The sequence below is a fragment of the Macrobrachium rosenbergii genome, chromosome 23 (genome assembly GCF_040412425.1).
Source record: "Macrobrachium rosenbergii isolate ZJJX-2024 chromosome 23, ASM4041242v1, whole genome shotgun sequence".
NCBI classification, from domain to species: Eukaryota; Metazoa; Arthropoda; class Malacostraca; order Decapoda; family Palaemonidae; genus Macrobrachium; species Macrobrachium rosenbergii.
Window position 1 is genome coordinate 7,853,898 of NC_089763.1, and position 71,717 is coordinate 7,925,614.

At 36.4% G+C, this 71,717-nt stretch overlaps 9 protein-coding genes and 1 long non-coding RNA gene across 10 annotated transcripts; all 10 read left to right on the top strand.

The window, feature by feature from the left end:
- Positions 1–5,616: 5,616 nt before the first annotated feature.
- LOC136850989 (uncharacterized) lies at positions 5,617–7,152 on the top strand. The gene has a single exon (XM_067124963.1). The coding sequence runs from the start codon at positions 5,617–5,619 to the stop codon at positions 7,150–7,152; it is 1,536 nt and encodes a 511-aa protein (XP_066981064.1).
- A 4,494-nt stretch (positions 7,153–11,646) lies between these two features.
- Positions 11,647–14,400, top strand: LOC136850990 (uncharacterized). The gene is made up of 2 exons (XM_067124964.1): positions 11,647–12,321; positions 12,628–14,400. Exons 1-2 carry the CDS (start codon positions 11,647–11,649, stop codon positions 14,398–14,400), a joined length of 2,448 nt encoding a protein of 815 aa, XP_066981065.1.
- A 23-nt stretch (positions 14,401–14,423) lies between these two features.
- LOC136851245 (uncharacterized) lies at positions 14,424–16,741 on the top strand. Its single transcript, XR_010856827.1, has 3 exons — positions 14,424–15,040; positions 15,354–15,439; positions 15,595–16,741. It is a non-coding gene; the product is annotated as an uncharacterized lncRNA (long non-coding RNA).
- Positions 16,742–16,796: 55 nt separating this feature from the next.
- On the top strand, positions 16,797–18,767 carry LOC136850991 (uncharacterized). Its single transcript, XM_067124965.1, has one exon. The coding sequence runs from the start codon at positions 16,797–16,799 to the stop codon at positions 18,765–18,767; it is 1,971 nt and encodes a 656-aa protein (XP_066981066.1).
- A 92-nt stretch (positions 18,768–18,859) lies between these two features.
- On the top strand, positions 18,860–21,733 carry LOC136850992 (uncharacterized). The gene has a single exon (XM_067124966.1). It carries the CDS (start codon positions 18,860–18,862, stop codon positions 21,731–21,733), a length of 2,874 nt encoding a protein of 957 aa, XP_066981067.1.
- Positions 21,734–23,995: 2,262 nt separating this feature from the next.
- Positions 23,996–28,927, top strand: LOC136850993 (uncharacterized). The gene is made up of 4 exons (XM_067124967.1): positions 23,996–24,100; positions 24,304–26,430; positions 26,535–27,830; positions 27,956–28,927. Exons 1-4 carry the CDS (start codon positions 23,996–23,998, stop codon positions 28,925–28,927), a joined length of 4,500 nt encoding a protein of 1,499 aa, XP_066981068.1.
- A 261-nt stretch (positions 28,928–29,188) lies between these two features.
- LOC136850994 (uncharacterized) lies at positions 29,189–32,804 on the top strand. Its single transcript, XM_067124968.1, has 2 exons — positions 29,189–29,432; positions 29,988–32,804. Exon 2 carries the CDS (start codon positions 30,339–30,341, stop codon positions 32,802–32,804), a length of 2,466 nt encoding a protein of 821 aa, XP_066981069.1. The 5' UTR covers positions 29,189–29,432; positions 29,988–30,338.
- Positions 32,805–33,252: 448 nt separating this feature from the next.
- On the top strand, positions 33,253–35,982 carry LOC136850995 (uncharacterized). Its single transcript, XM_067124969.1, has 2 exons — positions 33,253–33,624; positions 33,916–35,982. The coding sequence occupies exons 1-2, from the start codon at positions 33,253–33,255 to the stop codon at positions 35,980–35,982; spliced, it is 2,439 nt and encodes an 812-aa protein (XP_066981070.1).
- A 2,400-nt stretch (positions 35,983–38,382) lies between these two features.
- LOC136850997 (uncharacterized) lies at positions 38,383–40,353 on the top strand. The gene has a single exon (XM_067124970.1). It carries the CDS (start codon positions 38,383–38,385, stop codon positions 40,351–40,353), a length of 1,971 nt encoding a protein of 656 aa, XP_066981071.1.
- Positions 40,354–42,277: 1,924 nt separating this feature from the next.
- Positions 42,278–43,246, top strand: LOC136850998 (uncharacterized). Its single transcript, XM_067124971.1, has one exon. The coding sequence runs from the start codon at positions 42,278–42,280 to the stop codon at positions 43,244–43,246; it is 969 nt and encodes a 322-aa protein (XP_066981072.1).
- Positions 43,247–71,717: the final 28,471 nt, after the last annotated feature.

Sequence of the window (71,717 nt, forward strand, 5' to 3'; positions counted from 1 at the left end):
GCACGTTGGTAGTATGTCTTGACGCTGTGGTATTACGGCATTGAGTAGCCTCACATGTGCAGCTGCCGGCCCTTATATAGCTGGGGTTTAACCCCCGCAGTACGTGGGGCCAACGTGACGTTTGCATAACTCAGTTACGCAGAACGTAACACATACGGTATACGTACGTTGGTGTTACGTGCTCTGCCACGCACTACTTCTGCCTGCGCCGCCGCTTGTTGGTCAGCGTCACGTCACCCTTACGCAGTGCGTACATTTGCGGCGCACTATAATACACATGCATCACGCACATCGTCCCGTGACACGTATCCAGTTAGGCGGGGCTTATTTTCTCGTGTATGCGCAAGTTTCACAAATTCTGGCTCTGCGTGCGCATGCGTGACTTGATACGTGAATGTGTGAACTTAGCATAAATGACCCATGCGTTGATGCCACCTATGTTTATCATGCCATAAAATATGCACATTGGCCACCTTTTGTTGAATTATAAAATTCAATAACCTCTGGTTTCCCTGAGTTCCCTAGTGATGGTAATGTGTGCATGGATGATAGCAGCAACACGTTCTTCTTTTCCTTTTTTGATGATGTAGCCACGTAAGAGACCTGAATCATGTTGTCTGTGAATAAGAATGCACTTGACCCCTCTTCACGGGAAGAACATCTTTCATTTCACCAGGCACTTCTTTCTTATTTGCCCTGACCGTCCCAACATAAATCATCCCACAGTTCTGAATAATATTAGTTATACATGCAAATAAAAGAAATAAGCAAATAAGCATTTCAGTTTATCAGTCTTTTTATAATATTAGTTATACATGCAAATAAAAGAAATAAGCAAATAAGCATTTCAGTTTATCAGTCTTTTATAATATTAGTTATACATGCAAATAAAAGAAATAAGCAAATAAGCATTTCAGTTTATCAGTCTTTTTATAATATTAGTTATACATGCAAATAAAAGAAATAAACAAGCATGCAAAAGCATATAACATAGGAGACATAATATCAAAGCATTCACACAAATAAATATCCAAAAGAATGTCACACGTAAATTAGTACAACTTGTATAAAATTAGTTACACTTGCATAGTATTTCATGCGTCTGATGGACTACTTATGCAAATTAGTACAAGTTGTATAGCATTTGATGTATCTGATACACTCCTCAATTATTTGCATAGCATTTCATGCCTCTAATGGACTGCATATGCGAATTAGTACAACTTGCATAGCATTTGATGCGTCTACTCCACTCCTCAATTAGTTAGACTTGCATGGTATTTCATGCGTCTCATGGACTACCACGGCAAATAACACTGAGCCTGGGAAGAGGACCAGCTGCGCGATACCTTCCTTCACAAGACCCAGTGGTACACTTAGCATAGCTGGGTTGCTGAGCCTGTATAAGTATGTGGTCTCTGGCGCCGACATTTTTCCACTCCCACTGATCCTGTCAGGGGGTAGGTCTGCTTTTAAGGGTTAATCTTCATATCGTCCTTAAACCCTCTGTCCTAACTTTACCTTTTGATCATTATGGCTTTCCTTTAAACTTCTAGTTTTTTTATTTAGAGTAGCTTCTAATGAATGAAAGACTGCATGCACAGAGCAACAATATCAACTCCAGATGACGGTGGCATAACGTTATGCTTATCAGCAACAAATTCCGAAAATTTAATCTTATTCTCATCACATCTCATTGATAATATCTTCACCATTGCAAAACACAAGACAAGCTCTTATGATATCATCTCTTCTTGTGTTATTTCTTGCAGTCAAGATGTGGCATTAAAAAAGTTTAATAACAGAACTTGTTGAAAAATAACACTAAGTTATTTTTTTGTTTTCTGTTTCTTTTTATATAATATGGTAATTTGGTAAGTTTGTAAATGATTGTTTTAATTTTAACTTGCATTTTAAGTATTTAAATATTTTTTGTTTACATAAAATGATGACAATTCCTTAATAACCTGTTAAAAATTAAGATGGTTTGGGTCGTTGAAGAGATTTGCTGCTCGTTATACATTTCTTACAGAAAGGAGAAGTGGACGGCTTTTAATGAAAATGAATGTAGTTCTTAGCCATCTTCACCAGTGACAACATTGGATTTACTTACCTCTTTATCGTCATGGTGAAAAAATAAGTGATTGGTACCATGGATCCGCATCTTACGTTGCCTTCTGCTTGGAAGCCTTATCAAGAGCCAGCACAGCAATTGTGATTTATTGCATTTACAAACAGCATACACGGACAGTATGGGTTGTGAGGTACGTCATCATTTTTAAAGGTCATTTAAATTTTATGATTTATAATCCATAGTTCATTTAATAATGAAAGTCCCTTGCTTTGCTTTTTTAGCCCCCACAAATAAATATACCCTTGGATAATATTTATATCATTTACAATTTTATGGGATTGCCATATTATAATTTCCCAGTCATAGTTAAGAGATTCATTTATCTGCAGTTACTTTGTGCTGGTTAGATAATTTAAGTGTTGTATCATATTTTGGTATTTTCTCATTTTGCCATTTTTATGTTAATTAGTCGTTTATTTACATTCGTTGTTTTTTTTTTTACTTAGGTGGTTATTCGTTCGGCCTTACTGTAATTTTGGCTTGTTTTATACAAGTAATATACTTAACACGCAAAGTGGACCATTGCCTTTAGGTAATTATTACTTTGGTAGTGTTAAGTGAAATCCATTATTGATACAATACATATATTTGAATGGCATTCCTGTGTTTAAATAATTTATTAGTGATTTCGATAGTTTAAATTACCATTTGAAGTGTAACTGATATTTGGTATTTTATATTTATCTAGGGTTCTTGAAAATGGTAATTGGAAGTTGGAGATGCTTGACCATCGCTTTGACCTCCATTTAAGGCGATCATCTTCGACAGCAGCAACAACAGCATTGGTTTTAATTTGAGCAGCAATACATGAAACCATTTTATTATATCTTATTCAATTTCTTAGTTGTTCTTTAATTAAAGTTTTTAAAGTTCATAATTTTATGAAGGTTTCATTAAAATAAGAAAATTGCTCTTTGTATTAATTTTCCAATTACGTAGTAAATTTTTCGAGATGGCGCCCAACGTGGGGCCATCTCGAAAAATTTACTACGTAATTGGAAAATTAATACAAAGAGCAACGTGGGGCCTAAGTAAGGTGCTGTTTTTGCTGTCTGGTTAGCTTCCGGGTTGGGGTTTCGTTTGTTTGTGGGTCCATGGTCTATCCTTTACATTTTATTGAAATGAGTGTAGAATTAAAGACTCGTAAATATATTCGTGGCCAAGTAACGCGGTTGTTTAATAAACATGATAAATTCACGAGTATGAATAAAACTGAGTGCAAGGCTGTTCAAATTAAACTGGTTTCGTACAGTGATCAGTTGAACAGTCTTAATACTGTAATCCAGAAGTCTTTGTATGGAGACGGGAAAAATGACGAGGAGTTCTTATTAGCATTGCAGTCTTGTGATGATTACTCAGATAAATTAAATACCTGTTTTGCTGTTTTGCAATTGATGGATTCTAAGCCTGAGGCCAAGGATTCTGAGACCGCAAGAAGTCTCTTGAAGAGTCCTGTAGTTCCACTTCCGGTTTACACTAGCACCGAAAGTGAAAATGTTGAAAAATTTCTTGTTGAATTTGAATCGGCTATTGCCACATATTCTTACACTGAGAGGGATAAACTATTACTTCTCAAGCAACAGGTATCAGGCAGAGCCTCAATTTTGCTCGAGAATCTTGAAATTTCAAAGCAGACTTATACTGATGCTAAGAAATTGCTTAAAGAAGCACTGGCTTCTCGTTCACTGCAGAAATTCAATGTAATTAAGCAATTAAGTGAAATGAAGCTTGAGTACGGTACTGATCCTTTTTCCTATATTGGAAAAATTACTAATGTAACTGAAACTTTTTCTACATTGGAAATCAAAGTAGATGATATTTTGCAGTATTTCATCTGGCAAGGCATGAATGAGTCCTTTAAAGCTCAGCTGGTAAATGTGACTAATCATGTACGTCCATCACTTGAGGAGATAAAGGAAAAATTCTTTGAAGCATCTGAACGTTATATGGACGTCACAAGAAAGTTTAATGAAAGGGGAGACAAGGAGGAAAATCTTCTACATCACTTGCAGTTAATGTTAAATATGAGGATAATGAAACTAACAGAATTAGTACTGCTGACGCCGCTTCTCCGAGGAAAAGGTGCACTCTCTGCCAGGAAAACCATGCAACACATAAGTGTATAAAATATAAAGAACCAGAACATAAGCTGAGACGCTTAGAAGAACTTAATGGTTGCAAGAAATGTGCTAACATTGGACATACCACTGACAAATGCAAGTTTAAATTCTTTAAGAAATGCTATTTTTGTAAGGGTTGGCACTTTTCATTTTTGTGTGATCATCAAGGTGAAAAATCTCATGATGAAAAACTACAGGTGAATGGGAGAGGTGGCAAGGAAGTAAAAGCAGGTAAATCAAAACACAGGGAAACCTCGAGTGATGTGATGATTATAACTAAGGCTTTGCATACCTCTGATGGCGCCTCTGTTTTGCCAACTTTTACCTGTGAAATGTTGAATGGAGCCCTTGTTCGAGGTTTAAAGGACTGTGGCTGTCAGACCAGTTTTGTAACTGAAAAACTTGCATGTGATAATAAGTTGAAAGTGTTAGAAGATAATGTCTCTTTAACAGTCAATGGTTTTAATTCAAGTAAGAAGTATAAATCCAAGATAGTTGAATTAAAGTGCAACTTTGATGATAAGGCTTGTGTAATACATGCATTGTGTGTGCCAAGCATAGATATAAATTTGTCATTGCCAGGAATTTCAGAAGTGGCCAGGGCCTTTGCCAAAAAAGGCTTCAAATTAGCTGATAAATATTTGACTGATGGTAGTGATAAAATAAAGGACTTTGACTTGATACTTGGTGCAAATGACGCCCATTGTTTATTGGATTTTTCTGTACAATTTGGCAATGATCACCCATCTGTTTATTTGGGATCATCGGCAGGAGTGATGTTAATGGGTAATGTCAAGATTATGCAACAGAATCTACCTTATCTTTCAAAGGATTTTTCTTGTTCTCGGTGTTCAGAGCATTCATGCTCTGTTGCCGATTATGAGGAAACATGTGAGTTAAATGGAAACAAATCCCTGTATTTAATGGCATAGATGAATGCTGCAAGTATATTGGATTTGGTAGTTCTATGGGTGAGCCAAGTGGCTTAAGTTTGGAATGCGATGTGGAGGTTCAAGCTAACTTCGCTATTCTAAATGAAAAAGGTATGATTGAAGAATCAGAGCTGAGACGTGCAACTGATGAGATGCTGCTGTCTGTGTATGAGAAATCTATTTGTGAACCAGAAAATGAAGATGGAAACTGATGCCAGATTGTAATAGAAATTTGATTAAGTTTACCCAACATAAATTGATAACGCAAGGAGAAACGAGGAAGGAAGGCTAGATATGCCTCTTCTATGGAATGAAAAGAGCTGTCATTTACTTGGACGGAATTTCGACCTTGCAAAGGCAGTATTGAGATCCAACACGAGTGTTCTGTAATGAACAAAAATTACAAAGGAACAAGGCAAATTTGGAACTTATGAATGAAAATTTTAAAGAACAAGAGGATCGATGGAACGGGTTTATAAACAAGTCACATGGCTTTGATAAGAAGGACCTCCGCTCTAAGGCTTTGATTCAAATCATCTCTAGGGATCAACAAATAAATTTTCCAGATGTTATTGACTATTTAAGTAGCAACTCTAAAACCAAGATGGCTATGCCTAATTTGATATCACAGTTGAATTTGTATCCAGACACTCATAATTTAATAAGAGTGAATTGTAAATTTAATGAGAAGCGCAGTGTAACCAACCAAACTTATCCTATTCTTTTATCAAGAGAGAGTACTCTAACAAAACTTATTATATTGGATGAACATTTGCTTTTGAAACATGCTGGTTGCTATGCCCTTTTGACAGAATTACGCAGGAAGTTCTGGATACCAAAATTCTTCTCTACAGTTAAGAGGATTCTGAAGGAATGTGTTGTATGCCGGAGATATAACCAAAGACCTGTCAAACTTAATCAATCAGCCTATAGGGAATTTAGATTGAGTCCATCTGATAAACCTTTTGGTAATGTATATCTTGATTATTGTGGTCCATTTTATGTGAGACAAGGGAAAGATAAAGTCAAGATTTGGATCCTTGTTATTTCATGCATGTTCACACGAGCAGTTAATCTTAAGATCTGTATGGATATGACAGTTGAAGAATTTTTGCGTGCTTTGTCACTGCATTCTTTTGAATATGGAGTTCCTCAGTTTACAGTAAGTGCTTTGGGTACGCAAATAGTAGCAGGAGCCAATATTGTTCAGGATTTCCTAAAGGATGCTGAGACTGTTCAGTATTTAACTGATAATAATGTTGAGAAAGTCCATTTTCAGCAGTACTATAAGGGTTGCAGTCAGCTTGGAGGATTGGTTGAGAGCGTAGTCAAAATGACCAAGCATATGATACAGAAGTCAATCAGAAATAATGTCATTGAATTTAGGGATTTTGAATATCTTGTTTGTCATGCTGTACATTTGATCAATAGAAGGCCTATTGCATTCAAGGAAGCATTAAGAGATTGTTCTAATAATGTACCAACCCCTATAACGCCAGAGGAACTTATTCATGGATATTCATTGGTCTCATTGAATATTATTCCTGCATTACAAGCTGACCCTGATACTGATGAGGATTTTCAGGTTGATTTTGATGCTGTACATAAAATTAAAACATCTTATGAGAAGCTGAAACATGTTAGAACTAACTTACAGGAAATCTATCATCGGGAATTCATGAACACTTTAATTAAACAAGCTACTGATAAGAAGGATAGATATGCTCCTGTAAACCATAAACAAATCAGTATCGGCGATATTGTACAGATTAAGGATGATGGATATAAACCTGTTAATTATCCTATGGGAATTGTCAAAGAAGTTTTCAAGAATATCAACGGAGAGGTAACTGCTGCAAAAGTTCTGAAGGATAAAACCAATGAAATAACTAAAAGGCATGTTACTTCTTTAATACCACTCTTGAGGAAGAAGTCTGATAGGATGCTGATGATGAGCATCAGATGATGATGATGATGAGGATGCTGTAGCATCGAAAGAAGAGAGAGCTCAGGCATGGACGTTTCTCAGAGAAAACGTCCACTGAAAGAAGAAAAGCTGCTGAGATATCACGGCAAAAATTCAAAAGCATTCTAAACGATGATATTTCAGACTAAATATATTTTTTTTTCTTTATTTGATCAAATTTACATAATCCTTATGTAAAATTTGATTTCTTCCCCGGGAGTGTTGAAAAATAACACTAAGTTATTTTTTGTTTTCTGTTTCTTTTTTTATAATATGGTAATTTGGTAAGTTTGTAAATGATTGTTTTAATTTTAACTTGCATTTTAAGTATTTAAATATTTTTTGTTTACATAAAATGATGACAATTCCTTAATAACCTGTTAAAAATTAAGATGGTTTGGGTCGTTGAAGAGATTTGCTGCTCGTTATACATTTCTTACAGAAAGGAGAAGTGGACGGCTTTTAATGAAAATGAATGTAGTTCTTAGCCATCTTCACCAGTGACAACATTGGATTTACTTACCTCTTTATCGTCATGGTGAAAAAATAAGTGATTGGTACCATGGATCCGCATCTTACGTTACCTTCTGCTTGGAAGCCTTATCAAGAGCCAGCACAGCAATTGTGATTTGTTGCATTTACAAACAGCATACACGGACAGTATGGGTTGTGAGGTACGTCATCATTTTTAAAGGTCATTTAAATTTTATGATTTATAATCCATAGTTCATTTAATAATGAAAGTCCCTTGCTTTGCTTTTTAGCCCCCACAAATAAATATACCCTTGGATAATATTTATATCATTTACAATTTTTATGGGATTGCCATATTATAATTTCCCAGTCATAGTTAAGAGATTCATTTATCTGCAGTTACTTTGTGCTGGTTAGATAATTTAAGTGTTGTATCATATTTTGGTATTTTCTCATTTTGCCATTTTTATGTTAATTAGTCGTTTATTTACATTCGTTGTTTTTATTACTTAGGTGGTTATTCGTTCGGCCTTACTGTAATTTTGGCTTGTTTTATACAAGTAATATACTTAATACGCAAAGTGGACCATTGCCTTTAGGTAATTATTATTTGGTAGTGTTAAGTGAAATCCATTATTGATACAATACATATATTTGAATGGCATTCCTGTGTTTAAATAATTTATTAGTGATTTCGATAGTTTAAATTACCATTTGAAGTGTAACTGATATTTGGTATTTTATATTTATCTAGGGTTCTTGAAAATGGTAATTGGAAGTTGGAGATGCTTGACCATCGCTTTGACCTCCATTTAAGGCGATCATCTTCGACAGCAGCAACAACAGCATTGGTTTTAATTTGAGCAGCAATACATGAAACCATTTTATTATATCTTATTCAATTTCTTAGTTGTTCTTTAATTAAAGTTTTTAAAGTTCATAATTTTATGAAGGTTTCATTAAAATAAGAAAATTGCTCTTTGTATTAATTTTCCAATTACGTAGTAAATTTTTCGAGATGGCGCCCAAATACAAAGGGGCTTAAGTAAGGTGCTGTTTTTGCTGTCTGGTTAGCTTCCGGGTTGGGGTTTCGTTTGTTTGTGGGTCCATGGTCTATCCTTTACATTTTATTGAAATGAGTGTAGAATTAAAGACTCGTAAATATATTCGTGGCCAAGTAACGCGGTTGTTTAATAAACATGATAAATTCACGAGTATGAATAAAACTGAGTGCAAGGCTGTTCAAATTAAACTGGTTTCGTACAGTGATCAGTTGAACAGTCTTAATACTGTAATCCAGAAGTCTTTGTATGGAGACGGGAAAAATGACGAGGAGTTCTTATTAGAATTGCAGTCTTGTGATGATTACTCAGATAAATTAAATACCTGTTTTGCTGTTTTGCAATTGATGGATTCTAAGCCTGAGGCCAAGGATTCTGAGACCGCAAGAAGTCTCTTGAAGAGTCCTGTAGTTCCACTTCCGGTTTACGCTAGCACCGAAAGTGAAAATGTTGAAAAATTTCTTGTTGAGTTTGAATCGGCTATTGCCACATATTCTTACACTGAGAGGGATAAACTATTACTTCTCAAGCAACAGGTATCAGGCAGAGCCTCAATTTTGCTCGAGAATCTTGAAATTTCAAAGCAGACTTATACTGATGCTAAGAAATTGCTTAAAGAAGCACTGGCTTCTCGTTCGCTGCAGAAATTCAATGTAATTAAGCAATTAAGTGAAATGAAGCTTGAGTACGGTACTGATCCTTTTTCCTATATTGGAAAAATTACTAATGTAACTGAAACTTTTTCTACATTGGAAATCAAAGTAGATGATATTTTGCAGTATTTCATCTGGCAAGGCATGAATGAGTCCTTTAAAGCTCAGCTGGTAAATGTGACTAATCATGTACGTCCATCACTTGAGGAGATAAAGGAAAAATTCTTTGAAGCATCTGAACGTTATATGGACGTCACAAGAAAGTTTAATGAAAGGGGGAGACAAGGAGGAAAATCTTCTACATCACTTGCAGTTAATGTTAAATATGAGGATAATGAAACTAACAGAATTAGTACTGCTGACGCCGCTTCTCCGAGGAAAAGGTGCACTCTTTGCCAGGAAAACCATGCAACACATAAGTGTATAAAATATAAAGAACCAGAGCATAAGCTGAGACGCTTAGAAGAACTTAATGGTTGCAAGAAATGTGCTAACATTGGACATACCACTGACAAATGCAAGTTTAAATTCTTTAAGAAATGCTATTTTTTGTAAGGGTTGGCACTTTTCATTTTTGTGTGATCATCAAGGTGAAAAATCTCATGATGAAAAACTACAGGTGAATGGGAGAGGTGGCAAGGAAGTAAAAGCAGGGAAATCAAAACACAGGGAAACCTCGAGTGATGTGATGATTATAACTAAGGCTTTGCATACCTCTGATGGCGCCTCTGTTTTGCCAACTTTTACCTGTGAAATGTTGAATGGAGCCCTTGTTCGAGGTTTAAAGGACTGTGGCTGTCAGACCAGTTTTGTAACTGAAAAACTTGCATGTGATAATAAGTTGAAAGTGTTAGAAGATAATGTCTCTTTAACAGTCAATGGTTTTAATTCAAGTAAGATGTATAAATCCAAGATAGTTGAATTAAAGTGCAACTTTGATGATAAGGCTTGTGTAATACATGCATTGTGTGTGCCAAGCATAGATATAAATTTGTCATTGCCAGGAATTTCAGAAGTGGCCAGGGCCTTTGCCAAAAAAGGCTTCAAATTAGCTGATAAATATTTGACTGATGGTAGTGATAAAATAAAGGACATTGACTTGATACTTGGTACAAATGACGCCCATTGTTTATTGGATTTTTCTGTACAATTTGGCGATGATCACCCATCTGTTTATTTGGGATCATCGGCAGGAGTGATGTTAATGGGTAATGTCAAGATTATGCAACAGAATCTACCTTATCTTTCAAAGGATTTTTCTTGTTCTCGGTGTTCAGAGCATTCATGCTCTGTTGCCGATTATGAGGAAACATGTGAGTTAAATGGAAACAAATCCCCTGTATTTAATGGCATAGATGAATGCTGCAAGTATATTGGATTTGGTAGTTCTATGGGTGAGCCAAGTGGCTTAAGTTTGGAATGCGATGTGGAGGTTCAAGCTAACTTCGCTATTCTAAATGAAAAAGGTATGATTGAAGAATCAGAGCTGAGACGTGCAACTGATGAGATGCTGCGGTCTGTGTATGAGAAATCTATTTGTGAACCAGACCGAAGATGGAAACTTGGTGTCAGATTGTAATGGAAATTTGATTAAGTTTACCCTTGATAACGCAAGGAGAAACGAGGAAGGAAGGCTAGAGATGCCTCTTCTATGGAATGAAAAGAGCTGTCATTTACTTGGACGGAATTTCGACCTTGCAAAGGCAGTATTGAGATCCAACACGAGAAAATTACAAAGGAACAAGGCAAATTTGGAACTTATGAATGAAAATTTTAAAGAACAAGAGGATCTTGGAATAATTGAAAGAATACCAAATCTAGAAAGGTACATGGATGAGCATCCTGAGTTTTTTTTTAGCACATATGGGAGTTTTTAGGCTGGATCGGGAAACAACAAAATGCAGAGTTGTTTTCCTGTCCAATGTTTGTGAACCTAGCAGGTCCAGTGTGATGACGGTCAATCATAATCAGGCTATGTATGCTGGCCCATCACTCAATCAGAAGATAACGTCTGCATTGCTTCATTTGAGATTCGGATCTAAATTACTGATCTTCGATATTAAGAACGCATTCAATCAAATAGCACTCAGTGAGCTTGATCAGCAGAAGTTACTCTTTTTGTGGTATAAGAATGTTAAGAAAGGGGATTTCTCTATAATTGCCTACAAAATGTCCGTCTTCCCTTTGGACTTCGATGCAGTCCTACAATTTTGATGTTGGCTCTTTTCAAGATTTTAGTACTGGATAGCAAGAATGATAATCCTAGACTAAGAAATGCAAAATGTATAATGTATCAGCTATTCTATATGGACAATGGTGGATTTACTTGTGAATCATCCGAAACCTTGAATTGGATGTATGAGATTTTACAGGATATTTTTGGTCCTTACAAAATTGAACTACAGCAGATGTTTTCTAATGATTCTACACTACAAGATAAAATTGATGGAGAAAATATGCAATCGGATTTAGGATGCAAGAAATCTGAGATGGAGGTGAAATTACTTGGGATGATCTGGAATCGTAGGAGTGATACAATTTCAACCAGGAAATTGTGCCTTGATGAAAAGGCTACTACAAAGAGGGAAATTTTGCAATCCATTGCATCTAATTATGATGTTTTCAACATAAATGGTCCTCTTCTTAACAGAGCTAGACTTTTTATGCAGGACTTGCAATGTGAGAGAACGCTCGGATGGGATGCACAACTTAGAGACTTTCAACAAAAGGAATGGAGAAATATTGCAAACCAAGTAAATTCTGCTCCTGTTTTTGAGCTTCAGAGATGTGTTGGTGAAAGGACAGATGAATATAAACTTGAGGCTTATGTTGATGCTAGCAAAAGAGTTTATGGAGTTGTTGTATATTTATGCAATATGAGAAGTGGTGAAAGAAGCTTTGTATTAGCGAAAAACAGACTCATTGGATCCAAATTGCATGAAAAGTCCATTCCTTCACTGAATTACAGGCTATATGTTTGGGTACAGAGGTTTTGTTGGATACCTATAATGAACTGAGTGGCACACAGTGCCTGGTGCCCATCAAAATAGTTGACTTGGGGCTATTCTCAGATAGTTTTGTTGCCCTGTCGTGGCTTAAGTCCTTTTCTCATAAGTTTGATAAAATGCAGAAAAGGTCAGTGTTCGTAATGAACAAACTGAATCATATAACAAAGCTATGTGGGGAGAAGTGTTGGATTCTCATTCGTGAGTGGAATGGACAACCCAGCTGACAAAATTACACGATGTCTGTCATTCAAAAGCTTAATGAAGTCTAATTACCATAAGGGTCCCAATATACGTGATCTCGATCAAGCTAGTAAGAGTGACATTTTAGGTTTCAAGGTACCAATGGTCGAGAATTTAGAAACCATTGAGGCATATAGTGCATCAACCAGTATAAAAGAAAGCCAAACTGTAAAACTAGAGCACTTAATACCTCTAGATAGATATTCAAATATGGATAAGTTGATATCTACACTTGCGAAAGTTCTGGAATGCTGGGATCGATGGAAAGGGTTTATAAACAAGTCACATGGCTTTGATAAGAAGGACCTCCGCTCTAAGGCTTTGATTCAAATCATCTCTAGGGATCAACAAATAAATTTTCCAGATGTTATTGACTATTTAAGTAGCAACTCTAAAACCAAGATGGCTATGCCTAATTTGATATCACTGTTGAATTTGTATCCAGACACTCATAATTTAATAAGAGTGAATTGTAAATTTAATGAGAAGCGCAGTGTAACCAACCAAACTTATCCTATTCTTTTATCAAGAGAGAGTACTCTAACAAAACTTATTATATTGGATGAACATTTGCTTTTGAAACATGCTGGTTGCTATGCCCTTTTGACAGAATTACGCAGGAAGTTCTGGATACCAAAATTCTTCTCTACAGTTAAGAGGATTCTGAAGGAATGTGTTGTATGCCGGAGATATAACCAAAGACCTGTCAAACTTAATCAATCAGCCTATAGGGAATTTAGATTGAGTCCATCTGATAAACCTTTTGGTAATGTATATCTTGATTATTGTGGTCCATTTTATGTGAGACAAGGGAAAGATAAAGTCAAGGTTTGGATCCTTGTTATTTCATGCATGTTCACACGAGCAGTTAATCTTAAGATCTGTATGGATATGACAGTTGAAGAATTTTTGCGTGCTTTGTCACTACATTCTTTTGAATATGGAGTTCCTCAGTTTATAGTAAGTGATTTGGGTACGCAAATAGTAGCAGGAGCCAATATTGTTCAGGATTTCTTGAAGGATGCTGAGACTGTTCAGTATTTAACTGATAATAATGTTGAGAAAGTCCATTTTCAGCAGTACTATAAGGGTTGCAGTCAGCTTGGAGGATTGGTTGAGAGCGTAGTCAAAATGACCAAGCATATGATACAGAAGTCAATCAGAAATAATGTAATTGAATTTAGGGATTTTGAATATCTTGTTTGTCATGCTGTACATTTGATCAATAGGAGGCCTATTGCATTCAAGGAAGCATTAAGAGATTGTTCTAATAATGTACCAACCCCTATAACGCCAGAGGAACTTATTCATGGATATTCATTGGTCTCTTTGAATATTATTCCTGCATTACAAGCTGACCCTGATTCTGATGAGGATTTTCAGGTTGATTTTGATGCTGTACATAAAATTAAAACATCTTATGAGAAGCTGAAACATGTTAGAACTAACTTGCTGGAAATCTATCATCGGGAATTCATGAACACTTTAATTAAACAAGCTACTGATAAGAAGGATAGATATGCTCCTGTAAACCATAAACAAATCAGTATCGGCGATATTGTGCTGATTAAGGATGATGGATATAAACCTGTTAATTATCCTATGGGAATTGTCAAAGAAGTTTTCAAGAATATCAACGGAGAGGTAACTGCTGCAAAAGTTCTGAAGGGTAAAACCAATGAAATAACTAAAAGGCATGTTACTTCTTTAATACCACTCTTGAGGAAGGAGTCTGATGAGGATGCTGTAGCATCACATGATGATGATGAGGATGCTGTAGCATCAGATGATGATGATGAGAGGATGCTGTAGCATCGAAAGAAGAGACTCAGGCATGGACGTTTCTAGAAAACGTCCACTGAGAAAAGCTGCTGAGATATCACGGCAAAAATTCAAAAGCATTCTAAACGATGATATTTCAGACTAAATATATATTTTTTTTCTTTATTTGATCAAATTTACATAATCCTTATGTAAAATTTGATTTCTTCCCCGGGAGTGTTGAAAAATAACACTAAGTTATTTTTTGTTTTCTGTTTCTTTTTTATAATATGGTAATTTGGTAAGTTTGTAAATGATTGTTTTAATTTTAACTTGCATTTTAAGTATTTAAATATTTTTTGTTTACATAAAATGATGACAATTCCTTAATAACCTGTTAAAAATTAAGATGGTTTGGGTCGTTGAAGAGATTTGCTGCTCGTTATACATTTCTTACAGAAAGGAGAAGTGGACGGCTTTTAATGAAAATGAATGTAGTTCTTAGCCATCTTCACCAGTGACAACATTGGATTTACTTACCTTTTTATCGTCATGGTGAAAAAATAAGTGATCGGTACCATGGATCCGCATCTTACGTTACCTTCTGCTTGGAAGCCTTATCAAGAGCCAGCACAGCAATTGTGATTTGTTGCATTTACAAACAGCATACACGGACAGTATGGGTTGTGAGGTACGTCATCATTTTTAAAGGTCATTTAAATTTTATGATTTATAATCCATAGTTCATTTAATAATGAAAGTCCCTTGCTTTGCTTTTTAGCCCCCACAAATAAATATACCCTTGGATAATATTTATATCATTTACAATTTTTATGGGATTGCCATATTATAATTTCCCAGTCATAGTTAAGAGATTCATTTATCTGCAGTTACTTTGTGCTGGTTAGATAATTTAAGTGTTGTATCATATTTTGGTATTTTCTCATTTTGCCACTTTTATGTTAATTAGTCGTTTATTTACATTCGTTGTTTTTATTACTTAGGTGGTTATTCGTTCGGCCTTACTGTAATTTTGGCTTGTTGTATACAAGTAATATACTTAATACGCAAAGTGGACCATTGCCTTTAGGTAATTATTATTTGGTAGTGTTAAGTGAAATCCATTATTGATACAATACATATATTTGAATGGCATTCCTGTGTTTAAATAATTTATTATTGATTTCGATAGTTTAAATTACCATTTGAAGTGTAACTGATATTTGGTATTTTATATTTATCTAGGGGTTCTTGAAAATGGTAATTGGAAGTTGGAGATGCTTGACCATCGCTTTGACCTCCATTTAAGGCGATCATCTTCGACAGCAGCAACAACAGCATTGGTTTTAATTTGAGCAGCAATACATGAAACCATTTTATTATATCTTATTCAATTTCTTAGTTGTTCTTTAATTAAAGTTTTTAAAGTTCATAATTTTATGAAGGTTTCATTAAAATAAGAAAATTGCTCTTTGTATTAATTTTCCAATTACGTAGTAAATTTTTCGAGATGGCGCCCAACGTGGGGCTTAAGTAAGGTGCTGTTTTTGCTGTCTGGTTAGCTTCCGGGTTGGGGTTTCGTTTGTTTGTGGGTCCATGGTCTATCCTTTACATTTTATTGAAATGAGTATAGAATTAAAGACTCGTAAATATATTCGTGGCCAAGTAACGCGGTTGTTTAATAAACATGATAAATTCACGAGTATGAATAAAACTGAGTGCAAGGCTGTTCAAATTAAACTGGTTTCGTACAGTGATCAGTTGAACAGTCTTAATACTGTAATCCAGAAGTCTTTGTATGGAGACGGGAATAATGACGAGGAGTTCTTATTAGAATTGCAGTCTTGTGATGATTACTCAGATAAATTAAATACCTGTTTTGCTGTTTTGCAATTGATGGATTCTAAGCCTGAGGCCAAGGATTCTGAGACCGCAAGAAGTCTCTTGAAGAGTCCTGTAGTTCCACTTCCGGTTTACGCTAGCACCGAAAGTGAAAATGTTGAAAAATTTCTTGTTGAGTTTGAATCGGCTATTGCCACATATTCTTACACTGAGAGGGATAAACTATTACTTCTCAAGCAACAGGTATCAGGCAGAGCCTCAATTTTGCTCGAGAATCTTGAAATTTCAAAGCAGACTTATACTGATGCTAAGAAATTGCTTAAAGAAGCACTGGCTTCTCGTTCGCTGCAGAAATTCAATGTAATTAAGCAATTAAGTGAAATGAAGCTTGAGTACGGTACTGATCCTTTTTCCTATATTGGAAAAATTACTAATGTAACTGAAACTTTTTCTACATTGGAAATCAAAGTAGATGATATTTTGCAGTATTTCATCTGGCAAGGCATGAATGAGTCCTTTAAAGCTCAGCTGGTAAATGTGACTAATCATGTACGTCCTCACTTGAGGAGATAAAGGAAAAATTCTTTGAAGCATCTGAACGTTATATGGACCTCACAAGAAAGTTTAATGAAAGGGGGAGACAAGGAGGAAAATCTTCTACATCACTTGCAGTTAATGTTAAATATGAGGATAATGAAACTAACAGAATTAGTACTGCTGACGCCGCTTCTCCGAGGAAAAGGTGCACTCTTTGCCAGGAAAACCATGCAACACATAAGTGTATAGAATATAAAGAACCAGAGCATAAGCTGAGACGCTTAGAAGAACTTAATGGTTGCAAGAAATGTGCTAACATTGGACATACCACTGACAAATGCAAGTTTAAATTCTTTAAGAAATGCTATTTTTGTAAGGGTTGGCACTTTTCATTTTTGTGTGATCATCAAGGTGAAAAATCTCATGATGAAAAACTACAGGTGAATGGGAGAGGTGGCAAGGAAGTAAAAGCAGGGAAATCAAAACACAGGGAAACCTCGAGTGATGTGATGATTATAACTAAGGCTTTGCATACCTCTGATGGCGCCTCTGTTTTGCCAACTTTTACCTGTGAAATGTTGAATGGAGCCCTTGTTCGAGGTTTAAAGGACTGTGGCTGTCAGACCAGTTTTGTAACTGAAAAACTTGCATGTGATAATAAGTTGAAAGTGTTAGAAGATAATGTCTCTTTAACAGTCAATGGTTTTAATTCAAGTAAGATGTATAAATCCAAGATAGTTGAATTAAAGTGCAACTTTGATGATAAGGCTTGTGTAATACATGCATTGTGTGTGCCAAGCATAGATATAAATTTGTCATTGCCAGGAATTTCAGAAGTGGCCAGGGCCTTTGCCAAAAAAGGCTTCAAATTAGCTGATAAATATTTGACTGATGGTAGTGATAAAATAAAGGACATTGACTTGATACTTGGTACAAATGACGCCCATTGTTTATTGGATTTTTCTGTACAATTTGGCGATGATCACCCATCTGTTTATTTGGGATCATCGGCAGGAGTGATGTTAATGGGTAATGTCAAGATTATGCAACAGAATCTACCTTATCTTTCAAAGGATTTTTCTTGTTCTCGGTGTTCAGAGCATTCATGCTCTGTTGCCGATTATGAGGAAACATGTGAGTTAAATGGAAACAAATCCCCTGTATTTAATGGCATAGATGAATGCTGCAAGTATATTGGATTTGGTAGTTCTATGGGTGAGCCAAGTGGCTTAAGTTTGGAATGCGATGTGGAGGTTCAAGCTAACTTCGCTATTCTAAATGAAAAAGGTATGATTGAAGAATCAGAGCTGAGACGTGCAACTGATGAGATGCTGCGGTCTGTGTATGAGAAATCTATTTGTGAACCAGACCATGAAGATGGAAACTTGGTGTCAGATTGTAATGGAAATTTGATTAAGTTTACCCTTGATAACGCAAGGAGAAACGAGGAAGGAAGGCTAGAGATGCCTCTTCTATGGAATGAAAAGAGCTGTCATTTACTTGGACGGAATTTCGACCTTGCAAAGGCAGTATTGAGATCCAACACGAGAAAATTACAAAGGAACAAGGCAAATTTGGAACTTATGAATGAAAATTTTAAAGAACAAGAGGATCTTGGAATAATTGAAAGAATACCAAATCTAGAAAGGTACATGGATGAGCATCCTGAGTGCAGTTTTTTAGCACATATGGGAGTTTTTAGGCTGGATCGGGAAACAACAAAATGCAGAGTTGTTTTCCTGTCCAATGTTTGTGAACCTAGCAGGTCCAGTGTGATGACGGTCAATCATAATCAGGCTATGTATGCTGGCCCATCACTCAATCAGAAGATAACGTCTGCATTGCTTCATTTGAGATTCGGATCTAAATTACTGATCTTCGATATTAAGAACGCATTCAATCAAATAGCACTCAGTGAGCTTGATCAGCAGAAGTTACTCTTTTTGTGGTATAAGAATGTTAAGAAAGGGGATTTCTCTATAATTGCCTACAAAATGTCCGTCTTCCCTTTGGACTTCGATGCAGTCCTACAATTTTGATGTTGGCTCTTTTCAAGATTTTAGTACTGGATAGCAAGAATGATAATCCTAGACTAAGAAATGCAAAATGTATAATGTATCAGCTATTCTATATGGACAATGGTGGATTTACTTGTGAATCATCCGAAACCTTGAATTGGATGTATGAGATTTTACAGGATATTTTTGGTCCTTACAAAATTGAACTACAGCAGATGTTTTCTAATGATTCTACACTACAAGATAAAATTGATGGAGAAAATATGCAATCGGATTTAGGATGCAAGAAATCTGAGATGGAGGTGAAATTACTTGGGATGATCTGGAATCGTAGGAGTGATACAATTTCAACCAGGAAATTGTGCCTTGATGAAAAGGCTACTACAAAGAGGGAAATTTTGCAATCCATTGCATCTAATTATGATGTTTTCAACATAAATGGTCCTCTTCTTAACAGAGCTAGACTTTTTATGCAGGACTTGCAATGTGAGAGAACGCTCGGATGGGATGCACAACTTAGAGACTTTCAACAAAAGGAATGGAGAAATATTGCAAACCAAGTAAATTCTGCTCCTGTTTTTGAGCTTCAGAGATGTGTTGGTGAAAGGACAGATGAATATAAACTTGAGGCTTATGTTGATGCTAGCAAAAGAGTTTATGGAGTTGTTGTATATTTATGCAATATGAGAAGTGGTGAAAGAAGCTTTGTATTAGCGAAAAACAGACTCATTGGATCCAAATTGCATGAAAAGTCCATTCCTTCACTCGAATTACAGGCTATATGTTTGGGTACAGAGGTTTTGTTGGATACCTATAATGAACTGAGTGGCACACAGTGCCTGGTGCCCATCAAAATAGTTGACTTGGGGCTATTCTCAGATAGTTTTGTTGCCCTGTCGTGGCTTAAGTCCTTTTCTCATAAGTTTGATAAAATGCAGAAAAGGTCAGTGTTCGTAATGAACAAACTGAATCATATAACAAAGCTATGTGAGGGGAGAAGTGTTGGATTCTCATTCGTGAGTGGAATGGACAACCCAGCTGACAAAATTACACGATGTCTGTCATTCAAAAGCTTAATGAAGTCTAATTACCATAAGGGTCCCAATATACGTGATCTCGATCAAGCTAGTAAGAGTGACATTTTAGGTTTCAAGGTACCAATGGTCGAGAATTTAGAAACCATTGAGGCATATAGTGCATCAACCAGTATAAAAGAAAGCCAAACTGTAAAACTAGAGCACTTAATACCTCTAGATAGATATTCAAATATGGATAAGTTGATATCTACACTTGCGAAAGTTCTGGAATGCTGGGATCGATGGAAAGGGTTTATAAACAAGTCACATGGCTTTGATAAGAAGGACCTCCGCTCTAAGGCTTTGATTCAAATCATCTCTAGGGATCAACAAATAAATTTTCCAGATGTTATTGACTATTTAAGTAGCAACTCTAAAACCAAGATGGCTATGCCTAATTTGATATCACTGTTGAATTTGTATCCAGACACTCATAATTTAATAAGAGTGAATTGTAAATTTAATGAGAAGCGCAGTGTAACCAACCAAACTTATCCTATTCTTTTATCAAGAGAGAGTACTCTAACAAAACTTATTATATTGGATGAACATTTGCTTTTGAAACATGCTGGTTGCTATGCCCTTTTGACAGAATTACGCAGGAAGTTCTGGATACCAAAATTCTTCTCTACAGTTAAGAGGATTCTGAAGGAATGTGTTGTATGCCGGAGATATAACCAAAGACCTGTCAAACTTAATCAATCAGCCTATAGGGAATTTAGATTGAGTCCATCTGATAAACCTTTTGGTAATGTATATCTTGATTATTGTGGTCCATTTTATGTGAGACAAGGGAAAGATAAAGTCAAGGTTTGGATCCTTGTTATTTCATGCATGTTCACACGAGCAGTTAATCTTAAGATCTGTATGGATATGACAGTTGAAGAATTTTTGCGTGCTTTGTCACTACATTCTTTTGAATATGGAGTTCCTCAGTTTATAGTAAGTGATTTGGGTACGCAAATAGTAGCAGGAGCCAATATTGTTCAGGATTTCTTGAAGGATGCTGAGACTGTTCAGTATTTAACTGATAATAATGTTGAGAAAGTCCATTTTCAGCAGTACTATAAGGGTTGCAGTCAGCTTGGAGGATTGGTTGAGAGCGTAGTCAAAATGACCAAGCATATGATACAGAAGTCAATCAGAAATAATGTAATTGAATTTAGGGATTTTGAATATCTTGTTTGTCATGCTGTACATTTGATCAATAGGAGGCCTATTGCATTCAAGGAAGCATTAAGAGATTGTTCTAATAATGTACCAACCCCTATAACGCCAGAGGAACTTATTCATGGATATTCATTGGTCTCTTTGAATATTATTCCTGCATTACAAGCTGACCCTGATTCTGATGAGGATTTTCAGGTTGATTTTGATGCTGTACATAAAATTAAAACATCTTATGAGAAGCTGAAACATGTTAGAACTAACTTGCTGGAAATCTATCATCGGGAATTCATGAACACTTTAATTAAACAAGCTACTGATAAGAAGGATAGATATGCTCCTGTAAACCATAAACAAATCAGTATCGGCGATATTGTGCTGATTAAGGATGATGGATATAAACCTGTTAATTATCCTATGGGAATTGTCAAAGAAGTTTTCAAGAATATCAACGGAGAGGTAACTGCTGCAAAAGTTCTGAAGGGTAAAACCAATGAAATAACTAAAAGGCATGTTACTTCTTTAATACCACTCTTGAGGAAGGAGTCTGATGAGGATGCTGTAGCATCAGATGATGATGATGATGAGGATGCTGTAGCATCAGATGATGATGATGAGGATGCTGTAGCATCGAAAGAAGAGACTCCAAGCATGGACGTTTCTAGAAAACGTCCACTGAGAAAAGCTGCTGAGATATCACGGCAAAAATTCAAAAGCATTCTAAACGATGATATTTCAGACTAAATATATATTTTTTCTTTATTTGATCAAATTTACACAATCCTTATGTAAAATTTGATTTCTTCCCCGGGAGTGTTGAAAAATAACACTAAGTTATTTTTTGTTTTCTGTTTCTTTTTTTATAATATGGTAATTTGGTAAGTTTGTAAATGATTGTTTTAATTTTAACTTGCATTTTAAGTATTTAAATATTTTTTGTTTACATAAAATGATGACAATTCCTTAATAACCTGTTAAAAATTAAGATGGTTTGGGTCGTTATACATTTCTTACAGAAAGGAGAAGTGGACGGCTTTTAATGAAAATGAATGTAGTTCTTAGCCATCTTCACCAGTGACAACATTGGATTTACTTACCTTTTTATCGTCATGGTGAAAAAATAAGTGATCGGTACCATGGATCCGCATCTTACGTTACCTTCTGCTTGGAAGCCTTATCAAGAGCCAGCACAGCAATTGTGATTTGTTGCATTTACAAACAGCATACACGGACAGTATGGGTTGTGAGGTACGTCATCATTTTTAAAGGTCATTTAAATTTTATGATTTATAATCCATAGTTCATTTAATAATGAAAGTCCCTTGCTTTGCTTTTTTAGCCCCCACAAATAAATATACCCTTGGATAATATTTATATCATTTACAATTTTTATGGGATTGCCATATTATAATTTCCCAGTCATAGTTAAGAGATTCATTTATCTGCAGTTACTTTGTGCTGGTTAGATAATTTAAGTGTTGTATCATATTTTGGTATTTTCTCATTTTGCCACTTTTATGTTAATTAGTCGTTTATTTACATTCGTTGTTTTTATTACTTAAGTGGTTATTCGTTCGGCCTTACTGTAATTTTGGCTTGTTGTATACAAGTAATATACTTAATACGCAAAGTGGACCATTGCCTTTAGGTAATTATTATTTGGTAGTGTTAAGTGAAATCCATTATTGATACAATACATATATTTGAATGGCATTCCTGTGTTTAAATAATTTATTATTGATTTCGATAGTTTAAATTACCATTTGAAGTGTAACTGATATTTGGTATTTTATATTTATCTAGGGGTTCTTGAAAATGGTAATTGGAAGTTGGAGATGCTTGACCATCGCTTTGACCTCCATTTAAGGCGATCATCTTCGACAGCAGCAACAACAGCATTGGTTTTAATTTGAGCAGCAATACATGAAACCATTTTATTATATCTTATTCAATTTCTTAGTTGTTCTTTAATTAAAGTTTTTAAAGTTCATAATTTTATGAAGGTTTCATTAAAATAAGAAAATTGCTCTTTGTATTAATTTTCCAATTACGTAGTAAATTTTTCGAGATGGCGCCCAACGTGGGGCTTAAGTAAGGTGCTGTTTTTGCTGTCTGGTTAGCTTCCGGGTTGGGGTTTCGTTTGTTTGTGGGTCCATGGTCTATCCTTTACATTTTATTGAAATGAGTATAGAATTAAAGACTCGTAAATATATTCGTGGCCAAGTAACGCGGTTGTTTAATAAACATGATAAATTCACGAGTATGAATAAAACTGAGTGCAAGGCTGTTCAAATTAAACTGGTTTCGTACAGTGATCAGTTGAACAGTCTTAATACTGTAATCCAGAAGTCTTTGTATGGAGACGGGAATAATGACGAGGAGTTCTTATTAGAATTGCAGTCTTGTGATGATTACTCAGATAAATTAAATACCTGTTTTGCTGTTTTGCAATTGATGGATTCTAAGCCTGAGGCCAAGGATTCTGAGACCGCAAGAAGTCTCTTGAAGAGTCCTGTAGTTCCACTTCCGGTTTACGCTAGCACCGAAAGTGAAAATGTTGAAAAATTTCTTGTTGAGTTTGAATCGGCTATTGCCACATATTCTTACACTGAGAGGGATAAACTATTACTTCTCAAGCAACAGGTATCAGGCAGAGCCTCAATTTTGCTCGAGAATCTTGAAATTTCAAAGCAGACTTATACTGATGCTAAGAAATTGCTTAAAGAAGCACTGGCTTCTCGTTCGCTGCAGAAATTCAATGTAATTAAGCAATTAAGTGAAATGAAGCTTGAGTACGGTACTGATCCTTTTTCCTATATTGGAAAAATTACTAATGTAACTGAAACTTTTTCTACATTGGAAATCAAAGTAGATGATATTTTGCAGTATTTCATCTGGCAAGGCATGAATGAGTCCTTTAAAGCTCAGCTGGTAAATGTGACTAATCATGTACGTCCCTCACTTGAGGAGATAAAGGAAAAATTCTTTGAAGCATCTGAACGTTATATGGACCTCACAAGAAAGTTTAATGAAAGGGGAGACAAGGAGGAAAATCTTCTACATCACTTGCAGTTAATGTTAAATATGAGGATAATGAAACTAACAGAATTAGTACTGCTGACGCCGCTTCTCCGAGGAAAAGGTGCACTCTTTGCCAGGAAAACCATGCAACACATAAGTGTATAGAATATAAAGAACCAGAGCATAAGCTGAGACGCTTAGAAGAACTTAATGGTTGCAAGAAATGTGCTAACATTGGACATACCACTGACAAATGCAAGTTTAAATTCTTTAAGAAATGCTATTTTTGTAAGGGTTGGCACTTTTCATTTTTGTGTGATCATCAAGGTGAAAAATCTCATGATGAAAAACTACAGGTGAATGGGAGAGGTGGCAAGGAAGTAAAAGCAGGGAAATCAAAACACAGGGAAACCTCGAGTGATGTGATGATTATAACTAAGGCTTTGCATACCTCTGATGGCGCCTCTGTTTTGCCAACTTTTACCTGTGAAATGTTGAATGGAGCCCTTGTTCGAGGTTTAAAGGACTGTGGCTGTCAGACCAGTTTTGTAACTGAAAAACTTGCATGTGATAATAAGTTGAAAGTGTTAGAAGATAATGTCTCTTTAACAGTCAATGGTTTTAATTCAAGTAAGATGTATAAATCCAAGATAGTTGAATTAAAGTGCAACTTTGATGATAAGGCTTGTGTAATACATGCATTGTGTGTGCCAAGCATAGATATAAATTTGTCATTGCCAGGAATTTCAGAAGTGGCCAGGGCCTTTGCCAAAAAAGGCTTCAAATTAGCTGATAAATATTTGACTGATGGTAGTGATAAAATAAAGGACATTGACTTGATACTTGGTACAAATGACGCCCATTGTTTATTGGATTTTTCTGTACAATTTGGCGATGATCACCCATCTGTTTATTTGGGATCATCGGCAGGAGTGATGTTAATGGGTAATGTCAAGATTATGCAACAGAATCTACCTTATCTTTCAAAGGATTTTTCTTGTTCTCGGTGTTCAGAGCATTCATGCTCTGTTGCCGATTATGAGGAAACATGTGAGTTAAATGGAAACAAATCCCCTGTATTTAATGGCATAGATGAATGCTGCAAGTATATTGGATTTGGTAGTTCTATGGGTGAGCCAAGTGGCTTAAGTTTGGAATGCGATGTGGAGGTTCAAGCTAACTTCGCTATTCTAAATGAAAAAGGTATGATTGAAGAATCAGAGCTGAGACGTGCAACTGATGAGATGCTGCGGTCTGTGTATGAGAAATCTATTTGTGAACCAGACCATGAAGATGGAAACTTGGTGTCAGATTGTAATGGAAATTTGATTAAGTTTACCCTTGATAACGCAAGGAGAAACGAGGAAGGAAGGCTAGAGATGCCTCTTCTATGGAATGAAAAGAGCTGTCATTTACTTGGACGGAATTTCGACCTTGCAAAGGCAGTATTGAGATCCAACACGAGAAAATTACAAAGGAACAAGGCAAATTTGGAACTTATGAATGAAAATTTTAAAGAACAAGAGGATCTTGGAATAATTGAAAGAATACCAAATCTAGAAAGGTACATGGATGAGCATCCTGAGTGCAGTTTTTTAGCACATATGGGAGTTTTTAGGCTGGATCGGGAAACAACAAAATGCAGAGTTGTTTTCCTGTCCAATGTTTGTGAACCTAGCAGGTCCAGTGTGATGACGGTCAATCATAATCAGGCTATGTATGCTGGCCCATCACTCAATCAGAAGATAACGTCTGCATTGCTTCATTTGAGATTCGGATCTAAATTACTGATCTTCGATATTAAGAACGCATTCAATCAAATAGCACTCAGTGAGCTTGATCAGCAGAAGTTACTCTTTTTGTGGTATAAGAATGTTAAGAAAGGGGATTTCTCTATAATTGCCTACAAAAATGTCCGTCTTCCCTTTGGACTTCGATGCAGTCCTACAATTTTGATGTTGGCTCTTTTCAAGATTTTAGTACTGGATAGCAAGAATGATAATCCTAGACTAAGAAATGCAAAATGTATAATGTATCAGCTATTCTATATGGACAATGGTGGATTTACTTGTGAATCATCCGAAACCTTGAATTGGATGTATGAGATTTTACAGGATATTTTTGGTCCTTACAAAATTGAACTACAGCAGATGTTTTCTAATGATTCTACACTACAAGATAAAATTGATGGAGAAAATATGCAATCGGATTTAGGATGCAAGAAATCTGAGATGGAGGTGAAATTACTTGGGATGATCTGGAATCGTAGGAGTGATACAATTTCAACCAGGAAATTGTGCCTTGATGAAAAGGCTACTACAAAGAGGGAAATTTTGCAATCCATTGCATCTAATTATGATGTTTTCAACATAAATGGTCCTCTTCTTAACAGAGCTAGACTTTTATGCAGGACTTGCAATGTGAGAGAACGCTCGGATGGGATGCACAACTTAGAGACTTTCAACAAAAGGAATGGAGAAATATTGCAAACCAAGTAAATTCTGCTCCTGTTTTTGAGCTTCAGAGATGTGTTGGTGAAAGGACAGATGAATATAAACTTGAGGCTTATGTTGATGCTAGCAAAAGAGTTTATGGAGTTGTTGTATATTTATGCAATATGAGAAGTGGTGAAAGAAGCTTTGTATTAGCGAAAAACAGACTCATTGGATCCAAATTGCATGAAAAGTCCATTCCTTCACTCGAATTACAGGCTATATGTTTGGGTACAGAGGTTTTGTTGGATACCTATAATGAACTGAGTGGCACACAGTGCCTGGTGCCCATCAAAATAGTTGACTTGGGGCTATTCTCAGATAGTTTTGTTGCCCTGTCGTGGCTTAAGTCCTTTTCTCATAAGTTTGATAAAATGCAGAAAAGGTCAGTGTTCGTAATGAACAAACTGAATCATATAACAAAGCTATGTGAGGGGAGAAGTGTTGGATTCTCATTCGTGAGTGGAATGGACAACCCAGCTGACAAAATTACACGATGTCTGTCATTCAAAAGCTTAATGAAGTCTAATTACCATAAGGGTCCCAATATACGTGATCTCGATCAAGCTAGTAAGAGTGACATTTTAGGTTTCAAGGTACCAATGGTCGAGAATTTAGAAACCATTGAGGCATATAGTGCATCAACCAGTATAAAAGAAAGCCAAACTGTAAAACTAGAGCACTTAATACCTCTAGATAGATATTCAAATATGGATAAGTTGATATCTACACTTGCGAAAGTTCTGGAATGCTGGGATCGATGGAAAGGGTTTATAAACAAGTCACATGGCTTTGATAAGAAGGACCTCCGCTCTAAGGCTTTGATTCAAATCATCTCTAGGGATCAACAAATAAATTTTCCAGATGTTATTGACTATTTAAGTAGCAACTCTAAAACCAAGATGGCTATGCCTAATTTGATATCACTGTTGAATTTGTATCCAGACACTCATAATTTAATAAGAGTGAATTGTAAATTTAATGAGAAGCGCAGTGTAACCAACCAAACTTATCCTATTCTTTTATCAAGAGAGAGTACTCTAACAAAACTTATTATATTGGATGAACATTTGCTTTTGAAACATGCTGGTTGCTATGCCCTTTTGACAGAATTACGCAGGAAGTTCTGGATACCAAAATTCTTCTCTACAGTTAAGAGGATTCTGAAGGAATGTGTTGTATGCCGGAGATATAACCAAAGACCTGTCAAACTTAATCAATCAGCCTATAGGGAATTTAGATTGAGTCCATCTGATAAACCTTTTGGTAATGTATATCTTGATTATTGTGGTCCATTTTATGTGAGACAAGGGAAAGATAAAGTCAAGGTTTGGATCCTTGTTATTTCATGCATGTTCACACGAGCAGTTAATCTTAAGATCTGTATGGATATGACAGTTGAAGAATTTTGCGTGCTTTGTCACTACATTCTTTTGAATATGGAGTTCCTCAGTTTATAGTAAGTGATTTGGGTACGCAAATAGTAGCAGGAGCCAATATTGTTCAGGATTTCTTGAAGGATGCTGAGACTGTTCAGTATTTAACTGATAATAATGTTGAGAAAGTCCATTTTCAGCAGTACTATAAGGGTTGCAGTCAGCTTGGAGGATTGGTTGAGAGCGTAGTCAAAATGACCAAGCATATGATACAGAAGTCAATCAGAAATAATGTAATTGAATTTAGGGATTTTGAATATCTTGTTTGTCATGCTGTACATTTGATCAATAGGAGGCCTATTGCATTCAAGGAAGCATTAAGAGATTGTTCTAATAATGTACCAACCCCTATAACGCCAGAGGAACTTATTCATGGATATTCATTGGTCTCTTTGAATATTATTCCTGCATTACAAGCTGACCCTGATTCTGATGAGGATTTTCAGGTTGATTTTGATGCTGTACATAAAATTAAAACATCTTATGAGAAGCTGAAACATGTTAGAACTAACTTGCTGGAAATCTATCATCGGGAATTCATGAACACTTTAATTAAACAAGCTACTGATAAGAAGGATAGATATGCTCCTGTAAACCATAAACAAATCAGTATCGGCGATATTGTGCTGATTAAGGATGATGGATATAAACCTGTTAATTATCCTATGGGAATTGTCAAAGAAGTTTTCAAGAATATCAACGGAGAGGTAACTGCTGCAAAAGTTCTGAAGGGTAAAACCAATGAAATAACTAAAAGGCATGTTACTTCTTTAATACCACTCTTGAGGAAGGAGTCTGATGAGGATGCTGTAGCATCAGATGATGATGATGAGGATGCTGTAGCATCAGATGATGATGATGAGGATGCTGTAGCATCGAAAGAAGAGACTCCAAGCATGGACGTTTCTAGAAAACGTCCACTGAGAAAAGCTGCTGAGATATCACGGCAAAAATTCAAAAGCATTCTAAACGATGATATTTCAGACTAAATATATATTTTTTTCTTTATTTGATCAAATTTACACAATCCTTATGTAAAATTTGATTTCTTCCCCGGGAGTGTTGAAAAATAACACTAAGTTATTTTTTGTTTTCTGTTTCTTTTTTTATAATATGGTAATTTGGTAAGTTTGTAAATGATTGTTTTAATTTTAACTTGCATTTTAAGTATTTAAATATTTTTTGTTTACATAAAATGATGACAATTCCTTAATAACCTGTTAAAAATTAAGATGGTTTGGGTCGTTATACATTTCTTACAGAAAGGAGAAGTGGACGGCTTTTAATGAAAATGAATGTAGTTCTTAGCCATCTTCACCAGTGACAACATTGGATTTACTTACCTTTTTATCGTCATGGTGAAAAAATAAGTGATCGGTACCATGGATCCGCATCTTACGTTACCTTCTGCTTGGAAGCCTTATCAAGAGCCAGCACAGCAATTGTGATTTGTTGCATTTACAAACAGCATACACGGACAGTATGGGTTGTGAGGTACGTCATCATTTTTAAAGGTCATTTAAATTTTATGATTTATAATCCATAGTTCATTTAATAATGAAAGTCCCTTGCTTTGCTTTTTAGCCCCCACAAATAAATATACCCTTGGATAATATTTATATCATTTACAATTTTTATGGGATTGCCATATTATAATTTCCCAGTCATAGTTAAGAGATTCATTTATCTGCAGTTACTTTGTGCTGGTTAGATAATTTAAGTGTTGTATCATATTTTGGTATTTTCTCATTTTGCCACTTTTATGTTAATTAGTCGTTTATTTACATTCGTTGTTTTTTATTACTTAAGTGGTTATTCGTTCGGCCTTACTGTAATTTTGGCTTGTTGTATACAAGTAATATACTTAATACGCAAAGTGGACCATTGCCTTTAGGTAATTATTATTTGGTAGTGTTAAGTGAAATCCATTATTGATACAATACATATATTTGAATGGCATTCCTGTGTTTAAATAATTTATTATTGATTTCGATAGTTTAAATTACCATTTGAAGTGTAACTGATATTTGGTATTTTATATTTATCTAGGGGTTCTTGAAAATGGTAATTGGAAGTTGGAGATGCTTGACCATCGCTTTGACCTCCATTTAAGGCGATCATCTTCGACAGCAGCAACAACAGCATTGGTTTTAATTTGAGCAGCAATACATGAAACCATTTTATTATATCTTATTCAATTTCTTAGTTGTTCTTTAATTAAAGTTTTTAAAGTTCATAATTTTATGAAGGTTTCATTAAAATAAGAAAATTGCTCTTTGTATTAATTTTCCAATTACGTAGTAAATTTTTCGAGATGGCGCCCAACGTGGGGCTTAAGTAAGGTGCTGTTTTTGCTGTCTGGTTAGCTTCCGGGTTGGGGTTTCGTTTGTTTGTGGGTCCATGGTCTATCCTTTACATTTTATTGAAATGAGTATAGAATTAAAGACTCGTAAATATATTCGTGGCCAAGTAACGCGGTTGTTTAATAAACATGATAAATTCACGAGTATGAATAAAACTGAGTGCAAGGCTGTTCAAATTAAACTGGTTTCGTACAGTGATCAGTTGAACAGTCTTAATACTGTAATCCAGAAGTCTTTGTATGGAGACGGGAATAATGACGAGGAGTTCTTATTAGAATTGCAGTCTTGTGATGATTACTCAGATAAATTAAATACCTGTTTTGCTGTTTTGCAATTGATGGATTCTAAGCCTGAGGCCAAGGATTCTGAGACCGCAAGAAGTCTCTTGAAGAGTCCTGTAGTTCCACTTCCGGTTTACGCTAGCACCGAAAGTGAAAATGTTGAAAAATTTCTTGTTGAGTTTGAATCGGCTATTGCCACATATTCTTACACTGAGAGGGATAAACTATTACTTCTCAAGCAACAGGTATCAGGCAGAGCCTCAATTTTGCTCGAGAATCTTGAAATTTCAAAGCAGACTTATACTGATGCTAAGAAATTGCTTAAAGAAGCACTGGCTTCTCGTTCGCTGCAGAAATTCAATGTAATTAAGCAATTAAGTGAAATGAAGCTTGAGTACGGTACTGATCCTTTTTCCTATATTGGAAAAATTACTAATGTAACTGAAACTTTTTCTACATTGGAAATCAAAGTAGATGATATTTTGCAGTATTTCATCTGGCAAGGCATGAATGAGTCCTTTAAAGCTCAGCTGGTAAATGTGACTAATCATGTACGTCCCTCACTTGAGGAGATAAAGGAAAAATTCTTTGAAGCATCTGAACGTTATATGGACCTCACAAGAAAGTTTAATGAAAGGGGGAGACAAGGAGGAAAATCTTCTACATCACTTGCAGTTAATGTTAAATATGAGGATAATGAAACTAACAGAATTAGTACTGCTGACGCCGCTTCTCCGAGGAAAAGGTGCACTCTTTGCCAGGAAAACCATGCAACACATAAGTGTATAGAATATAAAGAACCAGAGCATAAGCTGAGACGCTTAGAAGAACTTAATGGTTGCAAGAAATGTGCTAACATTGGACATACCACTGACAAATGCAAGTTTAAATTCTTTAAGAAATGCTATTTTTGTAAGGGTTGGCACTTTTCATTTTTGTGTGATCATCAAGGTGAAAAATCTCATGATGAAAAACTACAGGTGAATGGGAGAGGTGGCAAGGAAGTAAAAGCAGGGAAATCAAAACACAGGGAAACCTCGAGTGATGTGATGATTATAACTAAGGCTTTGCATACCTCTGATGGCGCCTCTGTTTTGCCAACTTTTACCTGTGAAATGTTGAATGGAGCCCTTGTTCGAGGTTTAAAGGACTGTGGCTGTCAGACCAGTTTTGTAACTGAAAAACTTGCATGTGATAATAAGTTGAAAGTGTTAGAAGATAATGTCTCTTTAACAGTCAATGGTTTTAATTCAAGTAAGATGTATAAATCCAAGATAGTTGAATTAAAGTGCAACTTTGATGATAAGGCTTGTGTAATACATGCATTGTGTGTGCCAAGCATAGATATAAATTTGTCATTGCCAGGAATTTCAGAAGTGGCCAGGGCCTTTGCCAAAAAAGGCTTCAAATTAGCTGATAAATATTTGACTGATGGTAGTGATAAAATAAAGGACATTGACTTGATACTTGGTACAAATGACGCCCATTGTTTATTGGATTTTTCTGTACAATTTGGCGATGATCACCCATCTGTTTATTTGGGATCATCGGCAGGAGTGATGTTAATGGGTAATGTCAAGATTATGCAACAGAATCTACCTTATCTTTCAAAGGATTTTTCTTGTTCTCGGTGTTCAGAGCATTCATGCTCTGTTGCCGATTATGAGGAAACATGTGAGTTAAATGGAAACAAATCCCCTGTATTTAATGGCATAGATGAATGCTGCAAGTATATTGGATTTGGTAGTTCTATGGGTGAGCCAAGTGGCTTAAGTTTGGAATGCGATGTGGAGGTTCAAGCTAACTTCGCTATTCTAAATGAAAAAGGTATGATTGAAGAATCAGAGCTGAGACGTGCAACTGATGAGATGCTGCGGTCTGTGTATGAGAAATCTATTTGTGAACCAGACCATGAAGATGGAAACTTGGTGTCAGATTGTAATGGAAATTTGATTAAGTTTACCCTTGATAACGCAAGGAGAAACGAGGAAGGAAGGCTAGAGATGCCTCTTCTATGGAATGAAAAGAGCTGTCATTTACTTGGACGGAATTTCGACCTTGCAAAGGCAGTATTGAGATCCAACACGAGAAAATTACAAAGGAACAAGGCAAATTTGGAACTTATGAATGAAAATTTTAAAGAACAAGAGGATCTTGGAATAATTGAAAGAATACCAAATCTAGAAAGGTACATGGATGAGCATCCTGAGTGCAGTTTTTAGCACATATGGGAGTTTTTAGGCTGGATCGGGAAACAACAAAATGCAGAGTTGTTTTCCTGTCCAATGTTTGTGAACCTAGCAGGTCCAGTGTGATGACGGTCAATCATAATCAGGCTATGTATGCTGGCCCATCACTCAATCAGAAGATAACGTCTGCATTGCTTCATTTGAGATTCGGATCTAAATTACTGATCTTCGATATTAAGAACGCATTCAATCAAATAGCACTCAGTGAGCTTGATCAGCAGAAGTTACTCTTTTTGTGGTATAAGAATGTTAAGAAGGGGATTTCTCTATAATTGCCTACAAAAATGTCCGTCTTCCCTTTGGACTTCGATGCAGTCCTACAATTTTGATGTTGGCTCTTTTCAAGATTTTAGTACTGGATAGCAAGAATGATAATCCTAGACTAAGAAATGCAAAATGTATAATGTATCAGCTATTCTATATGGACAATGGTGGATTTACTTGTGAATCATCCGAAACCTTGAATTGGATGTATGAGATTTTACAGGATATTTTTGGTCCTTACAAAATTGAACTACAGCAGATGTTTTCTAATGATTCTACACTACAAGATAAAATTGATGGAGAAAATATGCAATCGGATTTAGGATGCAAGAAATCTGAGATGGAGGTGAAATTACTTGGGATGATCTGGAATCGTAGGAGTGATACAATTTCAACCAGGAAATTGTGCCTTGATGAAAAGGCTACTACAAAGAGGGAAATTTTGCAATCCATTGCATCTAATTATGATGTTTTCAACATAAATGGTCCTCTTCTTAACAGAGCTAGACTTTTATGCAGGACTTGCAATGTGAGAGAACGCTCGGATGGGATGCACAACTTAGAGACTTTCAACAAAAGGAATGGAGAAATATTGCAAACCAAGTAAATTCTGCTCCTGTTTTTGAGCTTCAGAGATGTGTTGGTGAAAGGACAGATGAATATAAACTTGAGGCTTATGTTGATGCTAGCAAAAGAGTTTATGGAGTTGTTGTATATTTATGCAATATGAGAAGTGGTGAAAGAAGCTTTGTATTAGCGAAAAACAGACTCATTGGATCCAAATTGCATGAAAAGTCCATTTCCTTCACTCGAATTACAGGCTATATGTTTGGGTACAGAGGTTTTGTTGGATACCTATAATGAACTGAGTGGCACACAGTGCCTGGTGCCCATCAAAATAGTTGACTTGGGGCTATTCTCAGATAGTTTTGTTGCCCTGTCGTGGCTTAAGTCCTTTTCTCATAAGTTTGATAAAATGCAGAAAAGGTCAGTGTTCGTAATGAACAAACTGAATCATATAACAAAGCTATGTGAGGGGAGAAGTGTTGGATTCTCATTCGTGAGTGGAATGGACAACCCAGCTGACAAAATTACACGATGTCTGTCATTCAAAAGCTTAATGAAGTCTAATTACCATAAGGGTCCCAATATACGTGATCTCGATCAAGCTAGTAAGAGTGACATTTTAGGTTTCAAGGTACCAATGGTCGAGAATTTAGAAACCATTGAGGCATATAGTGCATCAACCAGTATAAAAGAAAGCCAAACTGTAAAACTAGAGCACTTAATACCTCTAGATAGATATTCAAATATGGATAAGTTGATATCTACACTTGCGAAAGTTCTGGAATGCTGGGATCGATGGAAAGGGTTTATAAACAAGTCACATGGCTTTGATAAGAAGGACCTCCGCTCTAAGGCTTTGATTCAAATCATCTCTAGGGATCAACAAATAAATTTTCCAGATGTTATTGACTATTTAAGTAGCAACTCTAAAACCAAGATGGCTATGCCTAATTTGATATCACTGTTGAATTTGTATCCAGACACTCATAATTTAATAAGAGTGAATTGTAAATTTAATGAGAAGCGCAGTGTAACCAACCAAACTTATCCTATTCTTTTATCAAGAGAGAGTACTCTAACAAAACTTATTATATTGGATGAACATTTGCTTTTGAAACATGCTGGTTGCTATGCCCTTTTGACAGAATTACGCAGGAAGTTCTGGATACCAAAATTCTTCTCTACAGTTAAGAGGATTCTGAAGGAATGTGTTGTATGCCGGAGATATAACCAAAGACCTGTCAAACTTAATCAATCAGCCTATAGGGAATTTAGATTGAGTCCATCTGATAAACCTTTTGGTAATGTATATCTTGATTATTGTGGTCCATTTTATGTGAGACAAGGGAAAGATAAAGTCAAGGTTTGGATCCTTGTTATTTCATGCATGTTCACACGAGCAGTTAATCTTAAGATCTGTATGGATATGACAGTTGAAGAATTTTTGCGTGCTTTGTCACTACATTCTTTTGAATATGGAGTTCCTCAGTTTATAGTAAGTGATTTGGGTACGCAAATAGTAGCAGGAGCCAATATTGTTCAGGATTTCTTGAAGGATGCTGAGACTGTTCAGTATTTAACTGATAATAATGTTGAGAAAGTCCATTTTCAGCAGTACTATAAGGGTTGCAGTCAGCTTGGAGGATTGGTTGAGAGCGTAGTCAAAATGACCAAGCATATGATACAGAAGTCAATCAGAAATAATGTAATTGAATTTAGGGATTTTGAATATCTTGTTTGTCATGCTGTACATTTGATCAATAGGAGGCCTATTGCATTCAAGGAAGCATTAAGAGATTGTTCTAATAATGTACCAACCCCTATAACGCCAGAGGAACTTATTCATGGATATTCATTGGTCTCTTTGAATATTATTCCTGCATTACAAGCTGACCCTGATTCTGATGAGGATTTTCAGGTTGATTTTGATGCTGTACATAAAATTAAAACATCTTATGAGAAGCTGAAACATGTTAGAACTAACTTGCTGGAAATCTATCATCGGGAATTCATGAACACTTTAATTAAACAAGCTACTGATAAGAAGGATAGATATGCTCCTGTAAACCATAAACAAATCAGTATCGGCGATATTGTGCTGATTAAGGATGATGGATATAAACCTGTTAATTATCCTATGGGAATTGTCAAAGAAGTTTTCAAGAATATCAACGGAGAGGTAACTGCTGCAAAAGTTCTGAAGGGTAAAACCAATGAAATAACTAAAAGGCATGTTACTTCTTTAATACCACTCTTGAGGAAGGAGTCTGATGAGGATGCTGTAGCATCAGATGATGATGATGAGGATGCTGGATGCTGATAGCATCGAAAGAAGAGACTCAAGCATGGACGTTTCTAGAAAACGTCCACTGAGAAAAAGCTGCTGAGATATCACGGCAAAAATTCAAAAGCATTCTAAACGATGATATTTCAGACTAAATATATATTTTTTCTTTATTTGATCAAATTTACACAATCCTTATGTAAAATTTGATTTCTTCCCCGGGAGTGTTGAAAAATAACACTAAGTTATTTTTTGTTTTCTGTTTCTTTTTTTATAATATGGTAATTTGGTAAGTTTGTAAATGATTGTTTTAATTTTAACTTGCATTTTAAGTATTTAAATATTTTTTGTTTACATAAAATGATGACAATTCCTTAATAACCTGTTAAAAATTAAGATGGTTTGGGTCGTTGAAGAGATTTGCTGCTCGTTATACATTTCTTACAGAAAGGAGAAGTGGACGGCTTTTAATGAAAATGAATGTAGTTCTTAGCCATCTTCACCAGTGACAACATTGGATTTACTTACCTTTTTATCGTCATGGTGAAAAAATAAGTGATCGGTACCATGGATCCGCATCTTACGTTACCTTCTGCTTGGAAGCCTTATCAAGAGCCAGCACAGCAATTGTGATTTGTTGCATTTACAAACAGCATACACGGACAGTATGGGTTGTGAGGTACGTCATCATTTTTAAAGGTCATTTAAATTTTATGATTTATAATCCATAGTTCATTTAATAATGAAAGTCCCTTGCTTTGCTTTTTAGCCCCCACAAATAAATATACCCTTGGATAATATTTATATCATTTACAATTTTTATGGGATTGCCATATTATAATTTCCCAGTCATAGTTAAGAGATTCATTTATCTGCAGTTACTTTGTGCTGGTTAGATAATTTAAGTGTTGTATCATATTTTGGTATTTTCTCATTTTGCCACTTTTATGTTAATTAGTCGTTTATTTACATTCGTTGTTTTTATTACTTAAGTGGTTATTCGTTCGGCCTTACTGTAATTTTGGCTTGTTGTATACAAGTAATATACTTAATACGCAAAGTGGACCATTGCCTTTGGGTAATTATTATTTGGTAGTGTTAAGTGAAATCCATTATTGATACAATACATATATTTGAATGGCATTCCTGTGTTTAAATAATTTATTATTGATTTCGATAGTTTAAATTACCATTTGAAGTGTAACTGATATTTGGTATTTTATATTTATCTAGGGGTTCTTGAAAATGGTAATTGGAAGTTGGAGATGCTTGACCATCGCTTTGACCTCCATTTAAGGCGATCATCTTCGACAGCAGCAACAACAGCATTGGTTTTAATTTGAGCAGCAATACATGAAACCATTTTATTATATCTTATTCAATTTCTTAGTTGTTCTTTAATTAAAGTTTTTAAAGTTCATAATTTTATGAAGGTTTCATTAAAATAAGAAAATTGCTCTTTGTATTAATTTTCCAATTACGTAGTAAATTTTTCGAGATGGCGCCCAACGTGGGGCTTAAGTAAGGTGCTGTTTTTGCTGTCTGGTTAGCTTCCGGGTTGGGGTTTCGTTTGTTTGTGGGTCCATGGTCTATCCTTTACATTTTATTGAAATGAGTATAGAATTAAAGACTCGTAAATATATTCGTGGCCAAGTAACGCGGTTGTTTAATAAACATGATAAATTCACGAGTATGAATAAAACTGAGTGCAAGGCTGTTCAAATTAAACTGGTTTCGTACAGTGATCAGTTGAACAGTCTTAATACTGTAATCCAGAAGTCTTTGTATGGAGACGGGAATAATGACGAGGAGTTCTTATTAGAATTGCAGTCTTGTGATGATTACTCAGATAAATTAAATACCTGTTTTGCTGTTTTGCAATTGATGGATTCTAAGCCTGAGGCCAAGGATTCTGAGACCGCAAGAAGTCTCTTGAAGAGTCCTGTAGTTCCACTTCCGGTTTACGCTAGCACCGAAAGTGAAAATGTTGAAAAATTTCTTGTTGAGTTTGAATCGGCTATTGCCACATATTCTTACACTGAGAGGGATAAACTATTACTTCTCAAGCAACAGGTATCAGGCAGAGCCTCAATTTTGCTCGAGAATCTTGAAATTTCAAAGCAGACTTATACTGATGCTAAGAAATTGCTTAAAGAAGCACTGGCTTCTCGTTCGCTGCAGAAATTCAATGTAATTAAGCAATTAAGTGAAATGAAGCTTGAGTACGGTACTGATCCTTTTTCCTATATTGGAAAAATTACTAATGTAACTGAAACTTTTTCTACATTGGAAATCAAAGTAGATGATATTTTGCAGTATTTCATCTGGCAAGGCATGAATGAGTCCTTTAAAGCTCAGCTGGTAAATGTGACTAATCATGTACGTCCCTCACTTGAGGAGATAAAGGAAAAATTCTTTGAAGCATCTGAACGTTATATGGACCTCACAAGAAAGTTTAATGAAAAGGGGAGACAAGGAGGAAAATCTTCTACATCACTTGCAGTTAATGTTAAATATGAGGATAATGAAACTAACAGAATTAGTACTGCTGACGCCGCTTCTCCGAGGAAAAGGTGCACTCTTTGCCAGGAAAACCATGCAACACATAAGTGTATAGAATATAAAGAACCAGAGCATAAGCTGAGACGCTTAGAAGAACTTAATGGTTGCAAGAAATGTGCTAACATTGGACATACCACTGACAAATGCAAGTTTAAATTCTTTAAGAAATGCTATTTTTGTAAGGGTTGGCACTTTTCATTTTTGTGTGATCATCAAGGTGAAAAATCTCATGATGAAAAACTACAGGTGAATGGGAGAGGTGGCAAGGAAGTAAAAGCAGGGAAATCAAAACACAGGGAAACCTCGAGTGATGTGATGATTATAACTAAGGCTTTGCATACCTCTGATGGCGCCTCTGTTTTGCCAACTTTTACCTGTGAAATGTTGAATGGAGCCCTTGTTCGAGGTTTAAAGGACTGTGGCTGTCAGACCAGTTTTGTAACTGAAAAACTTGCATGTGATAATAAGTTGAAAGTGTTAGAAGATAATGTCTCTTTAACAGTCAATGGTTTTAATTCAAGTAAGATGTATAAATCCAAGATAGTTGAATTAAAGTGCAACTTTGATGATAAGGCTTGTGTAATACATGCATTGTGTGTGCCAAGCATAGATATAAATTTGTCATTGCCAGGAATTTCAGAAGTGGCCAGGGCCTTTGCCAAAAAAGGCTTCAAATTAGCTGATAAATATTTGACTGATGGTAGTGATAAAATAAAGGACATTGACTTGATACTTGGTACAAATGACGCCCATTGTTTATTGGATTTTTCTGTACAATTTGGCGATGATCACCCATCTGTTTATTTGGGATCATCGGCAGGAGTGATGTTAATGGGTAATGTCAAGATTATGCAACAGAATCTACCTTATCTTTCAAAGGATTTTTCTTGTTCTCGGTGTTCAGAGCATTCATGCTCTGTTGCCGATTATGAGGAAACATGTGAGTTAAATGGAAACAAATCCCCTGTATTTAATGGCATAGATGAATGCTGCAAGTATATTGGATTTGGTAGTTCTATGGGTGAGCCAAGTGGCTTAAGTTTGGAATGCGATGTGGAGGTTCAAGCTAACTTCGCTATTCTAAATGAAAAAGGTATGATTGAAGAATCAGAGCTGAGACGTGCAACTGATGAGATGCTGCGGTCTGTGTATGAGAAATCTATTTGTGAACCAGACCATGAAGATGGAAACTTGGTGTCAGATTGTAATGGAAATTTGATTAAGTTTACCCTTGATAACGCAAGGAGAAACGAGGAAGGAAGGCTAGAGATGCCTCTTCTATGGAATGAAAAGAGCTGTCATTTACTTGGACGGAATTTCGACCTTGCAAAGGCAGTATTGAGATCCAACACGAGAAAATTACAAAGGAACAAGGCAAATTTGGAACTTATGAATGAAAATTTTAAAGAACAAGAGGATCTTGGAATAATTGAAAGAATACCAAATCTAGAAAGGTACATGGATGAGCATCCTGAGTGCAGTTTTTTAGCACATATGGGAGTTTTTAGGCTGGATCGGGAAACAACAAAATGCAGAGTTGTTTTCCTGTCCAATGTTTGTGAACCTAGCAGGTCCAGTGTGATGACGGTCAATCATAATCAGGCTATGTATGCTGGCCCATCACTCAATCAGAAGATAACGTCTGCATTGCTTCATTTGAGATTCGGATCTAAATTACTGATCTTCGATATTAAGAACGCATTCAATCAAATAGCACTCAGTGAGCTTGATCAGCAGAAGTTACTCTTTTTGTGGTATAAGAATGTTAAGAAAGGGGATTTCTCTATAATTGCCTACAAAAATGTCCGTCTTCCTTTGGACTTCGATGCAGTCCTACAATTTTGATGTTGGCTCTTTTCAAGATTTTAGTACTGGATAGCAAGAATGATAATCCTAGACTAAGAAATGCAAAATGTATAATGTATCAGCTATTCTATATGGACAATGGTGGATTTACTTGTGAATCATCCGAAACCTTGAATTGGATGTATGAGATTTTACAGGATATTTTTGGTCCTTACAAAATTGAACTACAGCAGATGTTTTCTAATGATTCTACACTACAAGATAAAATTGATGGAGAAAATATGCAATCGGATTTAGGATGCAAGAAATCTGAGATGGAGGTGAAATTACTTGGGATGATCTGGAATCGTAGGAGTGATACAATTTCAACCAGGAAATTGTGCCTTGATGAAAAGGCTACTACTAAAGAGGGAAATTTTGCAATCCATTGCATCTAATTATGATGTTTTCAACATAAATGGTCCTCTTCTTAACAGAGCTAGACTTTTTATGCAGGACTTGCAATGTGAGAGAACGCTCGGATGGGATGCACAACTTAGAGACTTTCAACAAAAGGAATGGAGAAATATTGCAAACCAAGTAAATTCTGCTCCTGTTTTTGAGCTTCAGAGATGTGTTGGTGAAAGGACAGATGAATATAAACTTGAGGCTTATGTTGATGCTAGCAAAAGAGTTTATGGAGTTGTTGTATATTTATGCAATATGAGAAGTGGTGAAAGAAGCTTTGTATTAGCGAAAAACAGACTCATTGGATCCAAATTGCATGAAAAGTCCATTCCTTCACTCGAATTACAGGCTATATGTTTGGGTACAGAGGTTTTGTTGGATACCTATAATGAACTGAGTGGCACACAGTGCCTGGTGCCCATCAAAATAGTTGACTTGGGGCTATTCTCAGATAGTTTTGTTGCCCTGTCGTGGCTTAAGTCCTTTTCTCATAAGTTTGATAAAATGCAGAAAAGGTCAGTGTTGTAATGAACAAACTGAATCATATAACAAAGCTATGTGAGGGGAGAAGTGTTGATTCTCATTCGTGAGTGGAATGGACAACCCAGCTGACAAATTACACGATGTCTGTCATTCAAAAGCTTAATGAAGTCTAATTACCATAAGGGTCCCAATATACGTGATCTCGATCAAGCTAGTAAGAGTGACATTTTAGGTTTCAAGGTACCAATGGTCGAGAATTTAGAAACCATTGAGGCATATAGTGCATCAACCAGTATAAAAGAAAGCCAAACTGTAAAACTAGAGCACTTAATACCTCTAGATAGATATTCAAATATGGATAAGTTGATATCTACACTTGCGAAAGTTCTGGAATGCTGGGATCGATGGAAAGGGTTTATAAACAAGTCACATGGCTTTGATAAGAAGGACCTCCGCTCTAAGGCTTTGATTCAAATCATCTCTAGGATCAACAAATAAATTTTCCAGATGTTATTGACTATTTAAGTAGCAACTCTAAAACCAAGATGGCTATGCCTAATTTGATATCACTGTTGAATTTGTATCCAGACACTCATAATTTAATAAGAGTGAATTGTAAATTTAATGAGAAGCGCAGTGTAACCAACCAAACTTATCCTATTCTTTTATCAAGAGAGAGTACTCTAACAAAACTTATTATATTGGATGAACATTTGATTTTGAAACATGCTGGTTGCTATGCCCTTTTGACAGAATTACGCAGGAAGTTCTGGATACCAAAATTCTTCTCTACAGTTAAGAGGATTCTGAAGGAATGTGTTGTATGCCGGAGATATAACCAAAGACCTGTCAAACTTAATCAATCAGCCTATAGGAATTTAGATTGAGTCCATCTGATAAACCTTTTGGTAATGTATATCTTGATTATTGTGGTCCATTTTATGTGAGACAAGGGAAAGATAAAGTCAAGGTTTGGATCCTTGTTATTTCATGCATGTTCACACGAGCAGTTAATCTTAAGATCTGTATGGATATGACAGTTGAAGAATTTTTGCGTGCTTTGTCACTACATTCTTTTGAATATGGAGTTCCTCAGTTTATAGTAAGTGATTTGGGTACGCAAATAGTAGCAGGAGCCAATATTGTTCAGGATTTCTTGAAGGATGCTGAGACTGTTCAGTATTTAACTGATAATAATGTTGAGAAAGTCCATTTTCAGCAGTACTATAAGGGTTGCAGTCAGCTTGGAGGATTGGTTGAGAGCGTAGTCAAAATGACCAAGCATATGATACAGAAGTCAATCAGAAATAATGTAATTGAATTTAGGGATTTTGAATATCTTGTTTGTCATGCTGTACATTTGATCAATAGGAGGCCTATTGCATTCAAGGAAGCATTAAGAGATTGTTCTAATAATGTACCAACCCCTATAACGCCAGAGGAACTTATTCATGGATATTCATTGGTCTCTTTGAATATTATTCCTGCATTACAAGCTGACCCTGATTCTGATGAGGATTTTCAGGTTGATTTTGATGCTGTACATAAAATTAAAACATCTTATGAGAAGCTGAAACATGTTAGAACTAACTTGCTGGAAATCTATCATCGGGAATTCATGAACACTTTAATTAAACAAGCTACTGATAAGAAGGATAGATATGCTCCTGTAAACCATAAACAAATCAGTATCGGCGATATTGTGCTGATTAAGGATGATGGATATAAACCTGTTAATTATCCTATGGGAATTGTCAAAGAAGTTTTCAAGAATATCAACGGAGAGGTAACTGCTGCAAAAGTTCTGAAGGGTAAAACCAATGAAATAACTAAAAGGCATGTTACTTCTTTAATACCACTCTTGAGGAAGGAGTCTGATGAGGATGCTGTAGCATCAGATGATGATGATGAGGATGCTGTAGCATCAGATGATGATGATGAGGATGCTGTAGCATCGAAAGAAGAGACTCCAAGCATGGACGTTTCTGAAAACGTCCACTGAGAAAAGCTGCTGAGATATCACGGCAAAAATTCAAAAGCATTCTAAACGATGATATTTCAGACTAAATATATATTTTTTTCTTTATTTGATCAAATTTACACAATCCTTATGTAAAATTTGATTTCTTTAGGGAGTGTTGAAAAATAACACTAAGTTATTTTTTGTTTTCTGTTTCTTTTTATAATATGGTAATTTGGTAAGTTTGTAAATGATTGTTTTAATTTTAACTTGCATTTTAAGTATTTAAATATTTTTGTTTACATAAAATGATGACAATTCCTTAATAACCTGTTAAAAATTAAGATGGTTTGGGTCGTTAGAGATTTGCTGCTCGTTATACATTTCTTACAGAAAGGAGAAGTGGACGGATTTTAATGAAAATGAATGTAGTTCTTAGCCATCTTCACCAGTGACAAATTGGATTTACTTACCTTTTTATCGTCATGGTGAAAAATAAGTGATCGGTACCATGGATCCGCATCTTACGTTACCTTCTGCTTGGAAGCCTTATCAAAGCCAGCACAGCAATTGTGATTTGTTGCATTTACAAACAGCATACACGGACAGTATGGGTTGTGAGGTACGTCATCATTTTTAAAGGTCATTTAAATTTTATGATTTATAATCCATAGTTCATTTAATAATGAAAGTCCCTTGCTTTGCTTTTTTAGCCCCCACAAATAAATATACCCTTGGATAATATTTATATCATTTACAATTTTTATGGGATTGCCATATTATAATTTCCCAGTCATAGTTAAGAGATTCATTTATCTGCAGTTACTTTGTGCTGGTTAGATAATTTAAGTGTTGTATCATATTTTGGTATTTTCTCATTTTGGTGCTTTTATGTTAATTAGTCGTTTATTTACATTCGTTGTTTTATTGTAAGTGGTTATTCGTTGGTCTATACTGTAATTTTTATTGTATACAAGTAATATAATTAAAGAAAAAGTGGACCATTGCCTTTAGGTAATTATTATTTGGTTGTGTTAAGTGAAATCCATTATTGATACAATACATATATTTGAATGGCATTCCTGTGTTTAAATAATTTATTATTGATTTCGATAGTTTAAATTACCATTTGAAGTGTAACTGATATTTGGTATTTTATATTTATCTAGGGTTCTTGAAAATGGTAATTGGAAGTTGGAGATGTGACCATCGCTTTGACCTCCATTTAAGGCGATCATCTTCGACTGTTTTGCAATTGCATTGGTTTTAATTTGAGCAGCAATACATGAAACCATTTTATTATATCTTATTCAATTTCTTAGTTGTTCTTTAATTAAAGTTTTTAAAGTTCATAATTTTATGAAGGTTTCATTAAAATAGAAAAATTGCTCTTTGTATTAATTTTCCAAGTGTAAATTTTTTCCACTTAAAGTAAGGTGCTGTTTTTGCTGTCTGGTTTTCGGGTTGAGGTTTCGTTTGTTTGTGGGTCCACTAGCACATTTTATTGAAATGAGTATAGAATTAAAGACTCGTAAAATATGTTGGAACGCGGTTGTTTAATAAACATGATAAATTCACGAGTATGAATGAATTTCAAATTAAATCAGTGATCAGTTGAACAGTCTTAATACTGTAATCAGAAGTCTTTGTATGGAGACGGGAATAATGACGATAGTTCTTATTAGAATTGCAGTCTTGTGATGATTACTCAGATAAATTAAATACCTGTTTTGCTGTTTTGCAATTGATGGATTCTAAGCCTGAGGCCAAGTATTCAGACCGCAAGAAGTCTCTTGAAGAGCCTGTAGTTCCACTTCCGGTTTTGCACCGAAAGTGAAAATGTTGAAAAATTTCTTGTTGAGTTTGAATCTTGAAATTTTCACTGAGAGGGATAGACTTATACTGATGCCTCAATTTTGCTCGAGAATCTTGAAATTTCAAAGCAGACTTATACTGATGCTAAGAAATTGCTTAAAGGCTTCTCGTTCACTGCAGAAATTCAATGTAATTAAGCAATTAAGTGAAATGAAGCTTGAGTACGGTACTGATCCTTTTTCCTATATTGGAAAAATTACTAATGTAACTGAAACTTTTTCTACATTGGAAATCAAAGTAGATGATATTTTGCAGTATTTCATCTGGCAAGGCATGAATGAGTCCTTTAAAGCTCAGCTGGTAAATGTGACTAATCATGTACGTCCATCACTTGAGGAGATAAAGGAAAAATTCTTTGAAGCATCTGAACGTTATATGGACCTCACAAGAAAGTTTAATGAAAGGGGGAGACAAGGAGGAAAATCTTCTACATCACTTGCAGTTAATGTTAAATATGAGGATAATGAAACTAACAGAATTAGTACTGCTGACGCCGCTTCTCCGAGGAAAAGGTGCACTCTTTGCCAGGAAAACCATGCAACACATAAGTGTATAAAATATAAAGAACCAGAACATAAGCTGAGACGCTTAGAAGAACTTAATGGTTGCAAGAAATGTGCTAACATTGGACATACCACTGACAAATGCAAGTTTAAATTCTTTAGAAATGCTATTTTTGTAAGGGTTGGCACTTTTCATTTTTGTGTGATCATCAAGGTGAAAAATCTCATGATGAAAAACTACAGGTGAATGGGAGAGGTGGCAAGGAAGTAAAAGCAGGGAAATCAAAACACAGGGAAACCTCGAGTGATGTGATGATTATAACTAAGGCTTTGCATACCTCTGATGGCGCCTCTGTTTTGCCAACTTTTACCTGTGAAATGTTGAATGGAGCCCTTGTTCGAGGTTTAAAGGACTGTGGCTGTCAGACCAGTTTGTAACTGAAAAACTTGCATGTGATAATAAGTTGAAAGTGTTAGAAGATAATGTCTCTTTAACAGTCAATGGTTTTAATTCAAGTAAGATGTATAAATCCAAGATAGTTGAATTAAAGTGCAACTTTGATGATAAGGCTTGTGTAATACATGCATTGTGTGTGCAAGCATAGATATAAATTTGTCATTGCCAGGAATTTCAGAAGTGGCCAGGGCCTTTGCCAAAAAAAGGCTTCAAATTAGCTGATAAATATTTGACTGATGGTAGTGATAAAATAAAGGACATTGATAAAACAAATGACGCCCATTGTTTATTGGATTTTCTTGTACAATTTGGCGATGATCACCCATCTGTTTATTTGGGATCATCGGCAGGGGTGATGTTAATGGGTAATTGATTATGCAACAGAATTACCTTATCTTTCAAAGGATTTTTCTTGTTCTCGGTGTTGAGCATTTTTGCCGATTATGAGGAAAATTTGAGTTAAATGATCATCCCCCTGTATTTAATGGCATAGATGAATTTATTTGGGGATCATGAGCCAAGTGGCTTAAGTTTGGAATGCGATGTGGAGGTGCTATGCTATTCTAAATGGGTATGATTGAAGAATCAGAGCTGCGTGCAACTGATGAGATGCTGCGGTCTGTGTAGAAATCTTTCAAGATGGAAACTTTTCAGATTGTAATGGAAATTTGATTGTTTACCCAGATGCCTCTTCTATGGAATGAAAAGAGCTGTCATTTACTTGGACGGAATTTCGACCTTGCAAAGGAAACATGAGATCCAAATGAAAAAACAAAACAAGGCAAATTTGGAACTTTAATTTTAAAGAACAAGAGATCTGAATGAATACCAAATCTAGAAAGGTATATTGAGCATTTGCAGTTTTAGCACATATAGGTTTTAGGCTGGATCGGGAAACAACAAAATGCAGAGTTGTTTTCCTGTTCAATGTTTGTGAACCTTAAGTCAATCATTGGCTAATGCGATGTCATCACTCAATCAGAAGATAACGTCTGCATTGCTTCATTTGAGATTCGGATCTAAATTACTGATCTTCGATATTAAGAACGCATTCAATAAATAGCACTCAGTGAGCTTGATCAGCAGAAGTTACTCTTTTTGTGGTATGATTAAGAAAGGGGATTTCTCTATAATTGCCTAAAAATCTTCCCAGATGCAGTCCTACAATTTTGATGTTGGAGAGATTTTAGTACTGATGAGAATGATAATCCTAGACTGAAATGCAAAATGTATAATGTATGCTATTCTATATGGACAAATTTCTTGTGAATCATCCGAAACCTTGAATTGGATGTATGAGATTTTACAGGATATTTTTGGTGAACCATTGAACTACAGCAGATGTTGAATGATTCTACACTACAAGATAAAATTGATGCCAGAAAATTGAAATCTGAGATGGAGGTGAAATTTTGGGATGATTAAGTGATACAATTTCAACCAGAAATTGTGCCTTGATAACGCAAGAGAGAAATTTTGCAATCCATTGCATCTAATTATGATGTTTTCAACATAAATTGTCCTCTTCTTAACAGAGCTAGACTTTTATGCAGGACTTGCAATGTGAGAGAACGCTCGGATGGGATTCTAGAGACTTTGGAATGAAAAGCAAACCTGTCATTTGAACTTGATAAATTTGACTTATGTTATGCTAGCAAAAGAGTTTATGGAGTTGTTGTATATTTATGCAATATGAGAAGTGGTGAAAAAGCTTTGTATTAGCGAAAAACAGACTCATTGGATCCAAATTGCATGAAAAGTCCATTCCTTCACTCGAATTACAGGCTATATGTTTGGGAAAAGGTTTTGTTGGATACCAAATGAACTGAGAACAAGTGCCTGGTGCCCATCAAAATAGTTGACTTGGGGCTATTCTCAGATAGTTTTGTTGCCCTGTCGTGGCTTAAGTCCTTTTCTCATAACTTGATAAAATGCAAAATTTTAAAGAACAAACTGAATCATATAACGATGGAAGTGTTGGGTCATTAGTGGAAACAACAAGCTGACAAAATTCACGATGTCTGTCATTCAAAAGCTTTGATAAGAGGGTCCCAATATCGTGATCTCTCAAGCTAGTAAAGTGACATTTTGTTTCAAGGTACCAAAATTTAGAAACCATTGAGGCATATAGTGCATCAACCAGTATAAAAGAAAGCCAAACTGTAAAACTAGAGCACTTAATACCTCTAGATAGATATTCAAAATGGAAAGTTGATTACCAGAAAGTTCTGTTATTGATCGATGGAAAGGGTTTATAAACAAGTCACATCTTAAAAAGAAGGACCTCCGCTCTAAGGCTTTGATTCAAATCATCTCTAATCAACAAATAAATTTTCCAGATGTTATTGACTATTTAAGTAGCAACTCTAAAACCAAGATGGCTATAATTTTATCACTGTTAATTTGTATCCAGACACTCATAATTTAATAAGAGTGAATTGTAAATTTAATGAGAAGCGCAGTGTAACCAACCAAACTTATCCTATTCTTTTATCAAGAGAGAGTACTCTAACAAAACTTATTATATTGGATGAACATTTGCTTTTGAAACATGCTGGTTGCTATGCCCTTTTGACAGAATTACGCAGGAAGTTCTGGATACCAAAATTCTTCTCTACAGTTAAGAGGATTCTGAAGGAATGTGTTGTATGCCGGAGATATAACCAAAGACCTGTCAAACTTAATCAATCAGCCTATAGGAATTTTAGATTGAGTCCATCTGATAAACCTTTTGGTAATGTATATCTTGATTATTGTGGTCCATTTTATGTGAGACAAGGGAAAGATAAAGTCAAGATTTGGATCCTTGTTATTTCATGCATGTTCACACGAGCAGTTAATCTTAAGATCTGTATGGATATGACAGTTGAAGAATTTTTGCGTGCTTTGTCACTACATTCTTTTGAATATGGAGTTCCTCAGTTTATAGTAAGTGATTTGGGTACGCAAATAGTAGCAGGAGCCAATATTGTTCAGGATTTCCTAAAGGATGCTGAGACTGTTCAGTATTTAACTGATAATAATGTTGAGAAAGTCCATTTTCAGCAGTACTATAAGGGTTGCAGTCAGCTTGGAGGATTGGTTGAGAGCGTAGTCAAAATGACCAAGCATATGATACAGAAGTCAATCAGAAATAATGTCATTGAATTTAGGGATTTTGAATATCTTGTTTGTCATGCTGTACATTTGATCAATAGGAGGCCTATTGCATTCAAAGGAAGCATTAAGAGATTGTTCTAATAATGTACCAACCCCTATAACGCCAGAGGAACTTATTCATGGATATTCATTGGTCTCATTGAATATTATTCCTGCATTACAAGCTGACCCTGATTCTGATGAGGATTTTCAGGTTGATTTTGATGCTGTACATAAAATTAAAACATCTTATGAGAAGCTGAAACATGTTAGAACTAACTTGCTGGAAATCTATCATCTGGGAATTCATGAACACTTTAATTAAACAAGCTACTGATAAGAAGGATAGATATGCTCCTGTAAACCATAAACAAATCAGTATCGGCGATATTGTGCTGATTAAGGATGATGGATATAAACCTGTTAATTATCCTATGGAATTGTCAAAGAAGTTTTCAAGAATATCAACGGAGAGGTAACTGCTGCAAAAGTTCTGAAGGATAAAACCAATGAAATAACTAAAAGGCATGTTACTTCTTTAATACCACTCTTGAGGAAGAAGTCTGATGAGGATGCTGTAGCATCAGATGATGATGATGAGGATGCTGTAGCATCGATGAAGATGAGGATGCTCAGGCATGGACGTTTCAAGCATGGACGTTTCTAGAAACGTCCACTGAGAAAAAGCTGCTGAGATATCACGGCAAAAATTCAAAAGCATTCTAAACGATGATATTTCAGACTAAATATATTTTTTTTCTTTATTTGATCAAATTTACATAATCCTTATGTAAAATTTGATTTCTTCCTGAGTGTTGAAAAATAACACTAAGTTATTTTTTGTTTTCTATTTCTTTTTTATAATATGGTAATTTGGTAAGTTTGTAAATGATTGTTTTAATTTTAACTTGCATTTTAAGTATTTAAATATTTTTGTTTACATAAAATGATGACAATTCCTTAATAACCTGTTAAAAATTAAGATGGTTTGGGTCGTTGAAGAGATTTGCTGCTCGTTATACATTTCTTACAGAAAAGGAGAAGTGGACGGCTTTAATGAAAATGAATGTAGTTCTTAGCCATCTTCACCAGTGACAACATTGGATTTACTTACCTTTTTATCGTCATGGTGAAAAATAAGTGATTGGTACCATGGATCCGCATCTTACGTTGCCTTCTGCTTGAAGCCTTATCAAGAGCCAGCACAGCAATTGTGATTTATTGCATTTACAAACAGCATACACGGACAGTATGGGTTAGAGGTACGTCATCATTTTTAAAGGTCATTTAAATTTTATGATTTATAATCCATAGTTCATTTAATAATGAAAGTCCCTTGCTTTGCTTTTTTAGCCCCCACAAATAAATATACCCTTGGATAATATTTATATCATTTACAATTTTATGGGATTGCCATATTATAATTTCCCAGTCATAGTTAAGAGATTCATTTATCTGCAGTTACTTTGTGCTGGTTAGATAATTTAAGTGTTGTATCATATTTTGGTATTTTCTCATTTTGCCATTTTTATGTTAATTAGTCGTTTATTTACATTCGTTGTTTTTTTTTACTTAGGTGGTTATTCGTTCGGCCTTACTGTAATTTTGGCTTGTTTTATACAAGTAATATACTTAACACGCAAAGTGGACCATTGCCTTTAGGTAATTATTATTTGGTAGTGTTAAGTGAAATCCATTATTGATACAATACATATATTTGAATGGCATTCCTGTGTTTAAATAATTTATTAGTGATTTCGATAGTTTAAATTACCATTTGAAGTGTAACTGATATTTGGTATTTTATATTTATCTAGGGTTCTTGAAAATGGTAATTGGAAGTTGAGATGATTGACCATCGCTTTGACCTCCATTTAAGGCGATCATCTTCGACAGCAGCAACAACAGCATTGGTTTTAATTTGAGCAGCAATACATGAAACCATTTTATTATATCTTATTCAATTTCTTAGTTGTTCTTTAATTAAAGTTTTTAAAGTTCATAATTTTATGAAGGTTTCATTAAAATAAGAAAATTGCTCTTTGTATTAATTTTCCAATTACGTAGTAAATTTTTCGAGAGAACTTAACGCTCTCAGCCTTCTATAGTAGTTTCTGCCATAAGACACCTGAAAGCTGTGCAACATTTTCTATTCAATATACACAAACTGTTGCCATGGTAACTACAAAAAACATTTGTAGAGGAAGACTGTACATGCGTTTAGTTTTATAACATGTACTCTCTTTAAAAGAAAGTTTAGTGTAAAGAAATTTCATGATTTCCTGTGATGCCAAAGTATCATAGTCACTGTGCATTCATAAGTGATGTCATTTCACGAAAAACTCAAAATAAAGACTGGAACACATTATCACCTATCTTTCAGAAGTCGACTTTGTTTACGTTCCCCCAAGAGGTGATATTGGGTATAAATAGATAGACAGATAGACAGAGAGATATTTGTACTGAAGGGTTTATTCAGTAGACTCTAGTGATATCAAACAAATCTATAATGAAAGATGATGATTAGATTTCAAACTGAACTTCATAAACTTTATAAGGGTGATGAAATTTCTTGATCTTTAATACTTTCAGCAACATGAAAACGAGATTGTTGGAGTAACAGCACACACCCACGGTGTCGGTATAAGAAGTTATTGGGAAATATTTATATTACCGACATTATACCTCTGCTATTAAGCATATCCTTGAAATCTGTGATAGTTTTGTTTCTCCCGTAATGGAAATATATTCAAAATAAACATATATTTCTTGGTGCACATATTATTAGTAATCTGTAATGAGATATATCTATTTAAAACTTCGTTTGTCACTTTAATGTAATTTTTCCGATGAATTATATATATATATATATATATATATATATATATATATATATATATATTTATATCTATATATATATATATATATATATATATATATATATATATATATATATATATATATATATATATATATATATATATATATATATATATATATATATATATATATATATATATATATATATATATATATATATTTCTGACTCACAGCAGGACTGAACCACTGTCTTTCGAGGGAGAGTCCAGGGCATTAGCATTTCGGATGTACCCGGAGGTTTTCCCAGGCAGGTTCTAGTGCTCAACATACCATCGAATTTTACCCAACTTCCCGACCCATCAGTGCTCGAATCGCTAACACTTCATTCAACTTACTCTTCACCATGAGATATGGTGGAAATGAATGCATGAGAACGTGTTCCACAGAAATAAATTTTTGACTCACAATGGAACCAAACCCTGGTCTTTCAAATGAGAGTTCAGGGCATTAGCAATTCAGATGCAAAGGTTACTCGTGTTCATTTCATCATATATATATATATATATATATATATATATATATATATATATATATATATATATATATATATATATATATATATATATTTACTAGTAATATTAAACACTGGTGTAGGTCCTAACCAGTTTTTACTTTAAATTCAAGTCATCTTCGGAGGAAAATAACTTAGATAGAAAGTCGAAACCATATATTTCTTTGATCTAAATACTGAGGACTGACAATGCGCAATGCTCGTAAAATCATAGAAGAAAAAATTGATATTTTGATATTAAGGTGGTGGCCTGAATACAAATGGACATCGTTAAGTTGATGGTTGGTTTCCTGTAAATTCTGAATTTGCACTGAAATGGTTCTTTATGTATTAAGTCGTCTAAGAAAGGGAGGCAATTGTCTTTTTCTAAGTGTAAAGTAATTTTAATGGATGGTACCTGGTTATTCAAATTAGAGAGTAAATTATTTAAATCAATACCATCAGGCAAAACAGCTAAAATATCGTCAACATATCTATACCACTTTAAAGGAGTATAAATTATATTAGGTAAATACCGTTTTTTAAAGAATTCCATATACAAGCTTGAGAGGAGTGGGAATAAAGGGTTGACCATTGCCATACCAAATATTAGTTGGTAGAATTCACCATTGAGTATAAACTTACAATCACAAATGCACAACCTAGTGAGAGAAATGATATGACTTACAGGTAGAGGTAATTCATGATGGATTAGTTCGTTACTAAAATACTCTAAAATAGAATCTATAAGGACTTTAGTAAAAGGAGAACAAACATCAAAACTAACAAATCTATCAGTGGGGCAAAAAGTGATTTTACTTAATTTATCAACTAAATCTAGAGAATTATACAGGAGAGAATCGGAGATAGTTCCAAGTAACGGGGACAAGAGCTTGGTAAAATATTTTGAAAGTTTATATGATACTGAGCCAAGAGTACTGATAATAGGCCGCATAGGATAATTTTTTTTTGTGCGTTTTTACTAATCTGTACAAGCAAGATAACGAGGGAAAATTTACTGACAACTTACCTATTAGTTTTTTTTATCTTTAAGGATTTTTTTTTTCACTGTGCTATTGGAATTTTTCGTGACTTGATCAAGCGGATTTTTGTTAGTTTTTTGGGAGTCGTATCATCATCCAGTAAGGCTTGCATACGTGATAATAGTCAGCTTTATCTAAAATTACAATACTATTCGACTTATCAGCCTTTGTGATGTGGATTGTATTGTCATATTTTTTTAAGATCGGTCAAACTTATCTCATAACGAGCAGGTACTTACTTTCATGACTAACATTGGCAGCTCCATAAACAATAGCTTTGATTATGTCAATATGATTTTGAGGAAGATGACAATATTTTTCAAATATGCATAGGGACGACGCAATCGTTAAAGCATAGGGTCTATTGATTATAAAGAAGGATAAACTATATCCAGTGCACCCTCAACATTTCCACATATTTTTTTACTTGATAAGTTTACAACACAATTATTGCATGCACTGTTAGTCCAGTCACTGCTATATTATTTTTTTAGTTTTCTCTCCAGTTTCCTTGTCAGGCCATCTGTAGTCCTACGAAGTTTTTCGTATATTTCTAGTCGCAGCAAGTCCTTCCAATCAGCCAGGTTGGAATGACTGAATGAAATTCTAGTTTTTTATAATTACCTTAAATTTTTCCTTCTCTTTTTGCTTTGTGGTTGCTATGTGGCGTTTTAACATCATGGCACTGAATTCATTGAATGGGTGATGGTCATAACTTCTTAAACGGCGTGGTAGCAAGGATTTATGGAGCACTGCTCAGACAGGCACTTCTTCGGGAACTTTAGTTGAATTCTGGTCGAATGCGCAGCCAAAAGAGACTTGGAGAAGGTAGTGACTACGCATCTCAAAAGAGGAAATAGGAAAGCGAAATTAAACGTGGCCCAAATAGTGCACGTAATGATTGCATTGTAAACTTGTCAAGTAAACAAGTGGAAATGTTGTAAGTGCACTCGGATATGGTTTATCTTTCTTTATATCGAATGGGCTCTCTGCTTGTGATCTTCCTCAAAATCATAGTGACATAATCAAAAGTATTGTTTATGGAGCTGCCAATGTTAGTCATGAAAGTAATTACCTGCTCGTTATGAGGTAAGTTTGACCGATCTTAAAAAAATATGACAATACAATGCACATCACAAAGGCTGATAAGTCGAATAGTATTGTAATTTTAGATAAAGCTGACTATTATCACGTATGCAAGCCTTACTGGATGATGATACGACTTACAAAAAACTAACAAAATATTCCCTCGATCAAGTCACGAAAAATTTCAACAGCACAGAGAAAAAAATCCTTAAAGATAAAAAAACTGAAAGGTCAATTGCCAGTAAAATTTCCCTCGTTACCTTACTTGTATGAATTAGTAAAAACGCACCAAGAAAATAAACCTATGCGGCCTATTATCAGTACTGTTGGCTCAATATCATATAAACTTTCAAAATATTTTACTAAGATCTTCTCCCCGTTACTTGGAACTATCTCCGATTCTCACATACATAATTCTCTAGATTTAGTTGAAAAATTAATCAAAATTACTTTTTGCCCCACTGATAGATTTGTTAGTTTTGATAGTTGTTCTCTTTTTACTCAAGTCCCTATAGATTCTATTTCAGAGTATCTCAGTAACGAACTAATCCATCATGAATTACCTTTACCTGTAAGTCACATTATTATTTCATTCACTAGGCTGTGCATTTGTGATTGTAAGTTTATATTCAATGGTGAATTCTACTAACAAATATTTGGTAAGGCAATGGGCAAGCCTTTGTCCCCCTCTCTCTCAAACTTGTATATGGAATTCTTTGAAAAACGATATTTACCTAATATAATTTATACTCCTTTAAGGTTGTATATATAGATATATTGACGATATTTCAGCTGTTTTGCCTGATGGCATTGATGTAAATGATTTACTCTGTAATTTGAATAACCAGGTACCATCCATTAAATTTACTTTAGAATTAGAAAAAAGACAAGCACCTCCCTTTCTTAGATGTTTTAATACACAGAACCATTTTAATGCAAATTACAGGAAACCAACCAACAACTTAAATTATGTCCATTTCTATTCAGGCCAGCACCTTGATATCAAAATATCCATTTTTTTCTATGTTTTTACGAGCACTGGGCATTGTCAGCCCCCAGTATTTGGATCAAGAAATCAAATACAAAAGAAAAATAGGAACAAGCTTATGTTACCCTTCACATATACTAGACATTTGCTATAATAAATCCCATAAAAAGCTTTATAGTGAAAGTAACATGGAGAAAGAAACCCCTAAGAACATTGTTAGCCTGCCTTATTTTAGTGGTTTTGAAAATTATTGTTAAAATCTTTTAATGTCAACCTGATATTTCCTATAATAACACTAAAAGGAATGTTAATAAAAAATAGTCCAAAGGAAAGCAACAACATAATATACAAAATTCCATGCTTGGACTGCTCTTCTTCTATATAAGTCAATCTAGTAAAGATTTAGAAGTGAGATTTAAGCAGCATAAGTATTCAGTCAAAACTGGGCAAACATCAGTGCAATATTCATTCATTTAAGTGAAAAACTCCCATAGGATCAATTGGACTGACAGGTCAGTGATTGTCAGATCGAAAGATTTCTCTTCACGAAAAATTTATACAAAACATCAATACGTTCAGGACTTGCTGAGTTTTGGATGCCTGAATTTTTATTGTATAAACTAAAAAATCGACTTTGAGGCCCCGTAGCTAGCTAGGGAACCCTGCCAATGAGATAAGGCTCCAAATACACCCCAGTATTTTTGGTCCGTTCTAATAAAAATTCAAACCGCACATCAATACGTCGCCGCCTTCTTGAGTTATGGAAGCCTGAATTTCTATTATAAAAATTAAAAAAACGACTTTGAGGCCCCGTACCTAAGAGGGGAACCCTGCCAAGGACACGAGACTCTTAATGCACCCCCAGTATATTGGTCCGTCCTATTAAAAAATTCAAACCGCAAATCAATACGTCGAGTCCTTGTTGAGTTATGGATGCCTGAATTTTTATTGTAAAATTAAAAAGACGACTTTGAGGCCCCGTAGCTAAGAGGGGAAGCCTGCCACGGACATGAGGCTCCAAATGAACACCCACTATTTTGGTCCGTTCTGTTAAAAATTCAAACAGCATATCAGTACGTCGTCGCCTTCTTGAGTTATAGAAACATGAATTTCTATTATAAAAATTAAAAAGGCGACTTTGATGCCCCGTTGCTCAGAGGGGAACCCTGCCACGGTCACAAGGCTCCAAATGCGCCCCAATATTTTGGTCCATTTTTTTGGAAAAAGCAAAGGTAAGATAAATAATATGAGTCATTTTAGAATTATGGAAGTCTGAATTTCCATTCATCGATTTTTGAAACTGAAATATTGGCCCAAAAATTTTGCATCCCCAAAGTTAATAGAACTGTACTAACAAGGGTTAGTTAGGTCGAAAATTTTGAAAGTTCTATTTTTGAGGCTGGACTCTTTTTTTTTTTCTTTTTTTTTTTTTTTTTTTTTTAACACTCTAGGTTTAGAATATGCCACCTTCACCACGCAAGGGTGCCGGCTAAATTGGACCCCTGGGCCCCACAAACAAACCCAAAAAAGAACCCCTTACCAAAGATTTCCTCCGGAATCGCCGGAGGTGGCCATCATTACATGAATGACTATGCTCTAGTTTGAGGAAATGATACAGTCTTCGTATTGGCGCCAAAATCCTCACCGAAGAATCAATGAAGACTCCTTGAAGATTCTTTCTTCAGCAGTATAATAAGGATCCCGGCTGAATTGGACCACTGGGCCCCACAAACAAACCCAAAAAAGGACCCCTTACCAAAGATTTCCTCCGGAATCGCTGGAGGTGGCCATCATTACATGAATGACTATGCTCTAGTTTGAGAAAATGATACAGTCTTCGTATTGGAGCCAAAAAACTCACCGAAGAATCCCTGAGGACTCCTTGAAGATTCTTTCTTCAGCAGTATAACAAGGGTTCCGGCTGAATTGGACCCATGGGCCCCCACAAACAAACCCAAAAAAGGACCCCTTACCAAAGATTTCCTCCGGAATCGCCGGAGGTGGCCATCATTACATGAATGACTATGCTCTAGTTTGAGAAAATGATACAGTCTTCGTATTGGCGCCAAAATCCTCACCGAAGAATCCCTGAAGACTCCTTGAAGATTCTTTCTTCATCAGTATAACAAGGGTCACGGCTGAACTGGACCCCTGGGCCCAACAAACAAACCCAAAAAAGGACCCCTTACTAAAGATTTCCTCCGGAATCGCCGGAGGTGGCCATCATTACATGAATGACTATGCTCTAGTTTGAGAAAATGATACAGTCTTAGTATTGGCGCCAAAATCCTCACCGAAGAATCCCTGAAGACTCCTTGAAGATTCTTTCTTCAGCAGTATAACAAGGGTCCTGGCTGAATTGTACCCCTGGGCCCCACAAACAAACCCAAAAAAGAACCCCTTTTTAAAGATTTCCTCCGGAATCGCCCGGAGGTAGCCATCATTACATGAATGACTATGCTCTAGTTTGAGAAAATAATACAGTCTTAGTATTGGCGCCAAAATCCTCACCGAAGAATCCCTGAAGACTCCTTGAAGATTCTTTCTTCAGCAGTATAACAAGGGTCCCGGCTGAATTGGACCCCTGGCCCCAGAAATAAACCAAAAAAGTACCCCTTACCAAAGATTTCCTCCGGAATCGCCGGAGGTGGCCATCATTACATGAATGACTATGCTCTAGTTTGAGAAAATGATACAGTCTTCGTATTGCTGCCAAAATCCTCACCGAAGAATCCCTGAAGACTCCTTGAAGATTCTTACTTCAGCAGTATAACAAGGGTCCCGGCTGAATTGGACCCCTGGCCCCCACAAAGAAACCCAAAAAAGGACACCTTGCCAAAGATTTCCTCCGGAATCGCCGGAGGTGGCCATCATTACATGAATGATTATGCCCTTGTTTGAGAAAATGATAGTCTTCGTATTTGCGCCAAAATCCTCACCGAGGAATCCCTAAAGACTCCTTGAAGATTCTTTATTCAGCAGTATAACAAGGGTCCCGGCTGAATTGGACCCCTGGGCCCCACAAACAAACCCAAAAAAGGATTTTTACCAAAGATTTCCTCCGGAATCGCCGGAGGTAGCCATCATTACATGAATGACTATGCTCTAGTTTGAGAAAAATGATACAGTCTTCGTATTGGCGCCAAAATCCCCACCGAAGAATTTCTGAAGTTTCCTTTGAAGATTCTTTCTTCAGCAGTATAAGAAGGGTCCTGGCTGAATTGGACCCCTGGACCCCACAAATAAACCCAAAAAGGACCGCTTGCCAAAGATTTCCTCCGGAATCGCCGGAGATGGCCATCATTACATGAATGACTATGCTCTAGTTTGAGAAAATGATACAGTCTTTGTATTGGCGCCAAAATCCTCATCCAAGATTCCCTGAAGACTCCTTGAAGACTCTTTCTTCAGCAGTATAACAGGTGTCATTTTTCTATTTCAAGGTTAATTTCTACCATTAATATAGCTGGTAGCCTTTCATCATTGGCACTCTGTTGTAGTAATCCATGTGTCATTTTTCAGTTTCAAGGTTACTGTAGCCTTGTAGGTAATGCAGGTGTCATTTTGAAATTGCAAGGTTCATATGCAAAATTAACAAAAAACACCAACTTTTAGGTCCCATAGTCCAGATGGAACCCTGCCACGGACATGAGGCTCCAATTAGACCCCTTTATTTTGATCCGTTCTATTAAAAAAATTCATACAAAATATCAATACGCTCAGGCGTTGCTGAGTTTTGGATGCCTGAATTTTTATTGCATAAACTAAAAAATCGACTTTGAGGCACCGTAGCTAAGAGGGGAACCCTGCCAATGAGATGAGGCTCCAAATACACCACCAGTATTTTGGTCCGTTCTAATAAAAAATTCAAGCCGCACATCAATACGTCGCCGCCTTCTTGAGTTATGGAAGCCTGAATTTCTATTATAAGAATTAAAAAAATGACTTTGAGGCCCCATACCTAAGAGGGGAACCCTGCCACGGACATGAGACTCCTAATGCACCCCTAGTATATTGGTCCGTTCTATTAAAAAATTCAAACCGTAAATCAATACGTCGAGTCCTTGTTGAGTTATGGATGCCTGAATTTTTATTGTAAAAATTAAAAAGACGACTTTGAGGCCCCGTAGCTAAGAGGAAGCCTGCCACGGACATGAGGCTCCAAATGCACCCCCACTATTTTGGTCCGTTCTACTAAAAATTCAAACTGCATATCAGTACGTCGTCTCCTTGTTGAGTTATAGAAACATGAATTTCTATTATAAAAATTAAAAAGGCGACTTTGAGGCCCCGTTGCTCAGAGGGTAACCCTGCCACGGTCACCAGGCTCCAAATGCGCCCCCAGTATTTTGTTTCATTTTATTGGAAAAAGCAAAGGTAAGATCAATGATTTGAGTCATTTTAGAATTATGCAAGTCCGAATTTCCATTCATCTATTTTTGGAAATTGGAAATATTGGCATAAAAAATTTTACATCCCCAAAATTAATAGAACTGTACTAACAAGGGTTAGTTAGGTCGAAAATTTTGAAAGTTCTATTTTTAAGGCTGGACTTTTTTTTTTTTTTTCTTTTACACTTTAGGTTTAGAATATGCCACCTTCACCACGCAAGGGTGCCGGCTGAATTGGACCCCTGGGCCCCACAAACAAACCCAAAAAAGGACCCCTTACCAAAGATTTCCTCCAGAATCGCCGGAGGTGGCCATCATTACATGAATGACTATGCTCTAGTTTGAGAAAATGATACAGTCTTCGTATTGGCGCCAAAATCCTCACCGAATAATCCCTGAAGACTCCTTGAAGATTCTTTCTTCAGCAGTATAACAAGGGTCCCGGCAGAATTGGACCCCTGGGCCTCACAAACAAACCCAAAAAAGGACCGCTTACCAAAGATTTCCTCCGGAATCGCCGGAGGTGGCCATCATTACATGAATGATTATTCCCTAATTTGAGAAAATGATAGTCTTCGTATTGGCGCCAAAATCCTCACCGAAGAATCCCTGAAGACTCCTTGAAGATTCTTTCTTCAGCAGTATAACAAGGGTCCTGGCTGAATTGGACCCCAAAAAAAACCCAAAAAGGACCCCTTACCAAAGATTTCCTCCAGAATCGCCAGAGGTGGCCATCATTACATGAATGACTATGCTCTAGTTTGAGAAAATGATACAGTCTTTGTATTGGCGGCAAAATCCTCACCGAGGAATCCCTGAATACTCCTTGAAGATTCTTTCTTCAGCAGAATAACAAGGGTCCTGGCTGAATTGGACCCCTGGACCCCACAAACAAACCCAAAAAAGGACCGCTTACCAAAGATTTCTCCGGAAGCCATCATTACATGAATGACTATGCTCTAGTTTGAGAAAATGATACAGTCTTTGTATTGGCGCCAAAATCCTCACCCAAGATTCCCTGAATACACCTTGAAGACTCTTTCTTCAGCAGTATAACAGATGTCATTTTTCTATTTCAAGGGTAATTTCTACCATTAATATAGCTGGTAGCCTTTCATCATTGGCACTCTGTTGTAGTATTCCATGTGTTATTTTTCAGTTTCAAGGTTCCTGTAGCCTTGTAGGTAATGCAGGTGTTATTTTGAAATTGCAAGGTTCATATGTAAAATTAACAAAAAACACCAACTTTGAGGTCCCATAGTCGAGAGGGAACCCTGCCACTGACACGAGGCTCCAATTAGAGCCCCTTTATTTTGATCCGTTCTATTAAAAAAATTCATACAAAACATCAATACGTTCAGGCCTTGCTGAGTTTTGGATGCCTGAATTTTTATTGTATAAATTAAAAAATCGACTTTGAGGCTCCGTAGCTAAGAGGGGAACCCTGCCAATGAGATGAGGCTCCAAATATACCCCCAGTATTTTGGTCCGTTCTAATCAAAAATTCAAACCGCATATCATTACGTCGCCGCCTTCTTGAGTTATGGAAGCCTGAATTTCTATTATAAGAATGAAAAAAAAAGACTTTGAGGCCCCATACCTAAGAGGGGAACCCTGCCACGGACATGAGACTCCTAATGCACCCCAAGTATATTGGTCCGTTCTATTAAAAAATTCAAACCGCATATCAATACGTCGAGTCCTTGTTGAGTGATGGATGCCTGAATCCTTATTGTAAAAATTAAAAAGACGACTTTGAGGCCCCGTAGCTAAGAGGGGAAGCCTGCCACGGACATGAGGCTCCAAATGCACCCACACTATTTTGGTCCGTTCTATTAAAAAATTCAAACCGCATATCAGTACGTCGTCGCCTTCTTGAGTTATAGAAACATGAATTTCTATTATAAGAATTAAAATGGTGACTTTGAGGCCCCGTTGTTCAGAGGGGAACCCTGTCACGGTCAGCAGGCTCCAAATGCGCCCCCAGTATTTTGGTCCATTTTATTGGAAAAAGCAAAGGTAAGATCAATAATTTGAGTCATTTTTGAATTATGCAAGTCTGAATTTCCATTCATCGATCTTTGGAATGTGGAAATATTGTCCAAAAAAATTTTGCAAACCCAAAATTAATAAAACTGTACTAACAATGCTAGTTAGGTCGAAAATTTTGAGAGTTCTATTTTTGAGGCTGGGGTTTTTTTTTTTTTTTTTTTTTACACTATGTTTAGAATATGCCACCTTCACCATGCAAGTGTCCCGGCTGAATTGGACCCCTGGTCCCCACAAAGAACCCCAAAAAAGGAAAACTTACCAAAGGTTTTCTCCGGAATCGCCGGAGGTGGCCATCATTACATGAATGACTATGCTCTACTTTGAGAAAATGATACAGTCTTCGTATTGGCGCCAAAATCCTCACCGAGGAATCCCTGAATACTCCTTAAAGATTCTTTCTTCAGCAGTATAACAAGGGTCCCGGCTCAATTGGACCCCTGGGCCCCACAAACAAACCCAAAAAAGGACCGCTTACCAAAGATTTCCTCCGGAATCGCCGGAGGTGGCCATCATTACATGAATGACTATGCTCTAGTTTGAGAAAATGATACAGTCTTCGTATTGGCGGCAAAATCCTCACTGAAGAATCCCTGAGGACTCCTTGAAGATTCTTTCTTCAGCAGAATAACAAGGGTCCTGGCTGAATTGGACCCCGGGGCCCCACAAATAAGCCTAAAAAAGGATCGCTTACCAAAGATTTCCTCCGGAATCGCCGGAGGTGGCCATCATTACATGAATGACTATGCTCTAGTTTGAGAAAATGATACAGTCTTTGTATTGGCGCCAAAATCCTCACCCAAGATTCTCTGAAGACTACTTGAAGACTCTTTCTTCAGCTAGTATAACAGGTGTCATTTTTCTATTTCAAGGGTAATTTCTACCATTAATATAGCTGGTAGCCTTTCATCATTGGCACTCTGTTGTAGTATTCCATGTGTCATTTTTCAGTTTCAAGGTTCCTGTAGCCTTGTAGGTAATGCAGGTGTCATTTTGAAATTGCAAGGTTCATATGTAAAATTAACAAAAAACACCAACTTTGAGGTCCCATAGTCGAGAGGGAACCCGGCCACGGACATGAGGCTCCAATTAGAACCCCTTTATTTTGATCAGTTCTATTAAAAAAAATCATACAAAACATCAATACGTTCAGGACTTGCTGAGTTTTGGATGCCTGAATTTTCATTGTATAAACTAAAAAATCGACTTTGAGGCCCAGTAGCTAAGAAGGGAACCCTGCCAATGAGATGAGGCTCCAAATACACCCCCAGTATTTTGGTCCGTTCTAATCAAAAATTCAAACCGCACATCAATACGTCGCCGCCTTCTTGAGTTATGGAAGTCTGAATTTCTATTATAAAAATTAAAAAAACGACTTTGAGGCCCCATACCTAAGAGGGGAACCCTGCCACGGACATGAGACTCCTAATGCACCCCCAGTGTATTGGTCCGTTCTATTAAAAAATTCAAACCGCAAATCAATACGTCGAGTCCTTGTTGAGTGATGGATGCCTGAATTTTTATTGTAAAAATTAAAAAGACGACTTTGAGGCCCCGTAGCTAAGAGGGGAAGCCTGCCACGGACATGAGGCTCCAAATGCACCTCCACTATTTTGGTCCGTTCTATTAAAAAATTCAAACCGCATATCAGTACGTCGTCGCCTTCTTGAGTTATAGAAACATGAATTTCTATTATAAAAATTAAAATGGCGACTTTGAGGCCCCGTTGCTCAGAGGGGAACCCTGCCACGGTCACCAGGCTCCAAATGCGCCCCCAGTATTTTGGTCCATTTTATTGGAAAAAGCAAAGGTAAGATAAATAATTTGAGTCATTTTAGAATTATGCAAGTCTGAATTTCCATTCATCGATTTTTGGAAAATGGAAATATTGGCCAAAAAAATTTTGCATCCCCAAAATTAATAGAACTGTACTAACAAGGGTTAGTTAGGTCGAAAATTTTGAAAGTTCTATTTTTAAGGCTGGACTTTTTTTTTTCTTTTACACTCTAGGTTTAGAATATGCCACCTTCACCCACGCAAGGGTCCCGGCTGAATTGGACCCTGGGCCCCACAAACAAACCCAAAAAGGACCCTTACCAAAGATTTCCTCCGGAATCGCCGGAGGTGGCCATCATTACATAAATGACTATGCTCTAGTTTGAGAAAATGATACAGTCTTCGTATTGGCGTCAAAATGCTCACCGAAGATTCCCTGAAGACTCCTTGAAGATTCTTTCTTCAGCAGTATAACAAGGGTCCCGGCTGAATTGGACCCCTGGGCCTCACAAACAAACCCAAAAAAGGACCACTTACCAAAGATTTCCTCCGGAATCGCCGGAGGTGGCCATCATTACATGAATGACTATGCTCTAGTTTGAGAAAATGATACAGTCTTTGTATTGGCGCCAAAATCCTTGAAGACTCCCTGAAGACTCCTTGAAGACCTTCTTCAGCAGTATAACAGATGTCATTTTTCTATTTCAAGGGTAATTGCTACCATTAATATAGCTTTTAGCCTTTCATCATTGGCACTCTGTTGTAGTATTCCATGTGTCATTTTTCAGTTTCAAGGTTCCTGTAGCCTTGTAGGTAATGCAGGTGTTATTTTGAAATTGCAATGTTCATATTTAAAATTAACAAAAAAACATTAACTTTGAGGTCCCTAGTCGAGAGGGAACACTGCCACTGACATGAGGCTCCAATTAGAGCCCCTTTATTTTGATCCGTTCTATTAAAAAAATTCATGCAAAACATCAATACGTTCAGGTCTTGCAGAGTTTTGGATGCCTGAATTTTTATTGTATAAACTAAAAAATCGACTTTGAGGCCCAGTAGCTAAGAAGGGAACCCTGCCAATGAGATGAGGCTCCAAATACACCCCCCGTATTTTGGTCCGTTCTAATCAAAAATTCAAACCGCACATCAATAAGTCGACGCCTTCTTAAGTTATGGAAGCCTGAATTTCTATTATAAGAATTAAAAAAACGACTTTGAGGCCCCATACCTAAGAGGGGAACCCTGCCACGGACATGAGACTACCAATGCACCCCCAGTATATTGGTCCGTTCTATTAAAAAATTCAAACCGCAAATCAATACGTCGAGTCCTTGTTGAGTGATGGATGCCTGAATTTTTATTGTAAAAATTAAAAAGACGACATTGAGGCCCCATAGCTAAGATGGGAAGCCTGCCACGGACATGAGGCTCCAAATGCACCCCCACTATTTTGGTCCGTTCTATTAAAAAATTCAAACCGCATATCAGTACGTCGTCGCCTTCTTGAGTTATTAGAACATGAATTTCTATTACAAAAATTAAATTGGCGACTTTGAGGCCCCGTTGCTCAGAGGGGAACCCTGCCACGGTCACCAGGCTCCAAATGCGCCCCTAGTATTTTGGTCCATTTTATTGGAAAAAGCAAAGGTAAGATAAATAATTTGAGTCATTTTCGAATTATGCAAGTCTGAATTTCCATTCATCGATTTTTGGAAACTGGAAATATAGGCCAAAGAAATTTTCCATCCCCAAAATTAATAGAACTCCACTAACAAGGGTTAGTCAGGTCGAAAATTTTGAAAGTTCTATTTTTGAGGCTGGACTTTTTTTTTTTTTTTTTTTTTACACCCTAGGTTTAGAATATGCCACCTTCACCACGCAAGGGTCCCGGCTGAATTGGACCCCTGGGCCCCACAAACAAACCCAAAAAGGACCCCTTACCAAAGATTTCTCCGGAATCGCTGGAGCTGGCCATCATTGCATGAATGACTATGCTCTAGTTTGAGAAAATGATACAGTCTTAGTATTGGCGCCAAAATCCTCACCGAAGAATCCCTGAAGACTCCTTGAAGATTCTTTCTTCAGCAGTATAACAAGGGTCCCGGCTGAATTGGACCCCTGGGCCTCACAAACAAACCCAAAAAAGGACCCCTTACCAAAGATTTCCTCCGGAATCGCCGGATGTGGCCATCATTACATGAATGACTATGCTCTAGTTTGAGAAAATGATACAGTCTTCGTATTTGCGCCTAAATCCTCACCGAAGAATCCCTGAAGACTCTTTGAAGATTCTTTCTTCAGCAGTATAACAAGGGTCCCAGCTGAATTGGATCCCTCGGCCCCACAAACAAACCCAAAAAGGACCCTTTTCCGGAATCGCCGGATGTGGCCATCATTAATGAATGACTATGCTCTAGTTTGAGAAAATGATAGTCTTCGTATTGGTGCCAAAATCCTCACCGAAGACTCCCTGAAGACTCCTTGAAGATTCTTTCTTCAGCAGTATAACAAGGGTCCCAGCTGAATTGGACCCCTGGGCCCCACAAACAAACCCAAAAAAAGACCCCTTACCAAAGATTTCCTCCGGAATTGCCGGAGGTGGCCATCATTACATGAATGATTATGACCTAGTTTGAGAAAATGATAGTCTTCGTATTGGCGCCAAAATCCTCACCGAAGAATCCCTGAAGATTCATTGAAGATTCTTGTCTTCAGCAGTATAACAAAGGGTCCTGGCTGAATTGGACCCCTGGGCCCTCCAAACAAACCCAAAAAGGACCCTTACCAAATATTTCCTCCGGAATCGCCGGAGGTGGCCATCATTACATGAATGACTATGCTCTAGTTTGAGAAAATGATACAGTCTTTGTATTGGCGCCAAAATCCTCACCCAAGATTCCCTGAAGACTTTTGAAGACTCTTTCTTCAGCAGTATAATAGGTGTCATTTTTCAATTTCAAGGGTAATTTCTACCATTAATATAGCTGGTAGCCTTTCATCATTGGCACTCTGTTGTAGTATTCCATGTGTCATTTTTCAGTTTCAAGGTTCCTGTAGCCCTGTAGGTAATGTAGTTTTTTTTTTTAAATTGCAAGGTTCATATGTAAAATTAACAAAAAACACCAACTTTGAGGTCCCATAGTCGAGAGGGAACCCTGCCACGGACATGAGGCTCCAATTAGAGCCCCTTTATTTTGATCCGTTCTATTAAAAAAATTCATACAGAACATCAATACGTTCAGGCCTTGCAGAGTTTTGGATGCCTGAATCCCGTAGGTAAGAGGGGAACCCTGCCAATGAGATGAGGCTCCAAATACATCAGTATTTTGGTCCGTTCTAATAAAAAATTCAAAGCCGCACATTAATACGAGCCTTCTTGAGTTATGGAAGCCTGAATTTCTATTATAAGAATTAAAAAAACGACTTTGAGGCCCCATGCCTAAGAGGGGAACCCTGCCACGGACATGATACTCCTAATGCACCCCCAGTATATTGGTCCGTTCTATTAAAAAATTCAAACCGCAAATCAATACGTCAAGTCCTTGTTGAGTTATGGATGCCTGAATTTTTATTGTAAAAATTAAAAAGACGACTTTGAGGCCCCGTAGCTAAGAGGGGAAGCCTGCCACGGACATGAGGCTCCAAATGCACCGCCACTATTTTGGTCCGTTCTATTAAAAAAATTCAAACCGCATATCAATACGTCGTCATCTTCTTGAGTTATAGAAAATGAATTTCTATTATAAAAATTAAAAAGGCGACTTTGAGGCCCCCGTTGCTCAGAGGGAACCCTGCCACGGTCACCAGGCTCCAAATGCGCCCCAGTATTTTGGTCCATTTTATTGGAAAAAGCAAACGTAAGATAAATAATTTGAGTCATTTTCGAATTATGGAAGTCTGAATTTCCATTCATCGATTTTTGGAAACTGGAAATATTGGCCAAAAAAATTTTGCATTCCCAAAATTAATAGAACTGTACTAACAAGGGTTAGTTAGGTCGAAAATTTTGAAAGTTCTATTTTTTAAACCTGGACTTTTTTTTTTTTTTTTTACACCTAGGTTTAGAATATGCCACCTTCACACGCAAGGGTTGGCTGAATTGGACCCTAGGCCTCACAAACAAAACCCAAAAAGGACCCTTACCAAAGACTTCCTCCGGAATCGCCAGAGGTGGCCATCATTACATGAATGACTATGCTCTAGTTTGAGAAAATGATACAGTCTTCGTATTGGCGCCAAAATCCTCACCGAAGAATCCCTGAAGACTTGAAGATTCTTTCTTCAGCAGTATAACAAGGGTCCCAGCTGAATTGGACCCCTGGGCCAAAAAAACCAAAAAGGACCCCTTACCAAAGATTTCCTCCGGAATCGCCGGAGGTGGCCATCATTACATGAATGATTATGCCTAGTTTGAGAAAATGATAGTCTTCGTATTGGCTCCAAAATCCTTTGAAGACTTCTTGAATATTCTTTCTTCAGCAGTATAACAAGGGTCCCGGCTGAATTGGACCCCTGGGCCCCACAAACAAACCCAAAAAAGGACCCCTTACCAAAGATTTCCTTTGGAAACGCCGGAGGTGGCCATCATTACATGAATGACTATGCTCTAGTCTGAGAAAATGGTACAGTCTTCGTATTGGTGCCAAAATCCTCACCGAAGAATCCCTGAAGACTCCTTGAAGATTCTTTCTTCAACAGTATAACAAGGGTCCTGGCTGAATTGAACCCCTGGACCCCACAAACAAACCTAAAAAGGAACCCTTACCAAAGATTTCCTCCGGAATCGCCGGAGGTGGCCATCATTACATGAATGACTATGCTCTAGTTTGAGAAAATGATACAGTCTTCGTATTGTCGCCAAAATCCTTACCCAAGATTCCCTGAAGACTCATTGAAGACTCTTTCTTCAGCAGTATAACAGGTGTTATTTTTCAATTTCAAGGGTAATTTCTACTATTAATAGCTGGTAGCCTTCCATCATTGGCACTCTGTTGTGGTATTCCATGTGTCATTTTTTAGTTTCAAGGTTCCTGTAGCCTTGTAGGTAATGCAGGTGTCATTTTGAAATTGCAAGGTTCATATTTAAAATTAACAAAAAACACCAACTTTGAGGTCCCACAGCCGAGAGGGAACCCTACCACGGACATGAGGCTCCAATTAGAGCCCCTTTATTTTGATCCGTTCTATTAAAAATTCATACAAAACATCAATATGTTCAGGCCTTGCTGAGTTTTGGATGCCTGAATTTTTATTGTATAAACTAAAAAATCGACTTTGAGGCCCCGTAGCTAAGAGGGGAACCCTGCCACTGAGATGAGGCTCCAAATACACCACCAGTATTTTGGTCCGTTCTAATAAAAATTCAAACCGCACATCAATACGTCGCTGCCTTCTTGAGTTATGGACGCCTGAATTTCTATTATAAAAATTAAAAAACGACTTTGAGGCCCCATACCTAAGAGGGGAACCCTGCCACGGACATGAGACTCTAATGCACCCCAGTATATTGGTCCGTTCTATTAAAAAATTCAAACCGCAAATCAATACGTCGAGTCCTTGTTGAGTTATGGATGCCTGAATTTTTATTGTAAAAATTAAAAAGACGAGTTTGAGGCCCCGTAGCTAAAAGGGAAGCCTGCCACGGACATGAGGCTCCAAATGCACCCCCACTGTTTTATTCCGTTCCATTAAAAATTCAAACCGCATATCAATATGTCGCCGCCTTCGTGAGTTATAGAAACCTGAATTTCTATTATAAAAATTAAAAAGGCGACTTTGAGGCCCCGTTGCTCAGAGGGGAACCCTGCCACGGTCACCAGGCTCCAAATGCGCCCCAGTATTTTGGTCCATTTTATTGGAAAAAGCAAAGGTAAGATAAATAATTTGAGTCATTTTCGAATTATGGAAGTCTGAATTTCCATTCATCGATTTTTGGAAACTGGAAATATTGGCCAAAAAAATTTTGCATCCCCAAATTAATAGAACTGTACTAACAAGGGTTAGTTAGGTCGAAAATTTTGAAAGTTCTGTTTTTTGAGGCTGGACTTTTTTTTTTTTTTTTTTTTTTTTTTTTTACACCCTAGGTTTAGAATATGCCACCTTCACCTGGCAAGGGTCCCAGTTGAATTGGACCCCTGGGCCCACAAATAAACCCAAAAAAGGACCCCTTACCAAGGTTTTCTCCGGAATCGCAGGAGGTGGCCATCTTTACATGAATGACTATGCTCTAGTTTGAGAAAATGATACAGTCTTCGTATTGGCGCTAAAATCTTCACTGAAGAATCCCTGAAGACTCCTTGAATACTCTTTCTTCAGCTGTATAACAAGGGTATTTGGCTGAATTGGACCTCTGGGCTCCACAAACAAACCAAAAAAGGACCCTTACCAAAGATTTCCTCCGGAATCGCCGGAGGTGGCCATCATTACAAGAATGACTATGCTCTAATTTGAGAAAATGATACAGTCTTCGTATTGGCGCCAAAATCCTCACCGAAGAATCCCTGAAGACTCCTTGAAGATTCTTTCTCCAGCAGTATAACAAGGGTCCCGGCTCAATTGGACACCTGGGCCCCACAAACAAACCCAAAAAAGGACCCCTTACCAAAGATTTCCTCCGGAATCGCCAGAGGTGGCCATCATTACATGAATGACTATGCTCTAGTTTGAGAAAATGATACAGTCTTCGTATTGGTGCCAAAATCCTCACCGAAGAATCCCTCAAGACTCCTTGAAGATTCTTGCTTCATCAATATAACAAAGGGTCCCGGCTCAATTGGACCCCTGGGCTCCACAAAAAAACCCAAAAGGACCCTTACCAAAGATTTCCTCCGGAATCGCCGGAGGTGGCCATCATTACATGAATGACTATGCTCTAGTTTGAGAAAATGATACAGTTTTCGTATTGGCGGCAAAATCCTCACCTAAGAATCCCTGAAGACTCCTTAAAGATTCTTTCTTCAGCAGTATAACGAGGGTCCCGGCTGAATTTGACCACTGGGCCCCACAAACAAACCCAAAAAAGGACCCCTTACAAAGATTTCCTCCGGAAAGGGGCCATTATTACATGAATGACTATGCTCTAGTTTGAGAAAATGATATAGTCTTCGTATTGGCGCCAAAATCCTCAACGAAGAATCCCTGAAGATTCCTTGAAGAATCTTTTTTCAGCAGTATAACAAGGGTCCCGGCTGAATTGAACCCCTGGGCCCCACAAACAAACCCAAAAAAGGACCCCTTACCAAAGATTTCCTCCGGAATCGCCGGAGGTGGCCAGCATTACATGAATGACTATGCTCTAGTCTGAGAAAATGATACAGTCTTCGTATTGGCGCCAAAATCCTCACCGAAGATTCCCTGAAGACTCCTTAAAGATTCTTTCTTCAGCAGTATAACATGTGTCATTTTTCAATTTCAAGGGTAATTTCTACCATTAATATAGCTGGTAGCCTTTCATCATTGGCACTCTGTTGTAGTATTCCATGTGTCATTTTTCACTTTCAAGATTCCTGTAGCCTTTTAGGTAATGCAGGTGTCATTTTGAAATTGCAAGGTTCATATGTAAAATTAACAAAAAACACCAACTTTGAGGTCCCATATCCGAAAGGGAACCCTGCCACGGACATGAGGCTCCAATTAGAACCCCTTTATTTTGGTCCGTTCTATTAAAAAATTCATACAAAACATCAATACGTTCAGACCTTGCTGAGTTTTGAATGCCTGAATTTTTATTGTATAAATTAAAAAAGCGACTTTGAGGCCCCGTAGCTAAGAAGGGAACCCTGCCACTGAGATAAGGCTCTAAATACACCCTTAGTATTTTGGTCCGTTCTAATAAAAA

Excerpts from the sequence above, each read along its gene's own strand:
- LOC136850992 (XM_067124966.1), top strand. The coding sequence starts at position 18,860 with ATGGACAATGGTGGATTTACTTGTGAATCATCCGAAACCTTGAATTGG.
- LOC136850998 (XM_067124971.1), top strand. The coding sequence starts at position 42,278 with ATGACAGTTGAAGAATTTTTGCGTGCTTTGTCACTACATTCTTTTGAA.
- LOC136850994 (XM_067124968.1), top strand. The coding sequence starts at position 30,339 with ATGGTCTATCCTTTACATTTTATTGAAATGAGTATAGAATTAAAGACT.
- LOC136850989 (XM_067124963.1), top strand. The coding sequence starts at position 5,617 with ATGAATGAAAATTTTAAAGAACAAGAGGATCGATGGAACGGGTTTATA.
- LOC136850990 (XM_067124964.1), top strand. The coding sequence starts at position 11,647 with ATGGACAATGGTGGATTTACTTGTGAATCATCCGAAACCTTGAATTGG. Across the intron at positions 12,322-12,627 it reads ATTACAGGCTATATGTTTGG|GGTCCCAATATACGTGATCT; the intron begins GTACAGAGGTTT and ends AATTACCATAAG.
- LOC136850991 (XM_067124965.1), top strand. The coding sequence starts at position 16,797 with ATGGACCTCACAAGAAAGTTTAATGAAAGGGGGAGACAAGGAGGAAAA.
- LOC136850997 (XM_067124970.1), top strand. The coding sequence starts at position 38,383 with ATGGACCTCACAAGAAAGTTTAATGAAAAGGGGAGACAAGGAGGAAAA.
- LOC136850995 (XM_067124969.1), top strand. The coding sequence starts at position 33,253 with ATGGACAATGGTGGATTTACTTGTGAATCATCCGAAACCTTGAATTGG. Across the intron at positions 33,625-33,915 it reads TTTTATGCAGGACTTGCAAT|GCTATATGTTTGGGTACAGA; the intron begins GTGAGAGAACGC and ends CTCGAATTACAG.
- LOC136850993 (XM_067124967.1), top strand. The coding sequence starts at position 23,996 with ATGGACCTCACAAGAAAGTTTAATGAAAGGGGAGACAAGGAGGAAAAT. Across the intron at positions 26,431-26,534 it reads TTTTATGCAGGACTTGCAAT|AGATGTGTTGGTGAAAGGAC; the intron begins GTGAGAGAACGC and ends TTTGAGCTTCAG. Across the intron at positions 27,831-27,955 it reads AAGGGAAAGATAAAGTCAAG|TTTATAGTAAGTGATTTGGG; the intron begins GTTTGGATCCTT and ends GGAGTTCCTCAG.